Source organism: Labrus mixtus, chromosome 18, assembly GCF_963584025.1.
Source record: "Labrus mixtus chromosome 18, fLabMix1.1, whole genome shotgun sequence".
Lineage (NCBI taxonomy): Eukaryota > Metazoa > Chordata > Actinopteri > Labriformes > Labridae > Labrus > Labrus mixtus.
The window spans coordinates 14,771,945-14,843,790 of NC_083629.1; the positions used below are offsets into that span (position 1 = coordinate 14,771,945).

At 41.5% G+C, this 71,846-nt stretch overlaps 3 protein-coding genes across 3 annotated transcripts; 2 read left to right on the forward strand and 1 right to left on the reverse strand.

The window, feature by feature from the left end:
* Positions 1-246: 246 nt before the first annotated feature.
* On the reverse strand, positions 247-5,257 carry cmpk2 (cytidine monophosphate (UMP-CMP) kinase 2, mitochondrial). The gene is made up of 5 exons (XM_061062881.1): positions 4,614-5,257; positions 3,328-3,442; positions 2,795-2,996; positions 2,379-2,612; positions 247-1,092 (listed from the first exon to the last, which is right to left on the reverse strand). The coding sequence occupies exons 1-5, from the start codon at positions 5,211-5,213 to the stop codon at positions 972-974; spliced, it is 1,272 nt and encodes a 423-aa protein (XP_060918864.1). The 5' UTR covers positions 5,214-5,257; the 3' UTR covers positions 247-971.
* Positions 5,258-5,888: 631 nt separating this feature from the next.
* Positions 5,889-8,490, forward strand: rsad2 (radical S-adenosyl methionine domain containing 2). Its single transcript, XM_061062883.1, has 6 exons — positions 5,889-6,233; positions 6,325-6,486; positions 6,610-6,839; positions 6,919-7,068; positions 7,885-7,917; positions 8,170-8,490. Exons 1-6 carry the CDS (start codon positions 5,912-5,914, stop codon positions 8,332-8,334), a joined length of 1,062 nt encoding a protein of 353 aa, XP_060918866.1. The 5' UTR covers positions 5,889-5,911; the 3' UTR covers positions 8,335-8,490.
* Positions 8,491-10,377: 1,887 nt separating this feature from the next.
* Positions 10,378-45,456, forward strand: rnf144aa (ring finger protein 144aa). Its single transcript, XM_061063858.1, has 8 exons — positions 10,378-10,974; positions 30,572-30,722; positions 32,569-32,673; positions 34,244-34,304; positions 36,025-36,241; positions 37,708-37,855; positions 39,226-39,315; positions 41,451-45,456. The coding sequence occupies exons 2-8, from the start codon at positions 30,588-30,590 to the stop codon at positions 41,580-41,582; spliced, it is 888 nt and encodes a 295-aa protein (XP_060919841.1). The 5' UTR covers positions 10,378-10,974; positions 30,572-30,587; the 3' UTR covers positions 41,583-45,456.
* Positions 45,457-71,846: the final 26,390 nt, after the last annotated feature.

Below are 71,846 nucleotides of genomic sequence, written 5' to 3' on the forward strand. Positions count from 1 at the left end.
TACTGTATAAATGAATTACAGTGTTCTCTTAGTAAATGTGCAGGCCTTTGTGTATGTGTGAGTTAGCACAAATAGGTGTGCATGTGTATGTACTTTATGCTCACAGACTTGAGTGTCCATACCCATGAGAACATTAAGGATAAACAGCACTATATGTTCTTCAGCTCCACTGTGAGCCACACAGGACATCAATAAAAGTAGCATTAGTTGTGTCAGTGCCACACCGTCACAGTTACACAACTGAAATGACTTGCTTGCAACTTTTATTTTGTATGTCCACAGGAAGTTTTTATACATGCCTATAAGCAAGCTGGAACACAAGTTTTTGTAATTAGTGTAACAAACTTTTTACTCTGCTTCTGTGAGACACACTTTCCTCAGAGACCAACCAGATTTAGTGTAATTTTCTTTTAATATAAAACTTAAAAAAACAACAACTATAGAGGTATGTTTTAATTTTACGTGAATTGAATCCTGTATTTTTGTATGTGCTTTTATTCTGTGTGTTCTTGTGTCTGTGTGTGTATGTAGTGCTTCATCCTAGTCCTGTTTGTGTGTTTATTTGATTTTTACCTGGTGCTTATATAAATGTATCTATCCATTCCTCAGTATCTGTTTAAATCATTTAATATTGTCATTAAGTGCAGCTACACTGAATGCGATTTGTAAAAAGTCAAATAGCACTTAAGCACATTGTCAACACATTCATATCTGCACTTGTGTGTGTCTAAATGTGTGCATGCATGTGTGTGTCTGCATCATTATGTATTCCTGATCGTAGCACACAGTTCTTTTGGCCCCTGGCCATTCAACCTTTGCTCATTCTGAACAGCATCTCCCAGCCACAGTCCAGTCTGGCCGTCAGCCTCCTACTGTCACATACACAACACCTTACTGGCACCCAGTGGTGAAAGGAGGTACTGCATCCACTTGATGCTTGGCCGACAGCAGGGGGAGACGGAGATGATTGTTTACAAGTGGCATTTGCCCCTAATTAAAAGCAGCACTTGTTGGAGCACTTGGTCTGCAGGAGGACTAGCATCCACGGTGACGCAGGCTGGCCCACTGATCCTGTGGTAAGCCTCCTCCACTCTGCAGAGACACACAAACACAAACATCATATCAGGAAATGAGGAAAGTAAGCATATAAACAGTACAAATTACACTTTTAATTACACAGAATATTTTTGATTTTCTGGACTTTTGGGCAATCCGGCTGCTCACAGTCTTGGCGAGGAGTAAGGAGAGGGATGAAATTGAAAAATATGAAAAATGTCTTCATGAAAAACAACACAGATGGCCATTTCCTGTGACAAATGACGAATCAGAATGACTATCTCTCACTCGCCCCAGCAACCCAGTCACCTCTCTCCATTCGCCTACTCTGCTGGCCCAACATCTGGCCGTCCCGTGTGGAAAGGCCATTATGTCAGGACAGAGGATGAATGAAAGTAGCCATCGACCTGTCTTCGCAGCGACTAACAGGGCAGCCAGTGTCTGCGAGTTTTGACCGGCTTAATGGAGCACAACAGCTCAGCAACTAATCACCTGTTCTTTCTCATCAGCCGCTTCCCCCCGCGGGACAGTAATTGATTGTTAAGTGTTTGATGGATCAGACTAAGACGGAGCTGACCTGACTCAGTGAAACGAGCTGTACAGTGTGAAGCCCCCATCTGTGGTTTTTTATGTTTTCACACTCAGAGAGAACTTCTTTATTATCACAGGCTGGAAAACATTTGTCCACACATGTCACACAGTTCAGGGTGTCTACTGAGATTTCTCTCACTCTCTTTTTTGTGGCTGTTCATTACCCCCTCTGGTTGCAGAAGAACTCTTGTGCTTGATTTACGACAGATTAAGAGTCCAATAATGCCATCAGTAGACACCTTTATGAGAGAACTTTGTTATGTTACGATGTACACTTGCTAGAAAATATCCATAGAATACAGTTATTCAGTCTGGCACCTTACAATACTGGTTTGAAGTCTTGTTTATTTTTAAAACTGGAGGGAATTGTTTATTAAATAGTTATTTTCCATTGCAAATTTACTTTAAGTTTTATCCTTAGAGGACAATAATGTGTGTTACAATATTTTCAATGATTATGTATTTACACTAGTTGAATTGCAATCATTTTTCCTAACAGGACTTTGCTGCTTCGTTTAGATCAATGGATACAGATATCAAGAATTTTCATTTGGCTTTTTGTAGATTCAGGTGTTCAATTTCACAATTTTGTGACGTTTAGTAGACTGAAAAATAACTGGAGTAATGAAAGTTATTAATTAAGTAATTTAAGCTGCCTCGAATTTTAAGTGCATACATGGAAACTTGTCAAATCGACAAAAAACACTGTAAATGTAATCCAGATATCTCACTTGAGTCTGAAAAGCTGGTTGTGGTCTAACTCTTGCTCCTCTGCAGTCTCTCCTTGACCTCTGTCCCTCAGCCTCCTTTTTCTCTCCTCAGGGTCCAGTGTGAGTAAGACCACCAGGCTGGGCTGCAGCAGGTCAGTGGGCCACCTGTAGACCTCTGAACCCTCTGCTGGAAGGTTGCACACAGGACCACTCACTGCTGTGGCTATGGCATAGGCTGCTGTGCTGTGCCAGAATCTGGGGAGAGATAATGGATTTAATAGCAGAAGATGGATAGATAGATGGACGATCAGGTACAGGAGCATGGGGGTGTCACTGAATTCAACTTTTAGATCCCTGTGGGATGGATCTTAGTCCCCCCTCTATCATAAAACAGGTCAGAAAACAGGCACACTTCACAACACCTCAGCTGTCTGTACCTGTCAACGATGACAGGTGTCTTCATTCCCTCCTGGCCTATTGCCTCAGCTGTGATATAATTCCCTACAGCGTAGAAGGCCCTGCGGAAGAGGGGCGGCTCCCGATCAAAGCGGGCCCTCAAGGGGGACAGGCACTGGGGAGGTGAGCGAAGAAGAGTGGCTCCAAGAGCATTCTTCAGAGACTCAGTCAGCGTGGTCTTACCTGTGAGGGAAGGAGCAAAGGGTGAGTTCAAAAATGAAAGGTGTAATAAAAAGTTTGGGTACATTTAAGGAGAAAAAAGAGAATATTTGTTTGTGTTTTAAAGTGACGCTTAACCCTCCATCCTTCCTACATGGGTTTTGTAAAGAGTATTTGATGAGCGAGATCTTCAATAAAACATTTCCACGTTGATGTAACTTCTCTGAGGTCATGACACACGATCCTCCATTAGGCCAGACTCACCAGCAGATAATAGCTTTAGCAGAGAATAACAGGCCATCTCTCTTAAATCAGACATCTATACATCAAACTGCTTCAAGTTAATGGCATTAACCTGTGGCATCCAGGCCCTCTATGACAATAACAGGGAAGTCTGGTTTACTTCTGGCCTCCACTCGGCTGGGCAGCAGCTCCAGAACAGATGTCGCCTCTGGGATGATGTCAGCGCTCTGCAGCACAGACACAGTGAGAGAAGAGGCAGGAGGGAATCATAAATACACACTACAATGGACCAACTTGCACTCATAGACACATCCAAGAAACTAGAGCAACCTTTGGGCTTCACTGCTACACCCTCAGCTACCACACCGGGGTGCCATTTTGCCACATCATGCATTTAAAGAAATTGAGCATAATCACACCACAATAATATTACTCTGACATCACACTCAGGATAGGAAGCGCAGATACTGTTATTATGTCATACTGCTGGATTCAGGTTTATTAGTTGTACAGATTTTAGGGGTTTATAAAATGTTAGCGCTCCTGTTAGGAGTTTTTATCTGGTCATACAAAAGACTGAAATTAAAAAAATCATCCTTATTTATTACCTACAGCAAAAAAAAAAGACCATAATTGAGTCGATAACTATTTAAAGTGTGTTTTTTTTCTGCCTGTGACCACTGCCACGAGTTAGGTGTCAGATATGATGATTTACAACATGCTGCAGAAGCATTTTTTTTTTTTTTTTTTTTTTTTACATTTTCCACTGCAAAAAAAATGAACAAATACAGATACAATTGAAAGCTGAAAATATTTTTCATCACCAAAAACTATGAAGCACATTGAGTCTATTGCTTGTCATCTCAAATGTGCTGTATAAATAAACTTGACTTGACATTTAGGGAACATTTATTTTTGATGAAGAAAAGAAGCCATGAGTGTAAGACCTGCTGTAAGAGTGCCAAAAACTCATTTCCGTGATATCCATTGTTTCCTTTTGTGCACATTTTCATGTTACTAAATAAATGTGTCTTTATTTAAAGACTATGTATATAACCCTCTAGTGCAGAACTATCACAGTGAAATTAGCCACTTATAAGCTAACAGAAATATAAGATGTAGCTGGTGGCTGAATGCTAATGCATAACATTTTTATATTTGATTGTGGTAACACCTGAGTAATAATACATATGTTAAACATAGTTTCATGACAACAATTTGACAAATTAATGTTCTACATTTGCTAGCCAGCAGTATGAAGTGAGCGTCCCCACCTCTCTCATTAGAATGACGTCGAGGCTTAAATGACGATGAGTTCAAATATGGTCAATATCTTGGCACTGTTTGCTTTAATAATTGCAAAACAGGCAAATGCATTTAATGACGGCACATATTAACCTCTTTCAGAACTTCACAGGCCTCCTCAAAGTTGTAGAAGACATCGGAGTTGATGATGTTCAGTGTAGCTGGGTGAAATTCTGGCGCCTCGGATGGCACAACACAGAAATCCTTTGACATTTCCACCGCCCGGTTGTCTGACTCTTTCCACAGACACTTCTGAGTCCACTGCTGGCCGTCCTCACCTCTCAGGTATGAACACACAAGCACTGGCTCATGCTGGACGAACTCTCTCAGAACTCGCTCTGACAGGGACGCACTCGGGGATGTATCTTTTAAGAAGTAGCCTTTGAGGAGAGAGTCTTTGACATTTGGCAGGAATGAGGACATGGGAGACAAGTCGCACTCTTTCGGCAGTTCTCGCAACAGTTTCTGCTTCAGCTCCGCGTAAAACTTGGCTCGTTCGATTCTGTCGCCGCCGCAGACGAGGACAGAGTAACACCTGTCGTTGTTTTGGACATTTCTGAAAACACGTGACACTTCTTTCCCCCGGCTCTTTTCTTGTATTGAAAAATAGACAGGTTCTCCACCCAGCTCTACCAAAAACACACGAGAGGACCACTGCGGAAGAAGAAGAAGAGACATGGCGCGACGAGACATCTGTTACAGCTGCAGTCCCGGTCAGCGTCCAAGCTGCTTCACTGTTGGCGAGTTACACAATATGGGCCGCTGCAGGGAAAACGAAAGTAAGTCCGCCATGCTGGAGAAACGAAACTTATCGAGTACAGTCAGCTGGTGACACACAGGGCAGCACATTTATTGCTGATCATGAGAAACTCGGAGTTATGTTTACATAGAAATGGCTCTGAAACTGCTGGGTGTGTCACAGTGAGGCGTTGTCTATTTGGCAGCTGCTCACCTTGTCAATCTTATTGGGGCAAGAGTACGAATTAGCCTACGTGAACTGTAGAAAAGTGATAGGCTATTATAAAGTTTAAATAATAAAACATATATATATATATATATATATGTAGTTAGTGTATAGTATTACATAGTGTATATAATGTAGGCTAATATAAAATGTTGATAAAGGCATAGGTCTACTCTAGACAAAGTTTGGGCGTAACTATTTTTACTTTTTTTTTTTTTTTGCACATGAGTCACATTTCATCTGAGTCATTTTCCAGCCACACACCACACTAACTTTCGTTTTCGATGTTTGTAAACAGAAACTCAGCTGCCCAGCTGATCGACATTCCGTCCTCTCTCGCTTCATGGTCCACCCTGCAGCCGTGTATTTAAGGAGCATCGGCTTCCACAGAGCGAGCAGAACAGGTGTGATACGATACGATTTGACGATGGAGCTCTCCTCTGTGTTCGCGTCTCCCATGCTGCTGCTGCAGCTCTGCATCCGCACCCTGCATTACTTTCTGGTCAGCTTATATTCCAAAGTTTGCGACAGGAGAGCCGGAGTCTGCAGGGCAACAATCTCACCTCCGCCTACTCACAGCAAACTGGAGGAAAATAAAGTCCAAGATTCGACGACTCCAACAAGCGTTAACTATCATTTCACACGCAAGTGTAACTACAAATGCGGATTTTGCTTCCACACTGCGAAAACATCTTTTGTCCTGCCTCTGGATGAAGCCAAGAGGGGCCTCTCACTTTTGAAGGATGCTGGTAAGTTAGACAAATCAATAAGTATTCTGATCTTTTGCAAAAGCCTACCTAACCTCTTGCATAAAGTTAAATGTATCTCTTTGTTTGTCAGGCATGGAGAAGATCAACTTCTCCGGGGGGGAGCCATTCTTGCATGATAAAGGGGATTTTCTTGGGAAATTAGTTCAGTTTTGTAGACTGGAACTTCAACTCCCAAGTATCAGCATCGTCAGCAACGGAAGCATGATTAAAGAAAGATGGTTCCAGAAATATGGTAAGTCGTCAAATTAGCGTCAGTCATGTTTTTTCAAGTCTTTGTATTTTTAGTCAAATAAGAACACTCCTTGAGCTGATGCAAATGATCTACATCATCTACATGATCCGCTCACTCCATCAGGTGACTATCTGGACATCCTGGCCGTCTCTTGTGACAGTTTCAATGAGGAAACCAACCAGCTGATCGGCAGAGCTCAGGGCAAAAAGAGCCACCTGGACAACCTTTATAAGATCTGCAGCTGGTGCCAGCAGTACAAGGTGGCGTTCAAGATCAACTCTGTTATCAATACATTCAACGTGGATGAAGACATGACGGAGTCCATCACCTGGCTTAACCCAGTGCGCTGGAAGGTAACAAAAAACAAAAACGGAGAGTGTATGTTTTGGTAGAAAAGGGGCACAGGCTCAAGCTTTTTTTTTGTGTTTTCAGGTGTTCCAGTGTTTGTTGATTGACGGGGAAAATGCAGGAGAGGATGCCCTGAGAGAGGCAGAGAGGTTTGTCATCAGTGAAGAGCAGTTTCAGGAGTTTCTGGATAGACACAGCAGTGTCTCCTGCCTGGTTCCAGAGTCCAATGAGAAGGTAGGACTTCAAATATGATTGTAGTTCTGAGTCTTTTTTAAGTAGCATTGATGTACCATATAATCAGCATAGTTTTGCCGGGTAGCATGCTAACATTTCTGAACTGGCGCTAGTCATGAAGTAAAGTTGAGGCTGATGGGGATTGTATCAGTTTGCAGATGTTAAATTGTAGATTTAAGTAAAGAAAAGTAAAAAATGTTGACAGAAAAAAGGACAAAGTCATGAGGTAAAGTCAAAGGATCACCAAGGTCATAAAGATTAATTCCTTTGAGTACAAAATCTCCATTCAGTAGACATCCTTCTTAAAGGGCGTGATTAAGAATACATCTGTATTTATTTTTTTATTTTTTTAAATGAAGAGAAACTCTCAGTAGAAAAAAAGTGGGTGGAGAAATCCTGAGTGTCCCCAAAAATGGAAGTAAAAATGTCTTTATTCTAGATGAGTTATTGTCAACTGTTGGGACCCAACAGTAGGTGGCAGGGCAGTTTTCAGTGGGTCGTAAAAAAGTTTGATCATATGATATCAAACATAGTTAAAACAACAACAACACAAAACAGTGAATGGCCAATCAGCCACATTTCACTATCTCTTGCTCCAGCTTGTTTCCACTTTGGCACAGGCCACGCCTTTAGGAGGTGGAAGAAGGAAATGAGAAATTAAAAAAGTTCAACCTGCATCCTGTCAGAAAAATATTCTTGCAGGACATTTTGTGTTAGGGACGCAGCATCATCAGTTAAGTTCAGAGCATGTAAATAGTTGGACAATGTTAAGAATAAGTGTAAACCAAAAGTTAATATGTGTGGTCTTCTTTACAGATGAGGAATTCCTACCTGATCCTGGATGAATATGTAAGTACCTTCTATTGTTGATAACGCACAACTCTTAATACTCGTGATCTTTTCCTTTAACAGTACTGTTAATACTGAAGGGCAAGGCTTAAGTTTGGCCCAATTTAAAAACACTCAAGTTTTTTTTAATGATTTGTCTGAGGTCAAATAAAACTCCTGTGTTTGCCTTCTAAGTGTGACATTCACAGGTAACTAACAACATCTAAGGACAACATTTAAACCTTTAACTGATTCAATCTTTCTTTTTTTCAGATGCGATTCCTGGACTGTCGAGAGGGAAGGAAGGACCCATCCAAGTCCATCCTTGATGTCGGTGTGAAGGAGGCCATATGCTTCAGCGGCTTTGATGAAAAGATGTTTCTGAAGAGAGGAGGGAAATATGTGTGGAGCAAAGCCGACATGAAGCTGGAGTGGTGAAGATCTGCAGCAATGACAACTTTTTTATTAGTCGTAGCACTAAGCTTTTGTACAGTATTATTATTATTTTGTATTTCTTTACAGAACTTCATGTTCTTCATATGGTTTGTTAAAAAAAACTGTGAATATGTGAAATTCTATGAAAGAAGCTTGCACTTGGTAATTTGGGAAAAAAAAATATATATATATTGATGTTAACTTGCATTGCATGCACTTGTATTAGTAAATGTAACAGAACAATAACATTTATTTTTCACTATATAATCTGTTGTCTTTTGTTGTGTTTTGGTCATTATCTTCCATTATGTCTGATTTTATTTATTCGATTTAGATGTCCCTGCAGGTGGGAAACAGTTAACAGTGCATCACTTTTTATTTACGTTAACTGGTCATAAAAATGTCTCCTGAAATGACCTCCCCATTAGAGAAGAACACAAATGGGTTAATGATCTGGTTCTTATAATAACCTGTGTTCCAGGAAAGAGGAAGAAACATTGTTGAATGGATACCATAAACCTCAAGAGCCAGTTTTTCCTGCTTTGAGTTTATTGTGTGGCAAGTCTTGTCAGGCCATCACCCCAACCGCTGCTTAGTCACAACAGTTTGTGTACATGAATTGTTGCTTAACTGAGCACACTGTCCTTTCCACTTATACTCAAAGTGCAAGCTGCTGCTTCTTGGTAGAAGACAGCTGTATACAGAGATCCTTATGTTGATATAAAAGCTGATCAGAGCTGGGCCAACTAAACGAATAAGTAAAGGTAGTTGGACCCAATATGAAAGGAAAACAGTGGATATAAGTCTTCAAGTACTTCATGGTTCTACCTCTGACAATGTCTGATGTAGTTTAAATAAATCGACTACATACAGGTTGTATGAGGTCATTTGTATTTGCATATTATAAGTTTAGGTTTCACTTCTTGCAAATTAGAGATCATATGAATGTGATTCTGAAACTTAAACGACATCATGATCTACAGACTGAAAGACTATTTGAGTAAAGGAGAATCAGGTCAGCTTTCATTAGCTGATTTCCTTTCACACAATTTGACCAAAAGGAAATAAAAAAAAAAAAACCCCAAACAAACAGAAACTAAACTATACCTCCACTTATATTTTTTCATTGTTATGGTTTTGTTTTTTTAACTGAATATGTTGAGAAATAGTTGCAGGTGCTCATGTTGAAAATGAGGCCTAGATGAGAACATTAACTTAGAATAAGCTTCATTGACTAAGTATGCTGTAATACTGTAGACTGTATGTATACTTAAAAGAAAAACATACTTCAGGTTTGAAGTTGCTGTCATTGATACAGCCCAGGAAGTAAGAAAAAGATACATAGCTAGCGATAAGGACAACAAAAACATAGAATAATAATATAGCCTATATAAATTGGTGAGGATTGTGAAACGTCAATATAAAAAATATGCATCTATAGAGTTTGTGTATAAAGTAGGGTGCACATATTTTACTATGATGGATGATATGTGCAGTGTGCATATAAAACTGTAAATGTAGAATTGATTTATTTTTTTGCCATTATAAAGGCTGTATTATTCGTCTAATTTGCTCAACACTTGTAAAATAACCAGGTGCAGAAACTAGTTTCTACCACTAGAGGGCAATATAAACGTAACAATTTTAATTCCAACCATAGATTGTATTCATAGACTGTAAATATTGAGACTGTATTACAGTCTTTTTTCAAATTAATAATTTATTTTATTTTATTTTTGTTCCTCATATAATATCATTAACAAGCAAAGTCTGACCTTCACACTTTTAAATGGGCACAAAGTAGACAATTACAGACAAAAACAAATAGCCTACGTTCATAAAACAACAATTTTAGAATATGATTGAATGATAGGCTAGCTGTAAAAAAAATATACTGTGAGACGTCTATTCAGGAATCAAGAAGTGTATTTTATTTTGTTAATCTCAGTTTTCAACCAGTCAGACGCTTTGAAAAAGGGGGTTACAGCTTTTCGCCAGCAGGGGGAGCTGTCGTTTGTGTAAAAGGGGCTTGTGACTGGGCTCTGCTGTAAAACGCAGACGGGAACCCTCTCACGAACAAATGGCGTCCCTCCAGTGCGAAGCAGATGATTTCCCACCGAGCACGGCAGCAGGGACGGCGGAGAGGTAAACACACCGCCCCCTGTTCGCTTCCTGTGCAGCCAGAGAGCCTGGCGCTTTCCGCGGGATTGTGTTGCTGGCTGTCGGGTGGACGTTGCGCACTCCTCGGTAATCGAGATTATACCGCCGTTCCGGTGTACAAACAATCCTACTGTCAGGCAAAACAGAGGAGAATCTCAGCTGCGGCTTATTCTCTCCGTCTGTTGGTTTATTTGTCTAATTTCACCGATGGTGGTCGGTGGTCGGCTTCACCCGGGCCTGATTTCAGGCGTTGCACGCGACAGTAGCAGGTCAAATGTTTCCACCCCGACGTCGGAGGGACATATAATGAACATGGGCATCACCCCCTCAGAAATATCCTCCTCCTCCTCCTCCTCCTCCTCTTCTTCCTCCTCCGACGCCTGACTGGTTGGCTGTCTCTTCGCTAATCCAATTCAGAAGATCATCTTTTCCACCTTTTCCCTGAGGTTACACCATCAAGACGGCGTTGTCTCAGAAAGCCAGGTAAGGTTTGCTGCTTTTCTAGTGTGTGTGGGGGGGGGGATCTGCTGTAGCACTTCATGTCCATTCTGTCTTTATTAGAAACCACTGTCGCATTTTATTTTCGCCATTTCCTCGCTTTTACACCAAGATATGTTGCTCTTAGCGTACAATTGTCAAGCTTGTTAACTGTTTGTTGGCCTGTCTCGGAACAAACTGCTGTTGGGGATGGATGACAAAGCTTTGGCTGCAGGTAGCTGCTTAAAAATGACATCAGTAGCCTACGGTTTTGTGTGTGGGTGTGTGTGTGTATATGTGTATATGTGTATATGTGTATATGTGTGTGTTGCTGACACTTGATCAGAGTTGCTGTAGTTGTTGTTCAATCATGTTTGTTTCTCATAGAGCAGCTGCAGAGTGGAGCTCTGAAAGGTCACTCTCTCTCTGCCCTGCTCTTTCCATTTTAAGCAGCATGTCCCCCTCAGGGTACAGTCAGATTATAGGCAGAGCAGTGAAACCAGGCTACTAGACAAACGGAGCATCTCTGCAGTCAGTGCTAGCCAAGGCTGTGAGGTTTGTGCTTCATTAAATGAATGTCTCTGTCCCACCTGAACGGAGTGTTTTTGTCTTTTTATGCAGTCTGATCTCCTCTGAAGTTGGCTTACATGAATAGTATTATTCTCAGGGACATGTGTTTTAAATCGTTGTAAACTAAGGAAACACATTTATGGTTTTAGTTCTTGTGTGACATGCGCCATGTCATTTATTTGCACACGTTTATAAGTGCCTGCCTTTGTCTGTGTGTAAACTTGATGAAATATGTTCAAAATATGTGGACAGAAAGTCCTTCCTGTTGTTACTCTTTGCTTTTAAGAACCCTCCCATTGTCTGCGATTGATTATCTCTCCCATTTCATATTACTGGAAACACATGCTTGCTCTTCCTCTGACAGACATGTTTAGGGAATGTAGCATTTCCACATACACACACACACACACACACACACACACACACACACACACACACACACACACACACACACACACACACACACACACTCACTCACGCACTATATGCGCCGAAGAGTGATGTTGTGATGCACTTTCCCCCCTTGCTCCTCAGAAAGCACCCTGTTCCCATCGGGGGAATAAAAAGCATCACACTCCCTGCTGCAGATTTGTTCAAAACAAGAAAAAAAAAAAAGCTGGTCTGTACAAAACAGCAACACATTCCTCAAGAGTGGCCAGCAGTAGTCAGCTTTGTTCCCAGAGGAGAGAGGAGATATGTTTACTTTAAAGAGTGAGAAGGCATGAGGTTATGATGCCCGGAGCTCCACAGGGACTACAGTCGGGATCAAAAATACACTTGCATGAATGTATATGGAAATATGCAGGCGTAAACATAATTTGGACCTAGGAGTGGCTATGATTGTTTTGTTGGGCTGTGTTCACCTCGTGCAACAAAAGCTCTCTCTCTTAATATTCATTTAAGACTTTCATGGCTATTCAGTGAAATTTCTTCATTTTGGAAGTTCCCTGCTGAACAGTCATTATGATGGTAAAGAGAGCTCTTTCTTTTACATGTTGGACCTTTACACAATAAAGCATTACACATCAGTTAGTTTGACCAAGTTATCTTATAAGAAAGGTGGCATCAGGACTTTATTCTATGTATCACTCGGCCTTGGTGTCTTTAATTCAGTCTAATGGAATCACAAAATGCAGCAAACATTCCCGATTCATTAAAGCTGGTACATCTGAATCACACAACAGACTCTTATCTTATCTATCTATCATCAATTAAAACATAGACAATAAATGTACCTAATACTAATAAGTAGCTGCTGGTGGTAACCATAGACACAAACTAATTAGCGATGGCAGTGGCGCCACAGAGGGCTTGGGTTGCTTGGCATACGCCTTGTTTCAGTTAAGTTGTGGAACTAGTTGAGTTGGTGGAGAAAAGTAATTTGTTAATCATTACTTCTTACTAATATGCTGCTTGCGTAACGGTTGTTTGATCGGTCCGTGATTTGATTGACAGGGACCATGTACAGTGTTAAACATATAAACGTTGAGAGGGTTAGCGTAGAGCTAGTGTACACCTGCAGTCCCTCTGCAAACATCATAGGTACAAGGCCACAGGAGGCCAGAAAAAACAATCACAGACATGCTCCATTTTTCTCAGCGCTCGCTCTCGTTGGGTTGCTGAAATATCACATGAGAAGTAGTGCTGATGTGCTGAATATTATCATCGTCTATGATTGGGTCACAAGCACTATGGTGGCAGGTCGTTAGCCAAAGAGAATCACGGCCGTGCTGATATCAGTAAACATCATAACTGTGAGTGTGATTATTACACTACAGTTGTAAAGCGGCATGTTCTAGTGGATTAGTGAACGGTAATAAACAAGACAAATATTTTCCTACTTACATGCTTCTTTGTATATGTCAGCAAGTCACCACAGACCAGCTACTTTGTATTATCCCCCTCTATCCCTCAGTGAAATAAGAGCCTTTTTGACAGTGGTTCTATCACATTTGTTAGTCCGAGTTAGCCTCTTGATCCGTGATGTGACGTTCATTTACACTTGTCAGAACACCTGAAGCTGAGTTATACTTGTAATTAAAAGTCCCAGTGCTGTTGTTCTCTCTAAAAGCCCCTTGTCCAATCAAATCATGCTCAGAACCTACTCTTATATAATCTTTGATATTTTTTGTACTTCCATGCCTCAGTGATGGATTATTAGCGCAAGACCTATATGGCTGAGAGTAATACAGTAAGGGGTCGCGATTTTTTTTCTGCCTCGCCTTCTGTATATATTGTACATGCATTCTGGCCTTTGATTTGTGGAGTGTCATGTTACATTGTGGTGCAATCACACAAGTGTGCCCGGGGAATAAACAAGGCAGCTCTTTGGTTTTCAGGTCATGAAGAGGACTGAGTAGGAGTCGGCTTTACTGTAGATCACACAGCAGTAGCACCTAATGTTAAGGAGATTAGGCGGCCTGAGACGGAGTTGAGCTAGAAATTTAGTCTAAAAAGACTTGTAATTAAACCTCAATTACTATCTTGTAACCCAAGTCTTGTAAGAGCGACTGAATCGACTGGGTTCTGAGAGCACAGGCCATCAGGAAATGTCAAACTCCTGTGGTTAGGTAACTGACATTTCTAAAGAGACTTAGCTGTCTCAGATATACAGAACATTCCTGCAGTGTACATTCGTTGAGTCACGCTTTTATTCTTGTAACATTTACACGTCTAGAGAAGTCATTTTGGTGTAATCTGACTCCAGGGGTTGTAGTCTGCCAAGGATTATGCAACAGCTTTAATGCCATTTCAGCTGCCTGTTTTGGTGAGTGTTTCTTAAGCTGCCTGTTTTCCAGGTGAAATGTGTGTGTTTTTGTGCCGGGGTTTGGTTTTGACACCCGGCAAGTCAACAAGTACCACTTGAGTACTCCTGAAATGAATGTTCATCGTCGTTCAGAGCGCTCTAGGTGTGTGTGTGTGTGTGTGTGTGTGTGTGGGGGGGTGGGTGGGTGTGGGGGGGCTTTTTTCCAGCCAGTTAGGATCACGTCAGGATGATATGGGGATTGTTATGAGAGCATTATGTGACGCTCGTGTGTGTACGCCTTGCTTCTCCCAGACGGCTGCTTGGCATTTAGAAAGGTTCTCGAGGGCTCCATTTCTCTCCGACAGGTAGGGCTCGTAACTTAAGACACACCGCAGATTCTGCTTACCGTCCGACACTTTCCAGGATTGAGTGTTTAAGGAACGTGTACATCGCAGGAAGCTCTTCCCAGGAAAAGAACTATGAGCCATTTCTGAGCAGAAAACAATCCCTTTGGAGCTACAGCTCAGCAGCATCCATCCGTACATACTGCCTGATGAAGGCCCCAGCTATATTTTTAGACACAGATGTCATGGCAACACTGGATACATTTTTGTTTAGTTGTAGAATTTACTGACTCTTGCAGAAAACAGCCTGAATAGATGATGTAACTCCTTATGTAGACGTGTTTCCAATGCAGCTCTTATGGAGTTTAATTGGAGGAACAAACATTTTTAAAAACCTTCTAAAACAGTTTGTAATTCTCATTTTGGTGTCCACCCACTTCCATCACACTAAATTGGCTTCTGTTGAAAGTTGCAGATTTGGAGAGAAGTCAGGATGAAATAGGCAGAATTTCATTTTTCCGCCCACGATGCCCTCCATCAATTATAATTTCACAACAAATGACGTCTCATGTCCATTAAACACACACCACTCACACTTCTGCTCGGCTGGGAACGAACCAACACTCTGCTCTTACTACGTCGGCCTCTATCACTGATGCTCTCAACCTACACACAACAAAAAAAAAAAAACGGCACGCCACAACATGTCCGCGCTCGTCGTAACTGCAGAAATGTTGCGAATCCAAAAACTGAAGTAGAAGAAGATGAGTCAGGAGGTAGGCCGGGGATCTGGGAGTGCCAGTGAGGAGCCAGAAACTGGTGCAACCTGGCGTGGCATAAAGCACCGGCAAACGCAACGGGGGAAGACAACAGATGTACAGCACAGTGAATGTGTAAAGAAGGAGTGTTCGGGAGAATTCTGTGAACAACATGAGTCAACAAGCTTTTATTCTGACTTCATCTGCTCTAAAATCTAAACTTGTACTTTGTAATCTTGTTGAAGGACCTGACTAAACCTTGGCACACAGTGGTAATAAGAACATAGTGTTTATGTTGTTTACCTGCCATAGAAATATTATTATTATTTTAATGACTAGACTTATTAAAAAAAACAAAAACTGGAACTTTAGATCTTAAGGAATGATGAGATGAACTGTTGTGAAAATGTTTAGCAAGGTGTTTGTTCTCCTGAAGCCATGTCTTCTGCATGAGGCATTGCAAAGTACTTTATTGCTTGTCGTGTCAGGCCCTCAGTAAGGATAATGAGACTGAGACTGCACCTCCATCAGGTTATCTGGAACAAGAAAGTCTTATTAGTAAGCCTGATAACAATTTCCTCCTATGCCTATTATCCCTGCAATGGAATCCACTGTGTCCTCACTCTGTCAGTGGATGCCTCCACGGTGACACTTCTCACAAAAAAAGTAAAGTAAACAAGTCATTAAAAGAATAAAAATAACCCAGGGTCCCTGAGAGGCATATCATGCCTGAAAATGGGCTGTATAGATTTACAAGGCCGAGAACAGCCGCTAAAGTGCATGCCATTTAAATGTACATGTGAAAAAGATGAACGGATAAATACTTGTAGTGCTAGCACTCCCTTCAAGTGTCTGCCCTTTTTTTTGTGAAGCAAACTCACAGCCTGTAAACTGTTTCCTCTGGGCAGTTTTTATTGGCTCTACATTCTTTGTGCTGCCCAACAACAGGACGTCAGTGCATTTCCTTTCCTACGGTTTTTTGGCTCCCTCCTGCCCCATCTTTCTGCAGTGGGACTCGGTGATAGTTTTACTTCACAAGGCAGCCTGTCGCCCAACTTGAGGGCAGAATCGTAGTATGTTATTTCAAATGTATGAGATGGAAGAAAGCCCTCTGTGGAAGACAGAATGTTGACTGTCTTGAAAAAATCAAGTTAAAGCACGTGCACAAAATAAAAATAAAAAATTCCGTCTGCTCAGAAATGACTCGAGTTGCTTGAGAGTTGTTCGGGCTGCCTCCGGTGAGAGTGTGTGTGTGTGAGCGCACGCTTGCAGATGAGGCCGTGGCCGGCTCTCTGTTGGAGTGGCTCACTCCTCGTGTGACCATGAACACTCCATTGTCCAGCAGTGACGGCAGTCCTCATCAGGCAGCAGTCACAGCGGCTAACTGTGTAGTGCTCTCATCAAAGTCATCTCACTGAAAGGTTAAAAATGTTGATATGATATTACACAATGTAAGTGTCTCCATTATTACAATGAGACAAATGGCTTGGGTTTTTTTTATGTGTGTGTGTAAGGAGAGGTAGAACCAGCTCTCCTTACACAAACAAGAGCTCTCCTGTTCTTTGAAACATAGTGTGCACTTGAGACTAAAGACTACCCTCAAATATATTTTGACTGTGCTGCTTATTCTTTTCAATAAGGACAGACTTTGAGAAATATCTACATTTGACACTGATTTTATTCCCTCTTCTTTGAAAGTGTACAGGAGGAAAAAAACACATCTTTTAGGGGGATTCGTAAGGATTAAAGGTAGAATGTGTGACTTTTTGATCCAGTAGATGTCGCCCATGAGCACCAGCATGAAACCAAAACAAACCGCTGTTTGGCGACACCTCGGCTATTATGAAGCGTCCACATGTTGGTTAACTCATAGCTTTATACTGCACATAAATAGACTGTTAATGACCCTGATCTAAAGACATGTACATGACATCTGAATAAGCAGTGATTAGTCAGTGATGTTATTCTTCTTTTCTCTTGTCCCCGACTGAAACAGCGTCATACGCAAGGCCGTCCTGTCCACCTAAACATGATGTAAACACGGCTCCACCAAAAAATACAGCTGGCGGGACTCGGGCTTCTCTCTCATTACAGACAGTTATGAATCAGAGAGACATTTAAGGAGTATATATATAGATGTATTTATGTGTAAAATGTTGCACATTCTTCCTATGAATTCTTCCACATGAATCTATGACTAAGGAGAACATTAGCAAAGTAAATGAACACATCCACTAGTGCAGGGGTTCCAAAACTTTTCAGCCCATGACCCCCAAAAATAAGGTGCCAGAGACTGGGGACCCACTCTGTCCATGGAGGTGGTTAAAACATTTACCATTGTGCACAGCCGGGTACACGATCCAAACACTGGAATTAGAACGGCACAAAAGAACAGCCTGAACACTGTATTATTATTTTCATAATGGTAGCAGAATTAATCTCTTGATCTTTTTTTTTTTTTTCATATGTTTTGACAATAATGGGTAAAATAGGCAATTTTAAGTGATTTTTAATTTTGATGTGTTTGGTAGAATTCTCACGACCCCCTTCTCAGTGTCTTGCGACCCCCCCAGTGGGTCCCGACCCCAACTTTGGGAACCGCTGCACTAGTGCACCTACAGTTTAAATATGTAAATAAAACATGTAACCGTAAATCAACCCCTGACTTATACTTAAGAATATACTCTTTACTTAACAATAAATTTAACACACAAGTTGTTGTTTTAAACAACGAGGTTTCAAATTAAAAATCATGTGCTGCTAATGTTCTTTGTGTTCTTTTACATTGTGTCATTTCAAATATTCACTCTTCAAGAAGTCAGGAAGTGTAGAGCCCTGCATGCTGTGGCTGTCTCAGTTTCTCTACATGTGTAATAAGAGCTCACACAGTGACATAGTGGATTTGTCCAGAGGGTCGTGTTGTGATGTGTGATAAAGCTGTTGTCATCTCAACAGTCTTTATGTTTAAAGGTATGCCAAACAAACAAAGCTTTGAATGTTGACCTCATTGCGGGACGCGAGAGAACTTGATTGGATGAGCTCGTTCCTGTGAGTGTGGACACCTGGTTTGTTATACGCGCAGTAGTCGTGAGTTAAACCAATCAGAGTTCACTTCCTGAGTTGCTGCGTTGATATCATAACAGCATGGATAGAGGGAGCGGAGCTTGAGTTTATAAGCTTCATGAGTTAATGTGTTTGTGTTCTCTGATACGAGAATCTCCGTGGGCAAACACACATTTTGATGTAATGAAATGTTGTCTTGAACATGGGGAACTCCAAGTTGTCAACAGTCTCTATCTAGCAGCGATGGCTCACGGCCAAAAGGCGTCTTTTGTTTTTGTTTCAGAAACACTGCCAGAAATGTGCTCAGTTGTGTCACTTTCAGACGGCCTTGTGAATGCAGCTCTTCTTCTGTGGAATTGCAGCCTCTATGCCCTCAGTGGGTGTGACCTTGTGATTGTATGTTGTGTTGATGAAGATTCCCATTATTTCTGAAGAAAAGAAGCATTTAGTAAGGATTTGAGTCGACTGGAGTAACCATCAAAGATGTGTTTACACTGCAGTGTTTTTCTCATGTTTAGTTGGGAAAGAAATTCACAAGGAATTCCAATGAGGCTCACTTCAAAGATGAAAGACAAGTGAAAAGTTTTGCCGGTCTATTCCCCTATTGGATGGAAGCACAAAGGGAATTTTGATGACTGCTGCACATTTCTTAAACTTGAAGAATAAACTGAAAGCAACTTCCCGCGATAGAAAAGTGCAGAGAAGTCCAAACATGTTCGTACTAGTTTCAAATTGTTGGAGATAAAGTGTTCTTTTTTTCCTTCTGGATTAAGTGTGTGCAACATTTAGCTTCTACAGTGCAGGTAACATTGAAGATGGTCAGAACACTGGCATGAGTGCTTTATGATATTATTTGCAGTAATCTGGTTCTCTGTTCAGTTAATGAGTGAAGCCGCAGAACAGTGACAACAGATTGCCGGCAAAGTCGACCCTTGGCTCTGGCTCTCTGTATCTGTCAATAGAAATAGGGTCCATGTGGCTCGCCTGTCGTCTTCACTTAGCTTCGGAGACGCTAATGTTCGCCTGGATGCATTTTTGGGGAGGAGAGGAAGCCTATTGTCCGCTTGTTTTAAGGGCTTATGGAGTCCGCCAGTGATGATGTCATTTGGAGCAAATAAGGACGTCCTTCTAGCCACGTTATCTTGTTATTTTATCTTTATTATTGGAGTGTGGTAGATGACTGTGTGCCTTCGTCCTCGGATAGTACAGTCTGGCTATGTTAGCCCAGACAATAAGACTTTGTTTAGTGATGTGCATGTTACTCACCAATGTGTCATCAAGTCTGTGGGTGCTGTGAAGTCCGAGCAGCAGGGTGTGTTATCAGCTGTCTGTCTGTCTACCCCCCCCTCCCTCCTCCCTCCAGGTGTTGACAAACTTCATGGGTTGGGGAAAAGTAGAAATGTCAACAAAAGAAAACGTCCAACTCTCTCACAAAAAACAAAAAGAAAGATGAGTTTTTAGGACATTTAAAGTCAACAAGTGTCTCTCAGCTTGGTTCCATTTGGACAAGCAGTGATTTTTTTTTCTTCAAATGTCGAAGCTTTAAAACTTCAAGGAACAAACAGGACATTTAAAAGCCACCGAATCTCATGAATATTTACAGTCAGTCATTAAGCCCTGCACAAGCTGCAGCTCATTTGCCTAATGGTCTCTACTTAGGAGGCTTACATTGGCGTAGAAAGGAGTCCTTTTTAAAAAAAAACTTTTCACATCGCTTCTCGTGTTCTGTCCCATCTCCTTACCGTCTCTGACTTTTGCTTTCCTTCCTCATCCTCTTCCCTTCCTCTTTCCTCCTCTTCTGTCCAAACTTGTTTGTCTTTTTGTTTCTGCTTTTTGGCTGATTACTCAGGAAAACTTTGTGTATGTTCATGTTTCGACTGGGCGACATTAGAGAAGTGAGACTCTGCTGACAGACAGTTTATATCAGTGGATGTGGTACAACACATTGCTGTTTCAGTAGGGATGTCCCCTATTACAATCGTCAACTCATTGTTACTGATGAAAAGAGTCTTACTTCTAAAGATGTATTTTTGCCTTAATTGGGAAAGGACAGTGGATAGACTCTGAAACCAGAGAGAGAGAGAGAGAGAGTGGAGGGAAGATGCCAAGGGCTGAGTCGAACCCGGGCTGCCCTTTGTACATGGGGCGTACAAAATAACTGCTAGGCCAGCTGCCCCATTAGTTTTATAGGTCAGTTGGTCTCACACACACACACACACACACACACACACACACACACACACACACACACACACACACACACACACACACACACACACACACACACACACACACACACACACAAACTTATCAAAAACAACCTCCTTTAAAGAACTGCACCTTGGCTGTTGTAACCTGCTGATCCTGCTGCTCTTTTGGGTAACTAACACATGTGTTATGTCAGGGTTGCACAGGTTGTTGGAAGTCAGCCTGTCCTGTAAGTTTGATTGACTGAGTGAATAAATAAGCTATCTGCTGCAGCATTACCGCAACGTTTCACAACCATTGTTTCCTGTGGTTGTTTAGATAGAAAGCGGCTTTATCAGCAAGGCTGAGTCTAGCCGTCTCTTGAATAAAGTTTCAGAGGGCAGAGGCTGAAGAAGTTTTCATACATGTCAAGTGTTTCTCTTTTTCAGAAACATTCAGCATCATTGATGTTTTACCTTTTACTGTTAGCCATGTGGATAACAGGCTGGTTTTTTTTCTTCATAATTCTCGTGCATTTTTTTTTTGCTAGATTTAAACTAAAGCACGGGTTGTTGTAAGCACAAGGACAAGATGAGATTTACAGGATCTGAAGAAACAAATTTGGTGTTTCGTGTTGTCATCACCCAAACTGACCTTTCAGGTTAAGTAGAAACCACGAGGGTTCCAGGAAACAAAGTTCTAACACTTAACATACAGAGAGAGTTTAATTAAACTAAAACTCTCTGAATGGGACAGAATTATGGCAAAGGACCGAGGTGGCCATGAGACAATGGGTTTATTTGCCCTATATACTTCACTGTCAAATGGACTTTGACTTGCTAGTCACCATGAAACATTCAAACCCCTCCCCACACACACACACACACACACACAGATTCTCCACCCCACTCCAAAATACATCTGGTTGATTGTGTAACTCCTCTGGGCATGGAAAAACTAGGCCTTTCACCACTCCTGGCGCGGCCTCCCCTGCATGTCAAGGACAGACGGGGGGCTTTTCCCCAACTGCTGCTCCTCTACCAAGGCATGTCACCTTTCACATTCTGCCATTGAGCTGTCCCAAAATAATAGTCCCTGTGCGGGGGTCTCTGGGTCCTGAATGTGGGTTAGTAGAGAGTCGATAAAGAGAATAACACACTGAGCACGTAGGCTATAGCATGACTTCTGTGTGGTGTCACTTCTGTGTCATCAACCTATGGCCTATATTCTCCCACGACCTACATTCTGCCTGTAATAAAAGGGCTGGAAATAGATACTGGCATTTCTAAATGTTTTTTTTTATTGTCACAAGATGAAAGTGGTGACATGTCACACGTTGATTCTATTTATACATGCACTTCTGTTGGAGATCAGATGGAGAAATAGCATTGACATGAATTGAGGGGGCTGCACATTTAGAGACAGGTCGTTCATGTGTTAGTTAAAAGACTATAAAATGTTTGAATTAATAATTGACAGGGGTGTTTTTATCTCCCTGAAGGTTGTAGGGATGACACCCTGGGTTGGGTGCTCAAATTTGACGCCCATTTGCTTTTCTCAGGGTTGGTCATTAAAAGGTAAACCATTGCTTATTGCAGCACTGCTTAATAGCAGGGGCAACTCTAGGTTCACTGCAGTGCTCACTTTCGGAGCACTGCAGAGGACGTAATAATTGTGTGGTATAGCAGCTGGTGACTAATGTTGGTGGAGTAATTTGTACCCTACGTTGGTCACATTGTGGATTTACCAACCCCGCTCTCCTAACACAGCACCATGAGAAATGTAATGCAGCAGAATATCTTTGCAGTGAGACAAATGTATACTCTGCCTTCTAGGGCTGAATCAAAAATATCAATACAATGCAATATTTTTTTATCCCAGTTCAATATGGATTCCCAAAGTCCTGAGATCGGATTCGAACCCACGGTCGCTGTGACGAGGACTACGTACATGGAGCGTGACATAACCACTAGGCTACTGGCACCCCCCAAAGTGATATGTCTGTTGGCTCACTCAGCTAACTTAGGCTCTGCTATCGTGTTCTGGTCTGAAGCCCAATCTGAGGCTTATGTGTAGAAACAGAAACTTCAGTTTTTTAGATTTACACATGAATTTGTAGACTGAAATATTGATATTGGATTATAAAAAAAGTGACTGGTTAGCTTGGAGTAAAAAGCTTTGGGGACCTCGCAGACAACATAGACGCCTCATCTTCTTCCTAATGGTACTGCTTGCTTTTGTTGCTCATATAGTATTCATTTCAGTCAGTTTCATAACCAGGTAAAAACTGCCCGCAGTAAATTAAATATTCTGAAGATTTTATTTATTCTAAATCATACTCCAGATATACCCATAATGATATTTTCCGACCAAACTTTCATAGAGGGAGAAATATCATTATGTTTTTATTTTCTAAGATTTGGGGATCAATGGCAGGAGATCAGTTAAGAGGAAATGATCAATCAGAAAACTACATTCCCATGGGATTATTAGTGTCAAACTACAGAATCTTTCTATCTACCTGCAGTATGATTTTCCCCCTTTTTCTGAGTCATGTGTGTTTGTGCGTGTGTGTTGTCTTTGCGGTCTGTTTGTGTGTTTGATGCGTTGCACACTGGGAGCCTTCGCAACAAGGTGAGGAGAAGGCAGCAGGCAGTGAAGGTGAGCCAAGGAAGTCTGGAAAAATGGACGAAACTGGCACATTGCAACAGTCCCCTTCTTTCTTTCTTTCTTTCCCTGTCACTTTCTCTCTTTTCTTTGCCACAGTGTACACAGAGGGAATATGACAGGAAGGAAACTTCAAGGCCTTACTGTACTAATTGGCCATGAAGAGAAGGGATGGTCTGTTGAGGGGGGGAAGGGAAGGTGGGAAGGAAACAGGGAGGGAGGAACAGATGACTGGTTCAGTAAGTGCTTATTAGTCCTGGAGCCAATGTCATTTTTTTTCCCTTTTTGTTTTACTTAACTTAAGATGTGCCTTTTAATGTGCCAAGATTTGAGGTGATGGATGTGTGGATTTGAGGTGATTTAAATCATTGTGTCTTTGAACATATTTCTGTGTTTTGTGGGATGCATTTACAGCTGCGAGACGACGGGACATTGTTGTAGCAGTTTGCCAGACAAAAGGGTTTACAAAAGCGAACTAGAGCACGGATTAAGTTTCGCTGATAAGGCCGGCCAGAACAAAGTTCTCTCCAGTCAGCTCGTATCATATCATGCTTCGCACTTCATTAATTCAGCTGCAGCACATAATAACAGAGTCCAACATCCACTGTGACTCCAGGTAGAATATCAGCGTGTGTGTGTGTGTTTGTCTTCAGCTGGACACCCTGTGGCCTTCAGTTCTCAGTCTTTATCGCTGTCTCGCTCACTTGTCGAAGTGGTTGACAGCACATTCTTGCACATCAGCTGAAGGACGGCTTTGTGCGCGCACTGAAAGAATGTACATCTGTGTGCACAGTGTATGTGAAAGAGAGAGTGAGAGAATGCGTGGGCTGACTGCGCTGGCACATAAGCAAACAGTTAGCAGCTTTCTTTCAAATCAGCCATCAGCCATAGGTGAAGGGTATAAATAGATTCTTATGCAATGCTTTGATGGGGCATTATATAATTACGCACAGTAAAAGGTGGGAACCTTTGTGTAAATGGGGAGCTGAAAGGTTTTTTTTTTTTCCTCCTTTCTCTCATAATTCAAGTTCTCTTTCTATTCGAGCAAACACTGAGGTGGTGTGCACACACTGCTGCACACAAAGAGCACTTACTGTAGGTGAGTTGACTTTCCCGCGAATGTAAAGCCTGCCACGCTATGCAGACAGAGGCTTTGTGTTGCATGGGAGTCTGCTCTCGCGCTCCTATCTCTGTCTGAGTCTACGCAGGTGAGAATTTCAGATTTATTCATCTTCACCTGCTAAGAAGCAAACTTCATTTTGAAGGCCGATTGATTCCAGTCTCCTGTGTGAAACCTGACAGAGTAACATGGTAACAAACACTGTTGTATGAAATATCAGTCAGCATGAGAATTCAATGTACAATTGTTTAGAAGAAGCACAAGGAAACATTAAAATTAAAAATTAAAAAAAGTTGGAATGTATTCAGATTGAAGACTTCTTACTTGAATTTACAGTACTGGATCGATCACAGCTTTATTTTATTGATAATAAATCATTATATAAAGAAGGTTGATCGTTTAATACATTTGACAGTGGACTTGGACTTGAGCTCGTAAAGGGCTTTTCTAGTCTTCTGACTCCTCAAAGCGCTTTGACACCGTAGGTCACAGCTACACATTGACACACTGATGGCAGAGGCTTTGCTTTGTAAAGTGTCCATCAGAAGTAACTAATCCCATTCTTACACATTCATACGCTGCCGACAAAGCAGTGGGGGCAACTCAGGGTTAAAGGCTTTATATGCAATTTTTTTTCATCCAGCAGATGTCGCCCTTGAGCACCAGCATGAAACCAAAACAGCTCGCGGCGCATTGTTGTGTTAGCATGCTAATGCTAGCGCTCTTTATTATGCTCGTATCTTCACACTGCATGTAAATTTACCCGAAATGAGCGTGATCTAGAAACACAGTTAAGCAGTGAGTACAGTATGTTATTCTTCTTTTCTCTAGTCCCGCATTTAAACAACTTTTATTTGTGAGGGGAGGAGTCAGCCGGCCGTCCCGCCCGGCATTATAAACAAACTGAAGATAGGACTCTGAAAACATCACAGATAGTGGGACTCGGTTGTTGCACCCATTGTAGACAGTCATTACTCACAGAGTTATTTTCAGAGGATATACTTGATTTCTATTACATTTAAGTGTGAAAAATCGCATATAAAGCCTTTAAGTCTTTCCCAAAAACAAAACTGACATGTTGCTGCAGGAGCTGGGGATTGAACCCCCACAACCTTCCGGTTGAGAGACGACCAACTCTACCACCTGAACCACAGCCGCCTCAAAATAAACAAAAAAAAAGAAGCTCAAATTCATAAGGGTTCTTGATGGATGAGCGATGCCTACCTATGCCGTATCATAAACTGTTCCTGCAGTACTCTAAAGATCAGACACAGTTTAATTTTCTCATGATTATTAAATAAAATGCCTCCTTAAATGAACTCACGGTCTTGTGGTACAGTAAGGGTAAGGGGAGTAAAATTCCTTGTACATTTATACAGCATGAGCTCGCTAATAAAGCTGATTATGATTCTAAATAATCATAATCCTCTGTACTGTAGCTAATCAGGGATTGACTGTTGCTGGTTTATACATGCATCACCTAGAATTGAACATAAGTGTGTTACGCAATGTGTGCATGCAAAGGTACGCATGGACAAGTTTCAGCACCGCTCAGTGCAATATGAGACGTCTCTTAAAGCAGCATGCTATCCATGAATTTAATCAGAGCTACTATAACAAGAAGGACACAGGATACAGTCATCCCCCCCCCCCCCAATATAATGAGTTATGCTAATGTACAGTGTGTGAATGTGTAGCATTGTAAGTAGCATTTCACTGGAGTGAGGACATTCAGTCATTTGTTTTTTAGATTAGAATTAGCGTTTAGGGCTACAGCTAGCTATTTTCTGTAGACTCTAAAGTTACCTTTTATTTTACACAACATGTACCATATAATGGAACCAGCTTTAATGGACGGTTTAATGTATACTGCAGAAAAGTAAACCCATTTGCCTTCATCTCCCCTGAGGAGCTCTCCTCTATTGCTCCTCCATGACCACTTCCACGGCTCTTATGCAATGGATTGTTATGTGCGCCTGTCTTGTGTGTGTGTGTGTGCCCGTTCGTCTTTTGGATGTGGATTCATAAGATCACGAGCGCTGCTGTATCCAGATGAGCTAAGTGATGGAGACCCCCTCTGACTAATGACTGACACACGGTAACCACAGCTCAGGATGGATGTTGGACTCCTGACTTCATCGATTTCCAGCTCTCAGACCTGACCTTTACTGATGTATACTGTTCTGGAAGGCTATATTTGAAAGAGAGGCTCCCATGCACTGCTTGGAATATACTGCGTGTGTTCATGTGTTCCTCAGTGATAATGGACCGTCTTGTTAATAATGCAGCAGAGCGATGCCACTGCACCACCTTTTTCTCTTGGAAACTTGTTTTCCCTTTGTCGCTCGGTCTCCCTACCTCCCTCACTTGTCCTCCTCAGGCCAGCCTTACTAAACAATTTCATTTGTCCCCATCGACCCAGTCTGTCAGCATTTGCACAGCCGACATCAAGTGTGGGGAGGGAGAAATAGATTCATTTGGAAAAGAAAGTCCTTCTTTCTACATTGTCCACTCTTGGTGATCGGATACTCATTTTAATTCCTGATACAGAATCTGAGTATTTTGCTGATTTTTTCTTTTTTTTAAATTACAAAAATTACTGCCACCATAGTTTTATGGTTTGTGATTGGCTCAGTTCTCGCTGTGAGTTTCATGTCCCATTATAATGTCAAAGCAGTTCTGTAATAATTGATATATTATAAGACCATCAGTGTTTCCCCTAGGTTTAAAGCGTTGGTGGGGGGGGACACGCCGACTTGCCGACACAAACACTTGAAGGAATCTTGGTGTTCATGCGTTACTTTTAATGACAGCTGTCCTTTTCTATCGGAAAGGTATCCTTAAATGACTTCTTTCCCTGATTACGGACTCTATCCACTATCCCATCTCTACAATTAAGGCACAAAAAGCCCAAAAAGAAATCTTAAAAAAAAAAATAATAATAATAATCTTTTTTTTTTTTTTACTTGACCTTTGGCCCGCCCCCCCAACCCGCCCCCCTAATATAATGGTAGGGGAAACACTGACCATGATATATTGTTACATCACAAGGACTGCTGGAGTTCAGTCACTTTTTACAATGAGACGGTTAAAGAATTTCAGGCCTCTTTGTACCTGCTGTCAGTCAAGTTGTTGGTGGTTCTGTTAAGAGGCTTTCCCCGTTCTCCATCTTTTGGTCTCAAGCACATATCCTGCTAAACTTTGCGAGACCGTATTAAAACATTTTTAAGGATGATGCCCGTGTAGGATGAACTTCTGCCTCTAGGGCTCACCTGTGCAGCTCGACTTCCACTTTGATTTAATCACATCACCGCTGAATTCCTCTTTGGTGTATTATTTTGGACCACCAAAGCACACGCCTTCCCACTCAAGCCCCCTGAGGGCCATGTTTGTAAGACTGCAGCTCCATCCTGATAACAAATTGCTGTTTAAGCAGTTTTATACGAGTTTAGCAGCTGAAAAATAGATCCTCCTCACCGCTCAGTGCATTCTGGTCAGTGTGATGGATGGTGGATGGATAGATGGATGGATGAGTGCCAGCTGATTTCAGTGAGTCAGAAATGAGGTGCATCCCATTTTTTCTTATTTCTGCCTTCGGATTTTCTCACTCTAATTTTTCATCTGTCCTCCTACTTAAGACACCGCGAGGAGATGAAGAGGAGGAGGAATGAGACAACTGGATTCAATCAAAAATATATTTTTCTACTCAAACATTGTCAAGAGAAACAAAGGGCCTATACCTTTTATTACGCCTCCTTTTTGGCCAACAAAGATGATGTAATTTTGTGCATTATATATTGCATAATATAGAAATTAAACTAAATAATATAATGATGTTTCTACCTAGCATCATCGATAACTCTGAGTCTAAACAGGAAACTGCATCATATCGATTTTCACTGCTGAAATGAGACCAACTAAAGATTTCTCAAATAAAATCACCATCAGGAAAAAAAATGGACTCTACTAATCACTTTGACTGTGCTTGCCTTGGATGCATGCAAAAACAATTTTTTTTTGAAGATGCCATCTGCCTTCTGAATCCCTCACTTAAAACACATCCAACAAAGTTTTTTTTAAGGAGGAATTAAAAAAAGAAATCTTCTGGCACCAACATTCCTGCATCTATCTTCTGTCTGCCTCGAGTGAATTATAGTCATACACCTCATTTTTAACAGCTCCTGTTTCCAATCAGTCAATCATTTCCAATGACTTTGAGTGTCCTCTAATAAAAGACACACTTCCAGTGAGGATGCTCTCGTATATCCTCGCTGAAGTCTCCGATATGGGAGCCTCTTTCTTCTCTCCCTGCACCACTGAGCAGCATTAACAGAACTGACATGTCCTCCTCACTCCATAGTTTTCAGTGCTTAGTGGGGTCAGAGGAATAAAGAGATATGAAATGAAAAGTCAACCAAAGGTATGACTTCCTAGTTCCTAGTAAAACTTCAAATACCTGCCTACCCAAAATAAACCCGGGGTTGGGCTGCATGTTTGATAAATAATCACTTGGTTTGTGTTTAGTGTCAATCTGGTTGCATCTTTCAATCAACTTTACCTCAAACACTATACGTCACAGTTACTGATCACTACGCTGACCCAGGCAAAACAGTAGCACCTGGATTCTGTCATTTGTCGAGTTTGCTGAGTAAAAAATAAGGAGGAGCAGCAGCAAGAAAAAATAAAGCTTAACTTTAAGAACTGTTTGAGAGAGAAGGCTAAAAGGTCAAAATGCTAACAAGGAAGAAGGTAAAAGATTAGCTGGATATTAATATAAGCCTGTGCAAGCACAAAATGCAAGCACAGACCTCTCAGTATCCTGCATGATGACCAGGATATCAAGTACAGATGTGGACTGCTGTTTGAGTGTGCTTTATAGATGTAAAAGAGGTTGAAATATCAATAATAAGCAGGTTTTTTTTGTCTTTCATACTAAATTTGTATCTGCCTTTAACAACAGAACCTGTGCTCTGGCTCTCTCTCTCCCTCTCTCGCTCTCTCAGTGCAGCAGGTCGTCCTGGACGTGCATTCTCGTAAAATTAAGATCGAATAAGTGATTAGTAATTTATTCTCTTAATCTGTATACTGGTAGAAAAATACAATCTCATCATTGATGATAAAAATCTGTTTGGTCCTTCTTATATAGACGCCTTTTTCCAAATAAAAACAGGACGTTGTCATCATAAACTGCAGTAAATGAAAGCCTGAGCTGTTTATTAGTTAATAATATTCCTCATGCAAGTATCATCTGTGACTTGCCTTCACCTTGCACCCTTATCAAGTTGATCCTTAGAGGAATGCAACACTGTGCCCTCCTCCTCATCCCTTATCATTAAATTAGTTTTTGAGAGAAGTGTATCATATCTCTGTTCAACAAGATTGCACTGTTTCTTATTCCTCTGCGCTCCCCTCGCGGAGTAGCACATGCAGACAGCAGAAGAGTCCACGGAGCGATCATGTGAACTTTTCAACTTCTCTCCTCCCACCCGCCCTCCTCGTCTTGTCTAATGCTGCACACCGAGGCAGACTGTACCGAGCAAGCCTCAGTGAAAACAAGCCACTATCTCTCTTCTACCATCTATCTATGCCCCCTCCACCTCCAAACATCCTCCCTCAGCCTGGTTGCTAAGCAGCGCAGGGAGAGTTTGACAGTGTTGACGTTGTGTGCGCAGGACCACTTCCTGTAAACAGCCGAGTGCTCTCTTCGCTCTCGGCTACGGAGTGAAGGAGAGAGCGAAGACGAGGCGGCCTAAAATAACCCTCTGACTCTCACAAAGGAGAAGCGATGACGCGGGGTGGAGGAAAAAGGAGCAGTCATTTCTAACTTAAGTGAAAATTTCACCAGAAGCTGAGATAGCTGGAGTTTCAGGAGCTTTTTTTTTAATGTATTTTCTTTTTTGCTAAGCATGAGGCCTGGAATAAATGTAGACACAGCTGACTAGGTAGCCACCTTGTTTTTGTAGATGCAGTTCTGCATACAGCAGGCCTGTTTGCGAGTGTGCATCCTCTGAACACATTTTGGATTTCCTATGTAGATGGAAACAAAGAAAAGTGAGGCAAATATAGTCTTGTTTTTCAGATTGTCCTTACTCACAATGTATTCTGCCTCATTAACCATACCCGTCCTTCCGTCTCTTCTGTGTTGCAGCTCTGTGGCGGTGAAGATGACCACAGCACGGTACCGTCCCACCTGGGAGCTGGCCGTGGATCCCCTGGTCTCGTGTAAGCTGTGCCTTGGAGAGTTCCCTCTGGAGCAGATGACCACCATCACACAGTGCCAATGTGTCTTCTGTACACTGGTGAGAAGGAAACCAAAAAACAAAACAAAGATGTCCAAAAACATTTTCAGGAAGCTAAAAACAAACTGATGTCTTAAATAACCCCCCCCCCCCCCCCCCCAAAAAAAAAAAAAAAAGATGCAGAAATCAAGTTTATACAGTATGAAAGAAATCCTCATCATAGTTCTGTGTCGCTGTAATAAAATCAATAATGATCGCGGCACCCATTACCAATCACTGGAACTAGACCGGCCCAGAGATGGAGAAACAGTGACCGAGAATGAGCACTAAAAATAGAAGATTATTCTTAGAACACAGCGTGGGAGGTGGCGGTAATGATCAAACTCGGTTAATACAATTTATACAACAGAGGTCAAACTAGAACACAAGTACTGACTGACAACCCGCTTAAGCTACTTTTCACTGAACCATTAAGTGTAGATATATTTAGAAAACTGAGCATTTGTATAGTTTAAGAAAACAGAAAGCTAAATAACGAGAGGAGGTACGTCTGTTTCTAGAGAGCTGAGGCTAATTAAATGGGCATAAACAGAAAATCTTGTTTACTGAAAACTCAATCTTTTGGTGTTTTTTTCCAGCTTTGTAAAAGAACAGTCAGGACTTGTGTTTTGAAAAATGTAACAGAACACCCAAAGGTGTCTCACTGACTTCCAGAGCAGAGCTAAAAGCTTCAATTGCTCAGTTAAAGCTTTAAGCAGAGCAGCAATTAAAAGTTTTCTTTGGCCTGTCTGAGGGCAGCGGGACAGCCTGAATTTATTGTAGCATAATTAGGTGGAACTAGAAGGCAATTCTTGGGGATGAGACTGTTATTTAGCGCTGTTTCCTTCACCACCTAGTTGCTTATTTAGCCTGTTAGCCATGTGCTACACATAGCACACTGAGTTGTTGTGTTTGGCTGGAAACAGCAGCATGTTATGGTAAAGGATGACTTCCTGACAGCCTGAAACTAAAGTGAAAAAGTGAAGCTGAGGCAGTAGCTCAGTCTGTAGGGACTTGGGTTGGGAACCACGGGGTTGCTAGTTCAAGTCCCGGTGCGGACCAAAGTATGGAAGTGGGTCTGGTTACTGGAGAGGTGCCTGGTCACTTCCCGAGTGGCTGCTGAGGTGCTCTTGAGCAAGGCACCAAAACCCTAACCCTAACCCTAACACTCTGACATCTCTTCATAAATGCATGTTCACATGTTTGTGAATCCATGTGTGTAGTTGAGTAGCATGTCTCTGGAAACAGAGTGTAAAACCTGAATTTTCCCGTGGGAAAAAAAAAAGTAAGAACCAAGACAATGAGCTTAAAGATGCTAAAAGGCTCTGCTCTGGGTTTTGATTCTATACCTCTGCATTATTCTTTATCATTTCTTACTGTACTGTACATAAAATAAAAATTGCAGCTTTGAATTTTAAACATTTTCATCACATACTTTCACCACATACAGTAACATAAACACCACATACATCTGCTGTTTACCAACTGTTCTGACTTAGATATTTATCTGACCATCTGTGTGTGTGTGTGTGTGTGTGTGTGTGTGTGTGTGTGTGTGTGTGTGTGTGTGTGTGTGTGTGTGTGTGTGTGTGTGTGTGTGTGTGTGTGTGTGTGTGTGTGTGTGTGTGTGTGTGTGTGTGTGTGTGTGTGTGTGTGTGTGTGTGTGTGTGTGTGTGTGTGTGTGTGTGTGTGTGTGTGTGTGTGTGTGTGTGTGTGTGTGTGTGTGTGTGTGTGTGTGTGTGTGTGTGTGTGTGTGTGTGTGTGTGTGTGTGTGTGTGTGTGTGTGTGTGTGTGTGTGTGTGTGTGTGTGTGTGTGTGTGTGTGTGTGTGTGTGTGTGTGTGTGTGTGTGTGTGTGTGTGTTCTCAGTGCCTGAAGCAGTATGTGGAACTCCTGATCAAAGAAGGCCTTGAAACTGCAATTAGCTGTCCAGACTCTGCCTGTCCCAAGAGAGGACACCTGCAGGAAAATGAGGTATTGATAAAAAGTCAAAGTCCGATTTAAATGCACACATGACTTTTTTTCCTTTCTGTAGTGACATCCCTGAACTCTCCTGTGGCTCATGAATGTTTCTTACAATCTCCAGTATTGCTCTCGGACTTGATCAATGCAGCAAATTTCAGAAACATGGGTCTTTTTGTTAATGGATTAATTAATATATTTACAGAATTTTAATTGGAATGTATTCAACCAACTGTTCTGTGTGCATTCAACAGGAATGTGTCTTTGCCCGTGTGAGTCTTTAGGGTACATTTATTATAGCCTAAGTATACTTACAAGCCGCCTTGCATCGGTCTCTTCTATCACAGTACACTCGCCATCTCAGATCGATTAACTTGTGAATCATGAATAATCTGCACCTGCTTGAGTTCATATTGCGAGTAGCGCCCTGCTCTGCATACAGAGAGAGAACGTTGCATTCTTCATGACATGCATTGATTCTGGTGCTTCATCTTGTGTTTAATATGAACCTTCTAATGCTGTTTTCAGTTTTTCTGTGCAGCTGGTTGCTGCTGAAGTTATTCGGATCTCTCTTAGTTTTGCTACGTTATCACAACCATTTTCACATCTTTTTATGTAGTTTAATCTACTTAAAGCTCTCTCATCATAAGCAGTTCATTTTAAGATTTCTGTGGGATTATAATAGGGCAGAAAAACTCAAACTACTTAAGTCCATGTTTGTAAATGTATTCAAATGAATGCATTCATCGTTCTGTGAATCACACCCCTGATCAAGTAATGTGTAGAGCTAAGAATTCATGTGCTTGACATTCAAAAAATCAATCAATCAATCAGTGACTCTACAAGTCAGTTTTCCCTGTCATGAACCTTACACTTTTTTAATTAGCACATAAAAAAGATCTAACACATGTGCGGTTAGTTTAACCCCTATACGCCTCCTCAAAGCCCAGGCTTCATTCAAGATGACCACTGCGCTCCACCTGCCGTAGATAGTGTTTACTTCATTATAATGTGCCTGGCTTCCAGGCAGAGGTCAATTTGCGGGCGAAGCGGTCCTCGTCCCATGGGCAGTTTGTTTGATGGACTCCCTCACTGTCTCACTTGGTCTCACAGGCCCGTCGGCACAACATAGCACAGCATGGCTCAGCACAGCAAAGCACAGCCGCATGTTTCTAATCAATCAGTGTCACTGGTCCTTAATGAAACCACGGTTACTCCTGCCAGTCAGGCAGAGCATGCCTCATCCCTGTCTGCTGTGACAGCTATGCCTGCACCTTGTAATTGACTGCTCTTTCACAAAGGCTGAATGCTCATTTCATCACCCAATAAATGAGAACATTGAAACTTTAGTGGGCCCGGGTACGCACCCTGACTACATTTTCTTTTTATTCTTAGAATAGCATGAAATGCCATATTAGTATGCAAATTGTAATTTTGATCTTGTTGAAATTTGAATTTGACATTGTTCTGGAAATGATATTCACATATTGAGTGTGTAATTTCTCCTTGCAGCTTCTGCCCATAAATATGCAAAATGGCCTGCTGATCTCCCTCCCTCCTCTCCTCTCTTCTCTCCCTGTAGATTGAGTGCATGGTGGCCACGGAGATGATGCAGAGATACAAGAAGCTTCAGTTTGAAAGGGGTGAGTCAACGCAGTACGTCAGTGTCACCTCCACAGTTTCTCAGCGTGTGGGCTGTATGTCGCAGACACACGTGAGCCGTCCTGTCCTCCAGGGATACTGTAGTTCACTGTGACACACAAAAGCATGACGACAACCCCGGCTTTTAAGTGTTGCCTAAGTGCTGCTGGCTCCGTCTGGAGTCACTCATTCATCCGTTGTGGACTTTTGCTGCAGAAAGACGCTACAAGGCAGCCGCGGAAAGATAATTGAATAGACTTGAGCGACGATTGTTTGCTGAGTAAATTGAGCTCTCTGACATGTGTTGACACTAAACAGCAGTCAACTGATTCAGAAATTAGTTTGAATCTTTCGGCTTCTGATACCAAAAATTCTGGATTTAATACTGCCTTACTCCGAAATATCATGCAAGCAGGAGATGTTCTTGTGACAGGTAGTCAGGCCTTATATTAGTCTGATGTGCACTGTAGAATTCTGACTCACGCCTGTCAGCATCATCGCCGTGTAAGACCATTTCCTATCAAATATGCATGAAAGGGGAAGCCTCCCAGACTTTGTTTAAAGAGATTCTAATAGGATTGGTTCGGCTCTAGACTCATAAAGTGTCTGAGTGACTCTGACGGAGGCAGGTCACTTAGCATAGCATATTTTAGTCAAACCCTTTTCATCTGTGCTGTGGTGTGCAGCTGCGTGTTCAGTGTCTGCGGTTTGTAGAATAAACGTTAACCCACTGCTAAAAAGCCTTGCTGCAAAGATAATGGCAGGCCTGTGTCGCTGTGCTGCGTGCTGTCAGTGCAGACATGCTAATCAGTAACACTAGAGTTCCCTCGCTAGCAGAGAACACCATGACGAAGCTGTGCTATGACTCTGGTGGTACTCGCCCTGCAGGTTTCTCCACCTACACACAGGCACAGATTGTACTCAGAGCATGCAAACAACTCTCACAAATAAACGCAAAGACGAACACATGTATGGCAACACATAGGGAGGTCCTGTAAATGAATACAAATCCTGGGAATGACTCAGAAAGAGTTGTTGATGGCGCCTGGATAAGGGCACTGAGCCGTCTCATCAATGTCCCACTCCAGTCAGGCAGAACAGGCGCTGTAACCGTTCCATATTTCTCAGGCCGAGCCAAAAGTCCAATGGAATGTGTGCACCGAGTTCTTGGCTCGCAATGCAAGAGGACGGAAGTAGAGGATACAAGGGCAAGTGTGTCATGCTATGAACTGAATAGAACTGGCCAAACACACAAAAATAGTATCTCTTTCCCACCTACAAAGTAAGAGACAAGTTACAAATGTTCAGCAGAATTGGTAGAAGCTGTGAAAGTTTGTTAGTCACTAACTAATGCGGAAAGAAGAAGACATGACACATTTTCCAGCATAAGCAGTTTGTGTGAATTCTCTCACTGCACCCTGCAAGGCCAGAAAAATGGAATACAACATTGTATTCTTTTTAAACTAACCTTGGAGAGTTTGAAATCACACCCTGCAACGGACACATTCTCATTTAAACCCCCCACCTCTGGAAAGTCTTTTACACTTACCTTATCCCTTTGTGTGGAGAGAGGTTTTGTATTTTCTTTAGCTGTTCACTACTGAGCATCCACACACATTTTACGGGTTCCTTCTTCCAGTTTTTCTTTGGGACTTGGATTTTCTGATGCTTTAAAAAAAAAGCTGCTGTCCATGACACTTGGCACCTGTTTTGTTCCATCAGAGGTGCTGCTGGACCCATGCCGGACGTGGTGCCCTTCCTCGACCTGCCAGGCTGTGTGCCAACTAAAGGAGGCAGATTCCCCAGCGATGCCCCAGCTGGTCCAGTGTGCTGTCTGCGCCCTGGAGTTCTGCTCGGCCTGCAAGGCCAACTGGCACCCTGGGCAGGCCTGCCAGGAGAACAACCTGCCCATTACCTCCTTTCTACCAGGAGAAAACAGGTAACGTATGTGACAAGCTCATACAATGATGCATTTGAAAATGTTCTCTCTGACCTTTTTTTCAGGGTTAGATATGTTACGACATTTTTACAAAGGCTAGTGCGCGCGCCCCATGTATGGAGGCTGTAGTCTTCCAAACGGGCGGCCCAGGTTCGAATCCAACCTGTGGCTCCTTTCCTGCATGTCGTTCCCCACTCTCTCTCTCCCTGATTTACGACTCTATCCACTGTCCTATCTCTCCATTAAAGGCACAAAAAGCCCAAAAATAAATCTTTAAATAGACCATCATGTACTTTTTTAGAATTTGAACAAAACGATTACCCATACTGCCCCACTGTCGATACACTGCAACTTGTAGCAACTGTAAAGTTTTAGCTGATGATGAAACGAATGATAAAATCTCCACCAACTGAAAAAAAGAATACTTGAGAAAACATTCCAGCTGAGTTTTAACAAAGTTTTTTTTTTTTAAATCATCTGTATATTATTAGACCCTCCTCATCCCCCTTAAAAGATGTTTTTCTGTCAGTATAGGCTGCTATAGATGCATTCCAAATCAAGATAATTATTTCCTTAAAAACTGGAAATTCAGTCAACACGTCATGTCCTGCTCTCCTGAGCTTCTTCAATACAGAGCTGCAGTCACTGAATGGCTCCTTAAATAACAAACTGACAGCCGCTCTGGCTGCTCAGTTGGGCATCAGCCAGGACTCGAGCACAAAATAATAGGCAGATAAAACAATCTGCTGAAGTGAAAGCGCAGTAAAGCGGTCTGGGATGGGCTTATTATTCATTTTAAGATGGAGGATCTGTCTGTGAGGTTAAAAGGAAGGCTTCTCTCAGACATGTGCAGTTGACCTGTTTCTTTGCGATATCCTCTTACTCAAACGTCATTAGCTCTGCAGAGCTTTCCTCTATCTGCACAGGTCCCGGAGCGAGCTCAAGGGGCCACAGTGGAAAGAGGGAGAGAGGATTAGCAGGTCTGCTCTCTGTGTGAACTACACCTGTTCTCTGGGCGGATTTCTTAAAAAAAACGTTAGACCCCAAGTGTTTCATTACAGCTCTGATCACCTCCCTTGTTAGAAGCTAGCGGGCTAGTTTGCCGTTCTACGACGTGAATGAATGACAGCTACCTGCTCCGGAGTTCACGAGTCAGCGCTTTTCTGAAACAGGAGAAAGGAGATGCAGACACTCTGACAGCAACAGAAGGGAAGAATAAAAGAGTTGGAGGCAGTTCAATGTAATTTAGTGATTGGTGGTTTTTAGAAGACCTGTCAGCTCCTGAGCTACAGCTGTCCACCGTTTCAAACAATCCTGTTACACCAAAGATTGTAAATATTGATCGCTGCGTTAAAGCCGTCTCATCCACAGCACCACCTGTAAAGTGACTGCTGAGTGATTTTGGATTTTCTGTCCTGTTAGGAATATAAAACACTTACAGCTGTGTCACTCTCTCTTCTCTGCAGCTCTTTCTATAAAAACGAAGAGGACGACGCACCGATCAAGCGCTGTCCCAAATGTAAAGTTTACATCGAGAGGGACGAGGGCTGTGCACAGATGATGTGCAAGAACTGCAAGCATGCCTTCTGCTGGTACTGTCTGGAGTCTCTGGATGTGAGTTTGATCCAAATAATGACTTTCTTCCTTGATGTTCACACCAGTGAAGACCAAGACAATGCATGTTTGCAATATCTTCAAGTTGCTTTAGTTTTGTATTGTAATGTTGTGAGGAGTTGTTCTGATACCAGTTTTGAAATGCCGTGATTCAAATGTGGAATGTTTGACAAAAGATCAACACTCTCATTTCACCTCGGTGTGTTCTATATAAATATTGTTTTAAGTTGTTATAATTGTGCATTTTTTGTATCTCGACAGCATTATAAATGAAGGAAACCTCAACCTTTATATAAAGGATGATGATGATGATGATGATGATGATGATGATGAAAACAATTTGTTCACTAGCAATAAATTCTTCTTGTCTAATCTAAAGTTGACCCACACAGCAGTTTGCATGTAGCTGACACTATAACAGATTCATGTACTGTACATGCCACCAGAGCTGCATGACAGCTACCACCTGAAACTTCTGTTTCTAGCTGAAAGAACAACACCTTTTATAGTTATTCATCACATGACAATTACCAACAGCAGTTTAAGGTTGCGTTGATACTGTACGTAACATTAGCCAAGCGCTACAAAATAAGTCAGTGTTTGTCAGCACGTATTCCCCTTTATTCACCAAGCTGTTCGCTAAAGTTAAACACCCCCACACCCTGCGGTCTGTCCCACAGACACATGTTAAGACTCGTGGTGATCGTGCGTTTGAGGCGGTAGCACAAATCCTCTGGAATTCTCTGCCCATCTTGTTACCTTCTTCTGACTCTGCTCCCTTCAGTATTCATTTAGGACAGTTTTTTAGCAGGAGCTATTTAAGGACGTGTCCTTTATTTTATGAATGAATGTCAAGTAGATAATAAAAGGACGTCTGGATGTATTTGTTTATTTATCTAAAAGGGTGTCTTCTCTGCCAAGACATACAATAAGGATAGCAATAGAATTGTTTAAATAAAAGGTTGGTAGTCATTTTTGTTTTAGGTTTTGGCTGTATTATTTGATGGGAACTTGGTATCTTATTTTCATCAAGGAAAAAATAGTATTTCAATATCTTTACTGTTGTGTTTGCACACTGAGATAAGCCTTGATGTAGACATCATTCGTGTCCTTGCGACAGCAGTAGCTTTCACTATCAGGAAACTGAAGCTTCACTTTGACTTGATAAGAAAAGAATAAGATGTATTTGTTTTTGGTTTAGTATGAGCCATGGTGCCGTTCATAATCTTAATTGTGTGAGCACAGTCGATTGCTCCTCGCAGGTCATTAAAAAAAACAAAAAAACAATTTCCTCAGACGAGCTCATGGCTTCTTTAACACTGCTAATGGTCCATCGTTATCTGCTCTGCGTCTGTGTGTTTGTCTGACAGGACGACTTTCTCCTGATCCACTACGACAAAGGGCCCTGTCGAAACAAACTGGGCCACTCCAGGGCATCTGTTATCTGGCACAGAACACAGGTGAGCAACCCATCGCCCCCCTCGTCTTCCACACTCATCCAGGACCCCCCCCCCCCCTCCCCACACACACACACACACACACACACACACTGCAGCATGTGGCTGTACACGTGTCCAGCCTCTTCCTCTCTCTATGGCTCATTCAGCCACAGTCAGTGATGGGTTAGTATTATCTTCAGTGCACAATAGGAAAAGGACAGCTAGATGTGCATCGAACAAGTGTCTCGTGGTCAGTGTCACGTTGTTTCCTGCAAGCTTATTATGTCCTTAAACTAACAAAAGGTTTACATAACCAGGCTCTCTCGACAATGATAGGTAACCAAATTGAATGACAGATTACATATAAAGGATTGGATATGACATGTCATTTCCCTTATGTGAAATGCTGGATTACACATGACGGATTACACATGATGGATTACACATAACTTTCCACATACAATGAAGCCTTTTAATCTCATGAAAGATTAATTTGTTGTTAAATTACCAAACTGCTCCTCTATATCCCTCATATAATCTATTATTTGTCCCTGTTCAACATACTCATTATTTAGTCAGCATTAGCATACACCATGGCATCTGTTGCCCAGTGGGGCAGGCTGAGTCATATGATTACAGTTCAGGCAGCTATAGCTTCAGCACTCTGTGTGTCTTTGTCTCTCCCTACTCTCCTCATCTCACCCTCACCTCGTTTCTCAGCATCCAAAAAACGCCTCGCTCTCATGCCTTCATAAATACAAGATGTACCCGGAAAAAAAACCCAACAACAACACATCATACCTCCCTGACTGTAACTGAGGACGTCTGTGTTTCCATAAGATTCATACTGTCAGTTCAGAGAGAGGGAACGTCCTAATCATGTTTGCATCATCAGGGTCTGTTTATCTAAGCAAAGTGTTCCCAAATACTATGATTTCAACTAGAATATAGTAAGAGTGACAAAGATTAAATGTGCCCTTTTTGGGTAATCTGTTTGCAGGCAGTCCTGTAAATATGTTGGTTTGCCCTCGAACAGGAGGAAAGCTATGGGCTATTATAAGTCACTGTTGCATGTGACTGCCTGTTATGTATTCCATTTTGTGGCTCTGGACCTGCTGGTTTCTGGCTCCCCCTTGTGGCGAATTTACTGACCATGCTCATAACAGGAAAGGGAAATGTAAAGAAATAATTTATCATGATTTACAATGATAGCATTAGCATTGCAGACTATTTGTATGCAGGATAAAAAAAGAGATGTAATAGTTGTTTAGACCATTATATAATCTGTAGGTGTTATGTTCACTAACCACATTACAAACACACACAAACAGCTTTCCTGCTGGTCCTGTTGGAACAGAGACCGTTGAGAAACAGGGCAGTCTGTGTGTCATTCATTTCATTTGACTTTTAAAGGATAATGTCACAAGATTTGAGTGATTCCTAACAATACACTAACTTCAGCTCTGCACCAACAGAAAGCAAACAATACATCGGTACACATTTGACATAGATCACAAACATAGCTGTGACTAACGTAAATACTCCAGTGAGTTGATTTTTTTTCCAGAGCCTTAGCACTAAACAAAAAAAGACAGAATACATTCCTGTCTTTGTGTGTCAGTGCAGCTCAGCTGCGTTAACATTGTTGCTTAACTAAGTTGCACTAGATGACATGAGTGAATCAGGCCCCATGTGTTTTCTATCGTTATGACAACAAGGCAACTGTCCATTCAGCATGAATGAAGTAAATCGGTGCTGTCAGGAGACGTAGTCACACGGACACAACCACCCATTTTATTGCTAAGTTTCTGGGCAAGCAAAGCTTTTTAATGTTTTTTGTTTTGAGGCTTTGTATGCCATCTGCTGGTCAATCTGTGGTGTTGCAGTTGCTGGGTAAAATTCAGGGCATTAGTCTCTACAACAATGGCTCAGTACAAGTTCCACAGTACAATTATATTTAAATAGTGCATCAAACGAGTCATTAAGCTTCTTACTATAGTCTAAGATGTGTGATGTATCTATTTTTTTTTTGTCGATAGCTGTTAATTGCTTTGCTAAAGTAATGTAATAGCATCCCCTCCATGTACCTCCTACTGTTCATATGTAAGTGTTTCAATTGTATTTAAATGAATGTTTTATTTTTGCCCTCTCTGCAGGTTGTCGGGATCTTTGCTGGCTTCGGCCTGCTCCTGCTGGTCGCCTCCCCCTTCCTCCTCCTGGCCACTCCCATCGTGCTCTGCTGCAAGTGCAAGTGCAGCAAAGGCGATGATGACCCGTTGCCAACCTAAAACACGCTGTCAAAGCCGGAGCGGAGAGCCGCTTCAAGGATGGGTCATCTTTTTTTTCCCCTTATCACCCCTTTACGTTCTTTTCCTCCTACCAGCTTTGAGCGCTTCATTTTTTTTCGGGCTGAGCCTGCAGCAGCCCGGGGCCGCTTCTGGATCCATCGCTCTGCATGAGAGAGGCGTGGAGGTCAAGTGACCACTCAACTGGGCCTGAAGAAGAGGTCCAAGGTCAAGGAAGGTCGATCTTTACAAAGGACTACCGTGTCCTTGTGTGTGACGTCGGTGGTTTGGGGACGTGGAGATAGTCGGGGGCAACTTCGAGTGGACCTTGATGGGGGTTACTGTTGTGTGGGGTATTTTGACAAACTCGTTTAAGGCAAAGAAAAAAATCAAAGTTCAGACATGCTTTTTCTTGTATGGACAATATCATGCAAGAACTTTTACTTTATTGCTCTATTTTGTCAGTTTGTCGTACGCAACAAAAGCTTTTTTCCCCTTCACCACGCTCAATGTAGCTCTACAGCTTCAGTCCGTAGCATTAGAGTCACACCACGCATGTTTGGTGTTCACTCGATTTGCACACAGAGCGTGATTCCTGCGCCATGCTCACGACTGAGGTCGAGACTGGGAGGCTGTCGTCACTCTCAGCTCACTGTACAGCACGTCCTCTTGATGATGTCAATGTTTTATAACCTGTTGCTTTTAATAGAACCGTGCTCAGAGTAGTGTCTATGTGTTGTACTTTTCAATGTTTTCCAAACTGTAAGGTACACTTGTTAAAGGGGATTGCCACTCATGGCAAGAAAAAAAAACAAACACAAAAAACAAAAAAAAAACACATACAGCTTAAGTTTTATAACCAAATGTTTTTTTTATTTTAAAATACTTTTGCCATCAAATTCATATCTTTTACACGCATTGTACGCATCTTTTAAAGAGAAGGACTTTTTGTTTGTACATTGTTTTTTAAGATAATAAATTGTCCTCATTTGAGTGGCGTTCCCCTTTAAATTCAGCATCAATGTGAGAGTCTATCAGAGGACTTTGTATCCACGGTATGTGGAAACATTTTAATACTTCACAAAAAGAGATGTCACTCCCTTTATTCTCAGTCCCCCTGGTGGTGGTTCAGCCAAATAGAAATAAATAGCCTTAAATTGATAACAGCCAAAATCTGGCATTTCCCCCCCTGTGCATTAAATTTAAAAAAAAAAGAAGGAAATCCAAATAATCCCAGGGAAAGCAACTGCATTTAAAGCATTGCAGACAGTCAGTGAAGCCCTTTATATTCAGATGATTCTATGATGTCGTCCATATGCCACACTGTTAATAGCCATACTGTAAAAAAAAACTTCTGTTCTAAGATGATGTTTGGTGTGATTTAGGGCCTCGATTCCCTCAACCTGTCTCAACAGAAAAGCTAAATCCACCCAGCAGTTCAAAGACGATACCTTATCTCTTCTTGGCGTAACAAATACTTCTGGCCCAAATTGCAAACTTGCATATGTTAGTGGTCTGAGTGTTGATGTTTTGTTCTGTTGGTAGTTACACTTCCAACAACAAGCAGCTATGTCCTCGCAGGGATGCTAGAGAAAAAAAAAAAAGAGTCAAATGTAAAAGAATTTTCCATTTTTGGGCGCGTATTGATGAAGCTGCTCTATACTAAATCACTTTATCTATGCAAGTTTGTACATTATAACCATTGTTAAGAGGCTGTGGATTGGTCAGAGTGGACGGTGTGATGGGAAGGTTCATACAGTGAGAATGGCAGAATGTCTTCATACATGTGCTTATCATGGCGTTCATTCAGGGAATCATTCACTGGCTGTTTTATTTCAGCATCTGTCTTGCTGTTAACTACAAAACTTTTAGCTTCATTTTAAATTTGTGCTCAAGAAAACTGGGACAGAATTTGGCAAATTTTTTATTTGTAAGTGTTTTGTTTTTTTTAAATCGGGTTTAACTTCACAGTCTATGTTGGTACAGTCAGACAAGAAGGTGAAAGTGTTCAGTCCTACGTTATGTTAAATGCTTAAATAAAAAAAACAAACATTGTTGCCATGCATAGCCATTCTACCTTTTTGAAAAAGCCATTTGTTCCTACTTACTTCCCCTCCCCTCCTGGTGTGAGTTACCAGTGTTTATGTAGCATTTCATGATGTTTTGGCTACAGTAACCAAAAAAAAAAAGGTGGGCATCAGTTAGCAACAGTAGCTAATCAAAGCTAAAGAGCAGTTGATCAACCCCTCAGCTCGCCCCTCCCCTCGTAAACTCAGCTCTGATACTCACTTTTAGAAGACTATTAGTAGCCTAAACTTCAGAATCAATTTAACCTGTAGCCTGTGTTGCTTTCACTGGCCTCATCTACTGTATGAGCATGATTCATTAATATCAAAAACAGTCCAATTTCTACCTTTTGGAAGTTTGGTGCTTTCCCCTCTAAAACGTTTCAATTCCACGAGCTTTTGTTGTTTTTAAGACAATCGTGCCAAGCAGCTTTCCTGGAAGGGACAAAGGAAACGGAGCATTCTACTGTATGTGCATTTTGTATTTGTAACGTATTAACAGTTTTTACAGGGTGGAAACTATTTTATCGCTTCTTATGTAAAAGCTGCACTGCGTATGGGGTTTCATTGTTTTTTTTTTTTTCTTTCTTGATATGATCTGTGATGTGTGAGTGTGTGTGTGTGTGTGCGTGTGTGCGTGCATGCATGTGATAAACTGGGGAGTTTACCAGCTGAAATCAACATCAACTCATCAGAACAGTAGAAACATATGAAAGAGTGCAACTGAGTCAGGGCTCTGATATCAAAGAATGATTTGAAAATAGTGCAAAAATATTCATTGAAACATAAAATATCATTTGAGGTCTTTAAGGGGCACAGAGTAACTGCAGAACAGCATCATGGCAAATCAACCTTTTTTTTTTTTTACATTCTTCTTTGTGTATGCTCGCACCACTGAACAGGTCGATTCTGTAATATGCAACAAACATAAAAGGGCCAAACAGCAGACATTACAATCACTGCAGTGCTGTGTTGCACATATGATTTTCTACAAAAGGGCCAGACGGGGCTTTTCAGGGCTCCACGATGCAGCCTGGACGAGCACAGGGATCGGAGGACAATTGAACCGCTTTTGATTTGGCGCTTTGACATGAAGCAAGGTAACATTGATATTACAAAAGGCTGAAGATCTACTTCGCAGCTATCTTAAGATCAGGATTGGTTATAGGCAGCAAATCTATATTTTATAATCTGTTGTGTCAAGAGATGAAGCTGCATGAATTTTCTCTGACTTCTACATGTTAAATATTACAATATTGTAGCCTCTAAAAGATCTTTGGAATGGTAGCGTTGTCACTCTATCACCCGACTTGTCAGGTTTTTATTTTGGAGTTTGATTATTCCCCCTCCCACACTGTTTCTTTAACAAACTATGTCGTCATGTTCAGCCATATGATATAAACCATTTGTCAGCCTTCCTCTTTTTTTTCAACAGGTTGGCTTCATGTGTGTGACTTTTTTTGTTTTGTTTTTTCATACATTGTAACATCTAGTTTTGTTGTATTTGCATTATCTGTTTTAAATGGAACTCTTCAGGCCTGATGGTCAAATCAGTTCCACCTCAGTAAAGTGGGTTTTAGTCAGAGGAAACGCTGTCTGTACACAAGACTTCTGTCTTTCACGACGGTCAACAGTGTCACCATGTAGGCAGTTACTGAGGGGTTCATTTGACCCGGGTGATATAAAGATATCTGCATTGTAAACTGGCATATTTGGATCAATTCTGTACAACTTAGAAATCAGCATCTCAGTACATCTACAGTTCCACTAACACTGTGACACCAGGTATTAAAGGTTGTTGTTTTTTGTGATCTCGCTCCTTTCATTTGGTCACTCCAACGTATAAAACTTTTAACATATTTGCATTCAAACATACCGTGAAGATGTAGAAAGTTTTGGTGTGAAATGGCTCCCTCTGGTGTTCAAAGTGGTAACTTGTCCTTTCCATTGACGAGAAGACAGTTTATGGAAGATGTGCACAAAATGATAAAGATCAGATAAATAAGATTAGAAATCTGCATTAGTCACTTTAAGATAAGATGAAAAACAACTGTGAGGCTTTATCCAAGATCAACACAAAAGTGAACATATCTTTATTTACGCCTTACTTCCAAGATTACAAAAAAACATTTTTTACTGTGAATGGTGAAAGTGTCCTTTCTTTAAAATCTTTTTGGGTAGCATACACCATCTCATAATAATTAAATTAAGTTTGTAATTCTATGTAATTTGGTAAATCTTGTGAATTACTTGTGTCTTCTTCAATAGGCAAATCAATCCGCTGAGTCATACAAATAACTTTGATACGATTTTTCTTGAACCTTGGGAGACATGTTTATCATTTCATCCTCCAAACAACGACGCGTAACATAAAATGTTCACATCCTCTTATCTAGCCTTTGTTTCTCCTGCGTCAAGCATCCTTCCCTCACAACAGTTCTGTCTGTTCTGTGGCAGGCCTGTGTGTTCATCAGACATGTGTCAGCCTTTTGTTAAGGTCTGCCAAAGAACAGGTTGTTCTCTTTCTCTCTCCCTCCTTGCCTTTGTGTCTACTTCCTGCCAGATGCTGGATTGAGAGCTTTAACAAGACAACCCTGAAAATGAAAGTGCAAATGCTTGGTGATGTATCATCCCTCACCAGCTGTTCTCTGTTTGGAAGTCTCTCCACCAATCACTGAGCAGGACCACAGGAAGTTGCCATCTGTGGGCATCAGGGTGACAGAGTTTGTGGATGGGCGTTTGTGGAAAGCTGATGTGTTTTCTTGGGCAAATGAAGTACGATCCTCGGAGAGAGGGAGCCAGGAGGTGCAGGGATGGAAATGGAGAGATGGACAGGGAGACACTGCAGAGTGCATCGCCTGGAAGACAAAAAAAGCTGAACCTGGGAGAAACAGGGGAGGGAGAGCCAAGCTTCATGGCTGTGAGAGGGGATAGATGAAAGAAAGGCAGACAAGGCCTTTGCACCTGCTCTGTTTAGAACACAAGGTTCTGCTATCACATGTGTGCTGGCTGCAGGCCGATCAGCCTGGTCTGAGCTGGCTTTACCTTCCAACACCTCGCTGCCAAGTCGTCCTGCTGCTGCTCCACACCAGCATCCTCTCCTCAGCTGCTCTGCACTTACACACTCACCAACAAACTGAACATCTTTGCCCTTACACTGCAGCACAAATGTAGTTTTCCAGTATTGAAATCCTGTCCAAGTCAGACATGGTTATCTCTAGAAGCACGACTATTCATAGATAGGGTATATTAAAACAGCAGAAAAAACTGAGGAGAAATACGTGGCTATGCATGGTTTTAGCTTTGTTGTTATACTCTATTCCTGTGGCTGCCACACCTGTTACTTGCAGGCTATTCTTATAAAGTAACAACATACTGTTATGTACAGTATGTAATATCTAAATATTAAGCAGTTTAAACAAGACAGGTATTGCCATTTAAGACGTATTATTGTACTTAAACCAAAGAGAAAAAAATAAGTGTTGGACAAGAAAAAGAGCCGAATAGCAGAAGTATTTCTACTTAAGTATTTTAATCACAACCTCTTAAATTCCTCTCTTAGGGGCCCCTTGTTGAGGTCACTATGTGTATGAGGTACTGGCTTGAACTCCTGTTGGAACCAGACGTGTCCAAATTATGACATTGGGTACATACAATTGCTACAACTCTATCCTAGTTGACAGGTCACTGTGGTGGCAACTTGACATAATGGAGTACACCCATAATGCATACTCCTCTTTATCATAATTTCTTACCTAAAAAGGAGCAAAATGAACATCATTCTCTACAAAAGGAGACTTGACACTACCAAACAACCAGAAGTCTTACACTCTTAGGTAATGTTGTTTTCACATTTGGTCTTGTACTTTTTTTTTTGTGCAGTCTCCCCCTGCTGGCTGTTGGAAAGAATGCAAGTTTAAATCACTTCCCCTTTGGCTTTGATTTTGAAAACCAATGAGCTACATTCACTGCTTTTATTCAGTCTATGAAGTGTCTGAAACCTTAAAGTTGGGAGCAACGTGTCATGTCCATGTTACCACCACGAAACCATCCAGTACTCTGCACAGGAAATAAACCTTTTAGGAAGAGCACATCAGGAGTTAAATCAGGACTGTTTCCTGTATCCTACTGATGAATGACTGCACTATCAGCAATGCTACTAGTGGTACACTCACAGGAGTATCCTCCGCTTTTCAGGCTAATATTTTCAATGATTTGCATTTTTTTAAACTTTAAAATGATAAAAATGACTTTGCTCCATCGTATGTAACATAATATGTTCATGTGGCTGGATAATTACCAAGATGACCTTTTATTATGACTGGAAATAGCATTCAGAAGCATCTTTGTATTCAAGGGAATTTTGAAGGAAAAATTCTCATGAGCACTTTGATGTAGTCATAGCTTATTATGTACTTGTGTTGAAAGTAACATAATAACTTTCTTGCAGGTAATGGTAAATATTGTTGCCAGAAGAGGGAACTAGAGTACTATAAAAACATCACAGCCTGTTTGTATGTAAGTAACACATCGTCTGACTTTGGATACATCAAATACAGACAAGTGAAACATTCCTTTCCAGTCGAGTCCACTTCTGCACAATTCTGAAGGCCACTGCAAAAACTGTCAGAGCAGCTAGGGTCAACCAGATCATCTGATCTTGTTTGCTCACAACAGGAAATCATTTTCATTGCAGCATTCTGCAATAATGGCTAGAAGCACATTTTGATTCTGTTTCATTGAGCATTCGCCCTACAACAGGGGGTCTTTCCTCAGTACTGACATGTCCCGCTGACGGGCAGCATTAGCCCCTGCCGATCAAAGAATGCAGTAAACACACGTTGACATTAAAAGCTAAGAGTTCCCTGCCAGCTCTCTGTGGGGGGTTAAGGGTTAATAATAGGCAGTTGCACTCACTCATGCTTACACACAGAGCACACACGTCTCTAATTGTGACCAAGGGCCATTGTACATCAGCCACTGACTGACATAAGATGACAGGGTCCCGCCTCTGATCCACATGTCCCAGCATGCAGTTGTACTGCTCATTGTTCCTTAAACCTATGACACTTATTAGCTCTCATTAGCTTCCTGTGGTTCAGGGAGACAAGGCTGCAGACTGACAAGTCAACAACAAAGGATGTCAACAGCATCAACAAAACTATTTGTTCATGTTGCTCAACAGTAATTTCTGAGAATGTGACTCAGAAAAGTCACAAAATATAAGAGCAAGGTTTTATCTTTTAGAAAAAAAAAGATCTCTTTTGCTGAGAGCTGAATGATAAGGTTATACTTGCAGGTGAAGAGGGTCATGTGGAGGTATTGGGCTTGCATTGTTCCATGAGCTTTACAGTTGTGAGGCCGGCTGGTTGTACTGCTAAATTCATGCAGAACAACCAACCAATGTTAAAACCGATGGGATGGCGTATTATATGAAAACAGCTTTTCTAGCTCTGCCCAACTTCTGAGGCCTTGTTCAGACTGTCAGCACAAATCAATTTGTAAGCATGTCCAGATTGTATCCAAAATTAATCGAGAAAGTCTGCACATCAAATAAAGTCAAAGTCAAAAAAACTTAAAATTAATATTTTCCATGCCTCAAGTTGAAATGACACTAGCCAGCATGAATGTTGAATGATACATACACACCAGCTACCACGGTAGAAATGTTGGTGATGCACAGGAAAAATTGCAGTATGGACTGTCAGATTTTAAGATCCAATTTGGAAATAGCAAAAATGTCTGCAGTCTGATTAAAGGCTTTTATTGTGATCACATTGAGATATAGATTATAATCATGCTCTGCAGTATCTTGGTATGCCAGTAGTGGTCACTCTTACTGATAGAAAAAAAAAGTCTTTCTATCAGTCTCCATAAGTCATCTCATACAGAACATACCCTCCCTTTACCTTCATCATACTCACCTTAATAAAAGTCATCTACGTCATTCCACTCCTGCTTCTACACCCCCACCCCCACCCTGTGTTTCCTGCTCCATGCCTCCAATCTCTTTCCCACTCTCCCACCTTTTCTCTCCACTTTATCTGGGAGAGGTTTGCCTGGGGTCATTCACCTGAGCCTCCTCACCTGGCCTCTGACAGGCATGTTAGTTTGGCAGGCCTGCATGGTGAGGATAACGGTTGTCGATAGCCGTGGGGTAACAAACTCTGTTTTCTGTCATGATGACATAGCTGAGAACAGAGAGGACCTCGGGGATTTGGTTTGAGATGAGTGCAAAGTCAAATACAAACACGCTTGAGTTGATTACAATATTTCCAGGTGTAAAGAGAACTGAGGGGGGAATTACAAAGTGTTTTCAAATTTGATTAAAATTGGTTCAGCAAGAAACTTTCTCTTTCTGTACAACATACATACTAATTTTTTAAATACCCGAGGCTACAGAAATAAATAATAATTATATGTGGATTTATTAGGATGTTTGTGAAATGGAGCAAGATCAATTTCCAGCCCACTGCTCTTTACTTATTGTCAGTCATGAGGTTTTTAGTGGCTGGCAGTTGATCTGTGTTTGATTAGTGGGTCTGGAACCGTCAGCTATCAGAGATGACGTACTGCACTGAGCCCCTACTGCTCATACCAGCACCACCACAGCTTCCAGCCATGCACCTGTTCCCTCAGCCTGCTCTATCTCGCACTTACTCACTAACACACACACACACACACACACACACAAGCCTGTGGTTTCAACTTGGCTTATTCTCATTAAAGACTCAGTGAAATTTGACAGGTTTTGACAGCAAAGGTTTCAACATTGGATCCAGCCGTAGTGACAGATATCCGACAGCTTGATGATAACCGCTGCCTTATGGCAGAAACACAGGTGTCCCTCATGGCTGACGACAATACACACCTCTGAGTGATGGACAGGTTTGATGAAAAGTTACAGAGCTGGAACAAGTGGAGCGCATGCTGGGACAGAAATGAGACAGGGATTGTGAACTTGTGTAAGACTACAGAAAATCGACTCAATCAACCATATCAACATAGCGGCTACTTTCCTCACTTAGGTTTGGAGGCTCAACTGTTGTTATAATGTTGTACTGATGTGTCTTAAGGTTGATGGTTGTTTGAAGCGAGTAAATATTACATTTGATATCATCTTACCAATTTCTGATTGATTAGCAATCAAAAAACCAATGGAGAGGGTTACCCATAGTTCAAGTTCAAACAACACATTTGTCCACAACCTATCATCACATAAAAGCTTAAGTGAAGATCAAACCACATACATGCTAACATATCCCAAGGCTACGACATTGATGAATAATAACATTACCTTTTGAAAGTGTCATATGATATGACACAAAAGGCTAGATTCCTAATGAAAACAAGGAAGTTGCTGATAGATAAAATTAGCTCTTTTCTGATGCTAGCTTATCAAATATGCTGATTTGCTTTGTACTGTTAATGCCTTTCCTATCTTATAAATAGAGGTTAATGTTGGTAGTTGAGGTCCTTCTTAGCTCTCAGTAATATCACTAAGGGTGAAGACTGAACACTAACAATAGCTTTTAATAGCATGGTGGGATAAGTTAGAAAAGGCTTTCTACAGCTAACAGTAATCTTAGCTAACAGTGATGTTAGCAAGGAAGTTGTTGATGGCTAGGGTTAGGGTGCATCTGAATTGTCCCTCCTAACCCCTTTCACTATACACTTTACCTTAACCCCGGGGAAAACGTCATGAGGTTAAGGAAAGATGTTATGAGAATTCATAAAGGACTTAGGGAAAGGCGATCGCGTTGCTCTGACAATCCGACCACATTTTCCCCTAGTCGACGTAATCAAATACGACGGGCCGGCGGAGGTTAATGATGTGGGTCTGCCGTGGTGAAACTACAATGTTCTGAAAATGGACTACTAAAAGCGCATCTAAAAAACTTTCCCCTGTGCCTTCTTATGGTGAAATAATTCTAATCACCACAAGGTTGGGATTGAAATAAAAGCAATATAGACTACCAGGCTACGAGTAACAAAAGTGAAACCATCGCCTTCCTGTCCACTCAGAAATCAACATCAAAATAAGAATGATTGTATGAAATTAATTGTTAAATTTATGCAAGATATACATAATGTTTTAGCATACAAATGTACAACTGCTCATAGCATCCTTAAGTGAATGAAATATGTTGAATAAAACATCATCTGGATAAAAATGTCTCTTATCTTTTTATCCCTTACATGATCTGTGTCACTTTACGATCATCGTTAATGTTCGTGAGCGGTCGGATGCGCGACTCGCTTTAAATATTGCGGACGAAAGGAATTGTGGGGCGGCATATCTCGTCTCCTTTGGTAAAGGATGGTCCAGTGTATCCTATGCTAAAGGAGGTTATAAAGGAAGCATTGACCCACCTTTCCTTAGGTTTTAGAGAATTTGAACGGCTCTTATCATGGCCGCCACTTAAATGCTTCCGGGTCATTTCACTCAGTTCGGAACCTTCCTAAGCAAAAATTACAATTCGAATGCACCCGTAGTCTGAATGCCTTTCCTATCTTAATGTTAGCAATGCACTCCTTCTGAGCTAATGATAAAATTATCAAAGAAAAATGGACACTGTTTCAATATGACCAATAATCGAAAAACTCATTCAATCTTTTCACACAGTCTTGTATTTTGACGAAAACGCTCTATGATTTTACATGGTACATGTAAAAAGCATGTTAACCAAGCTTAAGGATTCTTCCAGTACCCCTCCATACTGTTGCACCTCCTCCTAGCCCCTTTTGCCTTCTTGTCCCCCCCCTCCTTTACCCTCTGCTTGTAAACCAGCTCCTTAGCGCTGCTTTTAATATTGCTTGAGTGTGCAGTCTTTTTAACGCGCTCTGGCGTTCACTCCTCTCGCGTGCCCTCTGTCAACAGTAAACTTTCTGAAAAGCGAGCTTAACAGGCCGTGAAAGGGCGGCACAGATGGCTACATCCTAGGTGGTAATTATCAACCACTTCCTCCCAACACACACAAAAAAAAGAAACAAGCGAAGGTGTTGCCGTCAGGTCAACTGATGCCGCTGACATGTTCGTGGGCTCTCTGGCAGTGAGCTCAAGCAGACGTAAAGGAGAAGGCCTTCTGGAGCCCAGACAGCACGTTGACAGTGTCAAAGGTCAAGTACAGCCATAAGAGGATGATTTTTGGCTTCAGTGCACATCAGCCAGATGGAGATCTATATTAAAACACAATTGTAGTTACCAAGAAAAAAACTGCTTCCTAATATTCTATACCTCAGGTGCGGGTGGTGTCTCTTCTTGTTTCACTGAAGTTCTTGAGAAGTATTTAATTGGATTCTAATTGGGTCGTTCTGAAGTTTGCAATGTACAGTAGACAGGCAATAAAAGCTGATTAAGTGTGAGAGTGTGTCAGTCAGCACTAGGTGTTAGTAATGGTTGAGTTTATGCACACTTAACAATGATGAGGCTGTGTTTTGAGGAGCTTTACCATTTATTTTGCAGTAGATCTATTAAAATAGAAGGTGACAGCTAATTTGAATCCTCTTTAATTTCGGGTATATTTAATACACTACAAGGTGATAGGCAAAGCTCCCCCTACCTCCGAACAAGCCGCCCGCCGCATGCAAAAATATGTAAATGCTTCCCGTATTAGAATCTTTGTCTGGTTGTCATTCTCACATGGGGCACATCAAAGCCATATGACCTGATTTTGCACCTGCTGTTTAATTAAATTTACAAGACAGACACAGTCTCCACTCCCGGTGATATACAAATCTGGCTTTATTACCCCGGCACTGTAATTTACAAGGCAATTTACTGCTGGGCGGTAATCGTGCCTGCCAAAGTGCTCCCTCTGAAAAGATACACAATCATGCACAACAACAAGTTATCTCATTCCATTCCTGAAGATGGGACCAAGAATGCCAACACTACTCTATGAAGTGTAACCACAGCACCAGCACTTTGCCTCAATCATCCACATCCTGGAAAGTCCCAATGCCAAATAAATCTAAACAGACAAATGATTTCAATAAGTCTTCAATTGTATTGATAATGTTCCAAATCACAACAGATGTATGGCACTTCATATATAGAGGAGGTCAGGATTGTATTCTTTGTTATATATTATAGAGAAGAAACAATGAGCAAGCACTTGGCAGCAACAGCAAGGAAAAACTCCTTGTGCCACATCAAATTAATGAATAACAGTAGTTGTGTGAGGAATGGAAAGAAAAACAAGACAAAAGTTCAAATGCCTTCCAACTTTTTTTTGCCCATTCTCCTTGTGCAGTGGGTGTGAAAGCTTGCTGAAAGTGACAGACATTGTTGGATGCAATCCAGCTCAGGTGTGGAGAACTTTCCAAAGCGCTCTTCAACCATCTAACAAGCACCTCTGATGAATTCTGGGGCCTTCAGAGCAATCTGGCAGATCCTGGGTATGGGCTAATAAATGTAATACTAAAGTAACTGTAATACGCTCAGCACAGCACAAAGCCAGATGCAGAAGCTGCTGCAGGAGCAAGTGTTTGCAAATTTCAGCAGAACACAGCCAAGTGAAAGAGTGAGAGATGTGACACCTTAGGCATCATCACAGCTCAAAACCACATTCGTTTTTTTTGGCCTGACAACAACTGTTCTCTGGAGTTTACTGAGAGTAAGATGTGTGGAAATGAATCTTAGATTAACTCATGATACTGGTCCCAGTTGTGGGACGTGTGGTCGGACTATGGGCAGCAGGGTTTTTGTTTTGTCTGTTTGTTTGTTTATTTGTTGTTGCTTATTTATATACTATTGTTATTACTTTTGAAGTGGGATGGTTGACAGACCCATGACATATGAATTTTGACTGGTGTCTTGATGTTACTGGTTTGTTTGATTGTTTTGTTTGTGTTTTTATAATATGCTTTATATATGTCTTGTATCAGCTTGTGGCTGCATTCAACATCACTCAGAAATTTAACACTAGTAGCATTACAGCCCGTTACAGAGCTTTGTGTTCTCTACAAAAACTGATGATATCAAACGCTTCCTAACAAATGCTTCCTGTTTGTCATATCTGTGGGTTACGTGTTCGAAACTGTAAAAGCTCATATGTGGAAAAAAAGATTATAAAACAATATTTTGTAGATTACAGCTAATTTTGTGTTCACATTCTATGTTTGTGAAGTTGGCGTTATTTAGGGGGGGCATGTGCGTTATTTAAAGCTTCACATCGAGCCATCTTAGTAAAAGCAGCAAGCAGCACAAAAATCACATTTTTTGTGTGTCAAATTATAATAATAAAGCAGGCAGTCGTGTTAATGTGCAAAAAGTAGCTACCAGACATTCTAACTTTGACTGACATCAACATCTGCAGAGGTTATTAGTTTTGGCATCTCCCAATTTCTCATTTCTATAAAAACCTCGTCACCTCTGTATCTGAAGTACCAACCTACCATACTGTATACTCTATGTATCCTCTCATTTAGACTACTGTCTAAATATACAATAATGCAACATTTAAGTCTTTTCTTTATATCAGCAGGTAGCCCACTTGACATATTTTTGCTCAAATTCTAATATGCAAGCTTATTTTTTTTATTTTTTTAAGTGTGAAGTGGTCCATTTAAGAAGGGATGTGCTCTTGGACACATTACAACAGTTTTTGTGTTGCAGCTGTTTTTGACTTTGGCATCTCCTAGTGGAAATATTTAAGAAGACACAAAATAAGAAATACATGCTTCTTTAAAGTAAAAGGTAAATAATAAAACGATAAGTTTAAGGGGAAAAAAGTCGAATGCATGTAACTTCTACAATTTGATTGTGTTAAAGTATTACTGAACCTTTAGTTTGGTCTTCTTCTATGAGGCTTAAGGCTTTGAAATGCAGGGTTGTGCATGTGGACATGCATATGTGTGTGCACATTGAGATTGCATGTGAATCTGAGACATGCCCCCGGTTGCAGTAGAGTGTGCATCTCAGGCAATCCATAATAGATGATGAAATTTGGCAAGCCGTCCAGCCTTATGGTCCTTTCCTCCTCCTGCAGCTGCTTGTTTTCCCAGAACTCATCTGTGCTGCTGACCAAGAGTTGTGTGCGTATCAGAGAAAGAGAGAGAGAGAAAGAGAGAGAGAGACTGTGTCCGTATGTCACTGTCTTTGCCCACAAGCACTCCACGAGCATCTTTCCATCCCTCAATATGTCAGACTTGAATATGAAAACGTCCAACTTTTTCATCACTCAGACACCATGTGCACATATGGCCACAAAGCTGATGGTGAATGTCAAAGTTGAGTGGAAAGGCCAAGGAGCAGTGACAAAGCTTCAGAGCAAAGTGCACTCAAAATTCATTGCACACTGAGGTGACGGACCAGAATGACAGTACAGTATCAGAGTTTAAAGTCGTATGGTAAGTATGACCATTTTACAGATGTTCGTTACTGGGGATGTAATGATTCACTCAACTCATGATATGATACGATTCTCTCACGATTGATTTTACAAAATGAGACTGAAGAAAATTTTTGAGCTGACTGAAAAAGATTCCTTACATTTTTTCGGGGGGGTGGGGGGGGAGTTCAATTATTTGAACTTTGGTCTGTCCAGCTTAGTTTTTGTTCCTGCAACTCCCATTTCTGAGTGCACCTGAATGCATCTCTCATTGTCTGAGCACCCCTGATGCTGCCCTCAGAACTCGGAAGTGGGAACTGGGAATGACGTCACAGGAAACTGCGTTCCAGTTGCAAGTCGGAAAAGCAACATGGACACGTCCAGGAGTACCTTTGTTTTGTTAGCTAATACAACACATAATGATAACAACACACTACGTGATAGTTTCTGACCGAAAATAACATGAAAACACCTCCACAGAGAGAACTTGCACGATACCATCGGTCTGATTGATTTAATTACACAAAAAGAGGACTAAGCTGCTAATAAACTCAACAGTTGCATCTTAAACATCCCTTTCGATGCATGTAGCAGCCATATTGGATCTGAACTCGGGCTACTTTTTTTACTCCAAGTTTCCGAGTCGTAATTATGACTTCAGGGGGCGTTCCTGTTGACAATTCCGACTGAGAACTGGGAATTTCCCACTTACGAGATCAACTGGAACGCACCATGAATGCAGCATGCTCACAGCCCCTGAGTAACGGCAGAGAGAGAGACTTGCCCAGAAAAGTCCAAAGTCAACTAATATAAGCCAACTACTGTATTTTCTGATGGTTCTTACGGACTTTTTAATATTTTGTGTGTCCATGAGACACAACCACACACACCCAGGCCTCCACTGGTGAAAGTGTGCTCACCTGTGTGTTGTCACCAGGGATGTTTAAGCTTTAACTGTTGAGTTTATTAGCAGCTTAGGCGTCTTTTTGTGTCATTAAATCAATCAGACCGATGGTATCGTGGAAATTCTGTGGAGGTGTTTTCATGTTATTTTCGTTCAGAAACTATCACGTAGTGTGTTGTTATCATCTGGTATTATGCTGCATTCATGTGGTGTCGGACACATCGGAAAAACGAGTTTCCGAGTTGTAAAATGCACATGAACACCTGCTCAAGTCGGAACAACAACTCGGAAACTCGGAAAAGAATTAGCTGCCCGACTTCCCGACTTGATGTTTTGTTAATGTTAAAGTATTTTTTATCAATTCAAGTATTGTATATCAACTTTTTGCTCAAATATCACTTTTCACTTATCTTCTTCCTAGCATCAACGCTTTTTGTGCTGTTGTAAAAACATCCCGACTTTCCGAACTGAAATCACGTGAACACACTGAAGTTGGAAGAACGATTTCCTAAATCGGAAACTTTGATCACCCGAGCAGCACATGAATGCAGCATTAGCTAACAAAACAAAGGTACACCTGGACGCGTCCATGTTGCTTTTCCGACTTGAAACTGGAACGCAGTTAACTCGGATGTCACGTCATTCCCAGTTCCGACTTCCAAGGTAAATGGAACGTGGCATAAGTGTGCATTGGGGCGAAACTCTGCCGTGCGCGTTACAGAGAGCAGAGGACAGTTGTAAACATGCGACCATGTAGAGACAGAAATGACATGCCGGCGTGTAAATAAGATAAATAACATGAGGCTATTTAGTTTGTTTAATAAAAGGACAAGGTATAGACCTGTTCTATAGGAAAGGTATCCTTATGACTTCTGTCGTGATCTGGCGCTATATAGAAAATAAAATTCAATAACTTTTTCAATAGCATTTTTCAGAGTATCAATGTGAACCTTGACACCTTTGAATCGATTTTTAACTGCCTCACGATTAATATTTACATGCCTATCTGTTACCCAAAAAACCTTCAAGGGTGCAATTATATTGAAACTCTGTAGGAAAATGTGTAAACTGTGCCAAATTTATATTCTCAGACTAATATTGCAAGAGTGACATCATGAACAGTAATGTGCATGAACTGATTTAAGCTTTAAGTCAAACTTCACTTGTGTTATAATTCTACCATGGATAAATACTCATGATATTGTTCTGTTTTCATAAATCTGTTAACTCAGTGCAAAGACTAAGCTGGGAGAGAGCTAGCCTGGCTCTGCTCAAATATTAGAATCTGCCTCTATTAATATTTAATAACTAATTTGTTCCCTCGGTAAAACATAAATAACGCAAAGTGTCATTTTAACAGTGTAGTTGTGTGCCAAAGTCAAAGGGATTTATGGAGACTGAAACATGCATCCCTACAATTAATGCAGCCATGTTTGCTGATCTCTACACTTTCTTTGGTTGTTACATAATGATCCTGACTTGTAGCTATGGTGGCCAAACCTTCAAGATCAAAGTTGACTTGGCCCATGGGTTGAAAGAGTTGGTAAGCCTTTGCTTTATCTAAAATGAACTTTGAGGATTTATTCCAGTATTTTATGTAACATGATCAGCTGATACTGGGTCAAAGGCCTTCTGGGTAGATTGTTTCAAAGTCTTTGACCCGCAAAGTTCTAAGTTTGTCTCTGTTTCGCGCTCTTGGATCCAAACAAACAGTGGTGAGTAGTGTGCCATGATTGATGGGATACACCGGGCTGGTAAGGTGGGATGCCTGTGCACAGGCTGTACAGCAGCTGTTTTCTCCGAGCTCGAGGAGAGCAGAGACAGAGAAAAAGTGTGTGAACGTGAGAGAGAAGAGAAAGAGAGAGAGGTCGAACAGAAAGCGGGAGGGCAGAAGGAGAAAAAGCAAGTCTACCTTCCTCATGCCCTTCAGGCAGACCAGGTGTCTGCAGCTCCACGCTGAGCAGAACCACAGAACCTGGCACGGCTGCTCTCAAACAGGTCCTCCTCATCGTTCTCCTCTTCCCCAAGGATGGCCGCAATTAACACATGCACAGTGTGCACAGAGTATAGAAACATGCTGAAAATGACAACGCCCCGAGCCACAGCACATGGAAAAGAGAGGGAGAGAGAGAAAGATAGAGAAAGAAATGAGTCAAACAAAAAGAGAGAGGGAGCCAGAGAGGCACACCCGGGAGCTTGTTTTATAAAGGTGCAGGTGCAGGATTTGAGTGACTGCCAGGTTGCACTCTCCTTTTGGTTTCATATTATCGTTGTCAGCTTTTTGCCTCCCCTCTCCTCACCTGCACTGCTCCATTCCTCACCAAGATCTGCTGTTCACTCATTTTCAAAGCGCTCCCCCTCCTCACCCAAACTATAAGAAACAAAGAAGTAGAAGAAAAGTTTGGCAGAAACAAACAGCCTTGAAGCCATGCTTTTTAAATTTTAGAAATAGTTTTGGATGTAAACCAACAAAAAGCTCAAGTCAAAGCAAAGCTAACAGTAACATACTCATCACCACTCTTCATGAGGAGCATACAGTAGATCCACAAGGTGTTTAACCAGATCTCCCTCATCTTCCGGACGTCAGCTAAAAAAGTTTTAAAGGAGCTGCGTGATCCAACATCTGTAAGGATGCACCTCTAAAGCCGTTTACACATATGCACTTCTGAAAATGTCTACAGAATTTCAGGAGGACTGCCTCTGAAATCCTCCTGATCATGTCGTTCACAATTGCACCTCAAATCGAGAAACTATCCCCCCAGCAACAGAGTCCGCTATGTGAAGCTATAATAAGAATATCTGCCTATATCGATGATATGTCTAGTTCGACGGTATCAGAATATCGACAAAAAAGGGGAGAAACATTCTAGTGAACAGAAAACTTCATGCAGCAGTTTAAATACGTACACAGAGATGGTACCCGTCGCGTTCCTACAGTCTATGGGCGTGCACCGATTGCAGGGAATAAACGTCACCAACCCCTCAAACTAGCTCGATTTGAATCATCCAGATTACATCGTGCTGCGTTCTCACATCAGCTTACTCGGACTTTCTGCAGAGGCTTGATTGGCTTGTTTATACGGTGACAATTAATTTTTTGCGGCTACTGCAAAAGCCTTAAACAACTTTACGTCTACCACTTCAATGCAAAAAATGTACGTCAGACAAACTAAAAACAAGACTGTTTATAGAAACAAAAACAAGAAAACACTGCACCTGTTTGCACCTTCACTGGAGAATACCTGGCAGTGAACTGACACCTAACTATGGGTCCTTTATAAATATCACTGCACTGGCCAAATCTCAATGAACAGACGTGTGTGTGTGTGTGTGTGTGTGTGTGTGTGTGTGTGTGTGTCTTTCTCCAATCCCCAGATTCAACACCTCTGCACAAGCTGCTATTAGAACCTCAATACTTGTCTGTGTAATTAAGCTTTCATGTCATCATTTTATCACATCATTTATTTATTTATGTCCCTACAGATGTTTGCCTTCATACCTAAGAGTTATTTTGAATCCGTGAGACAGATGCCTCTCGTGACAAAAACAAACCTGTCAATTGAGTCTCACAATTTGGCAATTCTTCAGTTGCATTTGTGTTTTAATTCCGTTCTGGAGATGTCCATACTAGTCATATTTAGTCATGCCTGATTAGTTCATGGTATAAGTGGTTGTATGCATCAGATCTCTACTAAGATCGGCATATTATTATGTCAGGATGAAAAGCTTTTTGTCATTTATGTTAAGTATTGCCACTTTTCATACTGATAATAAGTATCCCAGTATTCTGTGAGCATAGAGGCCATGCTTGACAGAAGCCGTGCTTGGAGAGAAAAAAGTTTCACAAATGGCCAAATGTCACTAATTAGTTTGAACTCTGCATTTTTGATGAAGCCAGTTGGTGTGGTGGGGTGGCGTTGTTGGCAGGGGGCAGCAGCAAGAGGGGGAATTGATGGGCTGAGCCTCAAAATGTAAATTAAACAAAAGGCGGGAGTTCACATGACAGCTTTGGAGGGGCAGGGCTGGAGCCTTCTGATTTTCCGTGTGAGGAGGAGAACAAGTGGAGCACAGTGCACCAAACATTGGCACATGGAGAACAGCTCGGAGGCAGCGGAAGCAAAATAACTTCTGTTCTAGGGAACAACAAAGGAGGAACAAACAGCGCGGCCCACAACTTTTCTGGTCCTTATTATTCTGTGATTTCGTAATCAAGAGGATGGGATCTGATCTACAAACCATGGACAGCTGGTTCATTTCCACCGCCGGGCCTTGTGGGAGATGTAGTTTCTTCTCTCAACGACATATGCAAATCCCAACTGTCCCTCCCCTCTCTCTCCATAATTGCCGACTTTTCAGTAACAGAAGGAGGCCCATTTGTGTGTGGGTATATATGTGTGTGTGTGAGTGTGTGTCTGTGAGTGCAGCCCATGCTCTCGTCAGGGTCCAGCCTTATTTCAAGGGATAAATAAAAGATGCAGAGTTCTTCTAAAGGAGCATGGCAGAAGGTAGACACAGACAGGCAGGATGTAGAAGGATTCTTCAGAGAATCTGGGCCACGCATGGCGCTGCATCGATTCTCCATTTCAGGGTTTCACAAGGTTCAAACACACTGCATTGTGGGCCTCAGATTGTGTTGCCTGGGCATCCCTCAAGTGACATGTAAAAAGCCTGCCCCCCCATCTGCCTGACAGATTTGTGCGGGCAGGCCCGGAAAGCTTTGTTGGAGAGAGATAGGTGGGAACGGTCAGACAGACAGACTGAAGGAAGAGTGCCACTCACCACCCCTCAACTGTCACCAGAGAACACAAAGTGGAGCGAACTTTACCAGTTACAAGCTGTGGAAAACAACAAACAAAACTTTGCCAAAGTAAGCATCAACGTGAACATTCACAGAGCTTCACAGAGCGTCTACGTGGAGATACACCTGTCTATAAGCTGCATAGGGCAGGCGACAGACCTGCTGATGATACACCCTAACAGCCTGTATCAGGGTAAATTATGGTAATCACATGCAGTCATCTGCCTGGTGCCATTTGACTCGACAAAAACACTTAAACACTCCATCTATTTCTCTAAGTGGGAAGCAGAGAGGCCATCTTGGATGGGTGGGCCTGTGGGCTTTTTGACAGGAACAGAGCAGAAGAAACCTAATGCTGCTACATTGACGTCCCAAAGTCTGTTCAACACAGAGGCAGGCGGACAGGCCTCCTCAAAAGCTGCCAGGAGGGAGGGATGTGTTGCTATATATTCAAATGAGAGCCCTGACAAGACGGGATGTTTACTTGGAGCATGACTCAATCTGAAAATGTAAGCTCATTAATGCAACTGGTGGTAGCCAATATTGAATTTTAGAATATTTATGAATGTTTTAGACTGATAATTTAATTTCATAAGAGTTTTTGATTGTTATAAAACAAAACTTACTGGCTTAAAGATGGTCAATAGGAAGTTTGGTTCCATACATTTGGGTTTCCTGCTGAAAAGACCAAAATTGCTCTCATGTTGGTGTCTCGAAACACATGTATAAGACGGTGGAAAACTACTGGGAGAGTTATTGGTAGAAATGGAAGACAAAATTCTTAAAATTGGATCTTTTGTGTTCAGTGTAAAATCACCTTAAAGTTACAGATGTAGTATTTTTTATTACTTGAATGAGATAGTCTCATCTACAAAGTCTGCAATATTTCATTGCCATGTTTCTACTGTTGCCCAGGAAAGACATACCAAACCCTGGTTTTGGAGCTAAAGCTTGGAGGCCATTAGCAAAGCTAAGCTCAGAGGTAAGGCCAGAGTATGTGTGTTTGAGTGTGTCATTATATTATGAATAGCTCGTCACTTAACAGGTATATGGTTCATGGGGAATTATATTTTGCAAACAAGGGTCGAGTGTAGTGGCTAACCTAAATGTCATCAGTTTCCTGAAACCTTCAATGACAACAAGATGCTGGACCTGATGAGCGTTCAACCAAAAAGAAGACGTGTTTATTCTGAGCTTCATGGTGCTGGAATGTACAAATTTGGATGTTAAATTAAGAACAAAGCTAAGCTAACTGTTTCCCCTAGCTTCCAGTATGTTTGCTAAGCTATCTAAGCTAAGCTAACCACCTCCTTGCTCTCATTAAAATACATATTTTATATTTTAAAATACATATTTTATATTTTAAAATACATATTTTAAATTACATATCATGTCTGCCTCCTATTCAAACAAGAAAGTGTTTCGCATAACGTCTACACAGGTATTCCTCTAAGGTAGAGTATCTTTCAGCATGATCACTCAAAAAACCCCTCCCTGGGTAGATAACATTAGACATGCTTTTAGTCTGATCACATTAGGGGTTTTAAGGGCCGCGATGTAATGACTGTTCAATCAAATCAATGCTCCCATTCAAAGTAGGAATCAATAGCAATATGTTCTCATTATGAAATGTATCTTCTCTGGCTGCTGAGCACCTGCTCTCCCTCTGGGAGCTCTTCCTACTCTCTACATATTTGTTCCTCTATTTCTTCTCTCTATCATGAAACTCTAGACAGGGCTATCTGAATGTCAGACAGACAATCGATACAAAACATGTCAGCTGCAGGACTCTACTCTCTATCAGACTAAAGAATCGGATTCAGCAGAATGATGGGCAGAGTGTGACTGATACTTCAATTCCTGGACCCAACAATCATACATTATTTTTCAGTGAAGCACAACGAGAATCACGTTTGCAAGTTATGGGTTATTTCTGTAAGTTAGAGCCATCCTGGTATTACATTAATCAAATACAATCAAATTGAAGGTGATTGGTTTGGAGCAAGAAGAATTCATATCGTCCCTTAGGGTAGTAGAGGTTTGTTGGAGTTTACGCTTCCCAAATTCCTGAAGTACCTCTGTCTGTTGGGTATTATTAAAGACAGGTTCTATGAAACTACATTTTCACACCAAACAATGTTGTCAGCAGGCTTATGGGGTTCATGTCTACATCATAGCACAAAAGTGAAAGATGTTTTAGCCGGTAATTTAAACTTATATCATCTATCCTTTATTAAGCCAGATAAATGAATGGAATAAATTCTATATTCCTAATTCCATTTGCCTGTTCAACTATATGATGATTTAAGAGTAGATAATGTTTTGAGATGGGCTTAATATAAACTTGCATTGATTAGGTCACCCCATTCTCTAGTTTGACAGAACAAGTCACAGAGAACTATAAACACTGCTAATGGCAACTCTAAAACCAACATTCAGTCTTTTTGAAATACCCTGTAACATAAAGAAAACTGCATTAAAGTTGAAGTATTTTCAGTCTGAGATCTGAGACATATGCACACTCGACAACATTTCCGGGAGAAATTCTACATCAAAGATGACAGAAGACTTCGTTGCATATCTGCTGTTGAAGTGCTGTGCGCTATGGCAGAGCCTTATTTGGAAGCTGACATTTGTTTAGAACAAATGGGCCACCATATATTCATTCTAAAGAAGACAGATGGACGGGGCAAACAGCACTGAGCAACCACAAGCAACACGTCAGAATGACACTGCAGAGAAACCACCTGGCTTTCCTTTTCTTATGCATGTATATTCATTTCCTTCTGCATTATGCACAAATCAGAGAGGAGAAATAGAGCCACTGAGCTCATATCTTACTTGTGCAGGTTGACGTCTAGAGGAGGGATGTGCAAACTACTTGCATGCAGAACAGTTTCATGCACAAAAGGAATAAAACTACAGAAAGTCCATGGGAGGCAATAGAGTGAAAAGGAGAGGGAAACAGAGGAAGAACATCAGGCCATTGCTGGGTCTGTGGAGATAAATGTCACTTCTAACCCTCCGCTGGCCTACAGAACACAAATGGTGCGACCGCGCTCCTCTTATCATCCTCTGCACACGTACACACGGCTCTCTTCTTCATAGTCCACAACAATTAGCTTTATGGTGGCTCAGAGCCTGTGAAATGTCATTCAGCCAGGTAAACCAGCTATTATATCACAAAGGCTGCAGCTGAGTCAATTATACAGCATGCGGAAAAGGGGGTAAGGAGCAGGAGAGGAAGAGAGCGGCCCGAGAAGCAGGGCAATGAATTCATGAGTTCATCAAAGGAGAGGGCAGAGGGGTCAGCGGTGAGAGATGAAGGGAGAGAAAAGAGGGGCTGAGATGGAGGGTGGTCCAGTGAGTTGTCAATGGTATGCTTATATGGCATTTACATCAGAGGAGACATCACAATCAGATAAAGACACAAATTGGCTCAAAAGGCTCCAGTTAAGAGTGTGCTTGTTGATTAATAATCAGACGTTTAACTAGAAATTATGTTGACTGAAAAATAAAGTCAATCATTATTTATTTTGTCTTTCGTTAATGTTTGTCAAAAAATATTGTTATACTATAACAGATAATAAGCAAACAAACAGCAGTGTTTAGCACTTGTTGTAATTCTGCTTCCCTATATAATAACTCCATAGCTGTTGTATGTCCTGATGCATGTCCATTCTGGACAGTGGATGCCTTTTTACATCGTTTTCCTGAGATTTCTCCATTTGTTTTTTAGGTGATTGTAATACCTGAAGTTCTGGTTGTTGTAAAGTGGAGAATGTAAATCTGTTTAAGACATCTTTGTGATTCTGGGCCACAGACATTCCCTTAGGAGAAAAATCAATACCAAAATGAGAGAAAACTATTTTATGAGTCGCACCTATGACTCGATGGTCGCTTGAATATTATATTATTGTTCATTGTTGAAAGATGAACTATATTCATATTAACAGTTTTTATGGTTGAAGCTGGGCAGTTTTATTTATACTTTTGAATAACTTTTGAATATGAATAAGTGGTCATGTTTTGTTCTGAAATTATAGAATGTATATCGAACGTCTAGAACTATCACCATTCAATAAATAAAGATTTAAAAAATGCTCATTTTGAAATGTAGAAGGATGAAATATAAAAAGCATACATTATCACAGTCAATTTGGAGTACATAAATGAGATGTTGTTACTTCCTGTCTATTTAAATATGTTGAATTAGTTTCTGTCCTTAACTCTGCAGCTGTTTGATGAGCATAAAGACACATCAGAGTAAAAGTACAGAGGACGTGTGGCCAGAGAGAGCCAAAAACTATGAGATGTTTTCTCAAAGCATTCCTGTCACAAACACTGTCCGCTCTGCAGAGTGACCAGATGGAGCTTGATGCTCGGGGCACACAAAGGTGGCCCCCGGGGGCCTCCCATCCTCACCCTCCTCACCCCTGAACTGCAGCAATGGCTGAGCAAGGGGGACCACTTCTCAGCCTCTTGCCTGCTGTAGAGGCGAACCCCCCTCCTCCTGTTAACCCTTCCCCCCCGCAGCGGACAGTGCCCAAATGCCAGCATGTCCCACCTGGGCCTAGCCAAGCCTGTCCCTACTGTCGGGGGGGCGATGTGACACGCAGCGCAGAGCGCACTCACCCCTGACGGGAACACAATGGCCCAAGGACTGGCTGGCTGACTGGGCGAGGAACAGATAATACTGTTAATCGTTCAGAGGGAAAAACAGCTTCCCAGAACAATGAGAAACCGGCAGAGCAGTGAGTGGAAAATATCCCCCACCACTGCACAGACATACAGTACATGAACATAAATATGTTCTTGTAAATACACTATAGCTGTGTACAAGAACATGCACATCCATGCATGTAAACACACTTGAATTTAATTTCAGCTTGTAGCTACCTAAGAGCTCCCATCAGCCCAAGGTGTTCCAGCCTGATAAAGATGAGAAGAAAAGGAGATTCCACTTTTTTACCCAGGGACGGGTAAATCACCAGAAATCCTCCGTCCCTTTCTTTCTCATAATCTAAGTTAAAGAACAATGAACACACCTTGATGTGAAATCCAGCATCGTCTTCTTTGCATATTTCTTTTTTACTCAGTCAGGCTGTTTAAAATAGAGATTATACACAAATATATGCATATAAGAAGATATCAATCTTTCAAAAACCACATTTAATATGCAACAAGAGCCTGTACCTGGAGCTGTGTCGCATTCTCTGACAGGTAGTCTGAACTTCCTGATGTTTTTCAGGGCAAATCGACGCCGCCTCTCTAGGAGGCCATGCAAACCTTAAAGATAAGCTGGTCATCAATCATGACACCTAGGTTACAGTCAGACTCAGTGGGCATGAGTTTGGTTGGTCATAGCTGAATATGGATCTGTTGTTACATAGTGGGGGTGGCTGGGATGACTCTTTGATAGTTTGAGTTGAAGGTGACCTTCCTTCATCTATTTAGAGATTTTAACAAGGCATGACATGACATGACAATCCTTTCCGAGACTGTGGTTTGATCCATCTGCAATAAAAGGAAGAGATGGGTTTCATCAGTATATCAGCTGATGATTGCACCAAGTGAGGTATATCAAGAAGAGAAGGAGACCAAGCATTGACCCTTGAGGCCCCCCTGTGGATAAGCTGTGTGCTTCTCCCTTCCAAGATACATTAAAGAATCCCTGAGAGGAAGGAAATCTTAGATACCAAGCCAAACGAGTATGTAGAGTAAGATTTGGTGGTTCACTGTGTCAAAGGTTGATGAAAGATCTAGCAGAATGCAGGACGGAGGACCGATCAGCAACTCTACCAAGACGCAGTAATTCTGTTGCCGACGGTAGTGCAGTCTCAGTAGAGTGGTCCTGTTTAAAGCCAGAGGGATTTGGGTCAAATAGATTGTTCTTGTAATTAAGAGACTTGATTAAAGACTGTGTGCTCAAGTATGTTTTAACAAGAAAGGTAGAAGTCTGTAGTTTTCATCCTGGGCTGGGTTGAGAGTGGGTTTTTTGAGCAACGGGGTGACTCAGGATTGCTTAAATGCAATGGGAAACTCTACTCCTGACTGCAAGGAGTTGATGTGCATAACTGCGACATGTGTAAAAAAAATATTTAGGAAATTTGATGGTCTTTGGTCAAGATTAGAGGTGATGGGCCAAGGGTCCAGCAGAAGTTTGGGCGACTTTGTCCTCAGTCAGAAGGGAGAATGAGGCGAGTGAGTCAATTTTAGTTAGTGCCTGTAGGCTAAGTTGGTCAGGCTCAGAGAACTGGTTACTGATGGTAGAAACCTTTCGGTAAAGTACATACAAGACACATTTATCAGATCTGAGCAGAGTGGAGGCTAGATGAGGCGATGGATAGGAGTGAGTTAATGCAGAAACATTTTTTGTGCATCTGTGGCTCCATTGAACTTGTTTTGATAATATGTGGTCTTGGTCTATGTGGAGAAAGATGCAATTTGTTGCTTATAATCACTGAGGTCAGTGGAGCCTCTGGATTTACACAATTTTCTCTCTGCTGCCCTGAGCCATGTCCTTTGCTCCCTGATGAACCCAGTGAGCCATGGCTCAATCAGTTCTATAACCCCCACCAAGTTTTTTTTTTTAAATTATAATTCAAAAGTAAATACCTTTTACATCAAATACATGTAATGTACAAAAAAATAAACCCTTCACAAAGAGGCTCAGGGGGATATTATCCTGGTAGATACCAAGTAGTTGTTAGTTAGTTTGAAGGCTTTTAAACACATTTAAAAATAAATTTTTGGTTTTGATTTAAAGTATTGCATCAAAGAATCTTGCTTACGTTTTTTCTTCGGTGGCCTCCTTCCTCCTGCAACTCAGAAGTTATGCAGAAGCATTTCAATACAAGCTTTGACTGCAAATAGTTTCTGTTGCGTGGGTTTAACTGGAGTGGTACTGATGACATTTCTACAACTTCTATATAGGTATAATAAACTTCTATTCAGGTAAACAACACTTGCAATACATTGGCAGAAACATGGTGTCTGTACAGTGTACGTTATTTCTGTATTTTCAAAGTTTTCTTTGACACTGGTTTCCTTACAGTCATGCTGTTGAAGCCAATTACTGCTGTTAGCTGCTCAGATGTCGTCAACATTGACTGGCAGCCTCCCGAGCTCGTCTACATCTGGGGTGTGAGGGGTATGTGTTGCACACAATCACACATCCCAGAAATCCACTCTGTTTATCACCTGCTGACATTCATATTCATGTCACTATGCCTGTCTGGCCTGAGACTGGATTTGGTTTGTCCACTGACCAGCAAGGACTGATTCTGATAAGCACTGGGGCAACTTCACCAGAACGGTTCTCCATGGGATCTTTGTAATTTAATGCTTTGAGATACTTGTGCACTGTGGCGGAATAAGAGGCTTTAGAAGGATTTCTCATTTCTTATTATATCAAAAAAATTGTCAAATTAAACAAGAACAAACACTTTAAAGCACAACAATTCATGTAAAATTTCTAAGAATTCCACTCTACTACTAGTTATTTTCTTTTTTTCTTATTTTTTTTTCAAATACAAAGCAACTTCCTCATTCCTTTTCTTGAAAGTTAACCCATTCAGTGATGGGATTTGCCCACGCTTGTCTGTGTGTTCACTCCTGTGTCTGTGTGTTGCTGTATGTGTGTGCGTGTCTCTTTCATGTTTGGCTTAGATTTTGGCAGCCCTCCGTACTCTGCCATGCATACGGAAACATGCAGGAGTGGGCCTGGAATCAAGGTCAGGCCTGGAAAACAATGTAGGAGCACTCCGAAGACCTGACTTTCTGCTGAGTTTGGCATTGTGCTACGTGTCCCCCGAGGCCGCAGCCGCGAAGTCGGCCATCATGCGCATCCAGACCAACCTGTAATGAGCTCCTGGAAAATGGTCCTACTTGGAGACGGCGTTTGGAGACTCTTGGCATGCTGGTAATGTCGAAGGGACTACATGGTCTTTTGGCACAAACGTAGGGCCTAGTTCAACCTCCCAAGGATTACAGGTAACTAAGCAGAAGCCTTCATTGTAGAATGCACTCATGAAAAAACTAAATAAATCCTGAAGAAATTGGAAATTCTGTCACCATAAAATTATTTTTCTGATATCAAAAAACACATCTTCACTTGCAACGTAACAATCATTCAATCCGCATTTCAAAGCTCCCATTTTATTTCCGAAAATGTCAAGAGGCAAGAGGGTACAGGCTGAAAGTACAAAGAGACGCAGATCAGAGAGCCCCCATACCACTTTTGTGCTGACCTTAAAAGGAGCGGCGCACTGTGCAAACATCTGGTCCATCAGCTGGATCCTATGCATCAGCGGGCACAGGGACACACTGGGACAGGTTGGCGGCTGCCTTTGACAGCAACAGTTAATTTCCAACATAATCAATTTATGTGCAGCTCCATAATAACCATCTGTGTTCTGCACGAGGAGGACAGTCCTGAGGAACAGAACGGCGCTGGCTGCTCCTCCTCTCCATGAGCGACGCCGCGAGCAAAAGGGAGGAGAAGGAAGTAGAGGAGGCGGAAGGAAAAGTAGAGGAGTAGTTAAGGAGATGGATGGGGGGAGGGGGGGGTTAAGATGTGTGGGGGATGATGGGAAAGCGAAGAAGAAGAAGCAGTAGAGGGAAGAGTTCTTCCATTATCCTTTACAGATGTAAAGGGAAGGGAAGAGAGAAGGGAAGAAGGGGGAAGGGAAGGGGGGAAGGGGAGAAGGAAGGGAAGAGGGAAGGGAAGGGAAGAAGGAAGGAAGGGAAGGTGTTTATATTAAATCAAGCTTTTTATATTAAATCAAACTTCACTGTAACGGTCTTAATTAACGAATCAGTTCCAGATCAGTTTGAATGTATTGCTGTTGATGTTAATGCAGGATGTATGAGCTTCACAATGGTGGGGGCCTATCATCCCCCAAATGCTCTCCCTTGTGCAGGTCTCAATCTAGCTGGTCCCATTACACACTTAAGGGTGTACTAGTTTTTTTTTTTTCATTTAAAGAAAGATAATCAGAATCCTTCCTTTAATCTATCTGACAAAAAAACTTTTCAAACTATTTTAAAATGTTCTATATACTGAAAGTACTCCTTTACTATTGTTTTCATCACATATTTACCAAATCATTTTTAAGCACTTCCAATTCCAACATAAAATAATCAGGGTCTTCGCCATTTTTGGTGTTCATCCTTTTTGTAGGCTGGGATTCCATTTACGTACCGAGCAATGCCTTTAATCTATAATAAGGATAATATCACATCCATGCAGATTATGATGTTATGTTGATTCATTTGTCAAATACGTTTTAACATGTGTTTTTATGTGGGCAGGTATTGTAAGGGTACTTGGTTTAGGTCAACAAAGTTTAAATATCTAAGTCAGAGCTGGAAAGGAATAAAGGGTTTCTGAAAACCTCAGAAGAAGTGATGGTACATAGAAAACTAAAATAAAACCACAGGAAAAAAAACATTCAAGAAAATAAGCAGGAAAGTAAGTATTCAGGAAGAGGAGGTCAAAAAGTAAAGAGGGACAAGGAGAGATGATGAAACCAGATGAATATTTTAAATATAGCTTAGAACAAGGACAATCTAAATGGTTGAGGTCATAAAGGATAGGAAAAGATTCTGTTTTTATTCTAACTTCTCATTTTATGATGCAAACACACTGAATGAAATTGGTACCCTCCATATTTCCCTGCCGTGAATTCAGTCGTCCTACAAGGTTAGCTCCCTTGGCACTTGAAGCCCATCGCATCCTCATCCACCTCCAACGTCAAAATTTGCCAGGGAAGGTGTCACTCAGGCGATTACTGAATCACCTTAGTGAGCCAATTACACTGCGCGCTGTCAAGGCCAATAGCAAATAGTGTCTCACACACAGACACCCACAGCTTGGCTAGTGTGAAACAAAACATGAAAACAGAATCAAGCTCGGGTGACCCCTCACCCCTCTACATGCAATTTTCATAAGAGTAATCAGCATAATGTGCTAGCTGCTGAAGATGAGTTGCTTTGACCTCAAAAGGGATGTTTTTTGTGAGGGGGCAAAACTTCTTATTGCATTTGGGGGACAATTTGGGTATGCAAATAAAGTAGAGAAGAATAAACCTTCAAGGCATTCATGTCCCCTTTGCATTCACAGCTTTGAGAACAAATATGGAAAATCTTTGCTAAAATAGC

What these genes read in the sequence shown, in the direction of transcription:
- cmpk2 (XM_061062881.1), bottom strand. Translation starts at nt 5,213, where the DNA reads ATGTCTCGTCGCGCCATGTCTCTTCTTCTTCTTCCGCAGTGGTCCTCT. An exon ending in AGAGGGCCTGGATGCCACAG is followed by an intron (nt 2,997 to 3,327) that starts GTTAATGCCATT and finishes CTTCCCTCACAG; the next exon opens with GTAAGACCACGCTGACTGAG. An exon ending in ACACCTGTCATCGTTGACAG is followed by an intron (nt 2,613 to 2,794) that starts GTACAGACAGCT and finishes ATCTCTCCCCAG; the next exon opens with ATTCTGGCACAGCACAGCAG.
- rsad2 (XM_061062883.1), top strand. Translation starts at nt 5,912, where the DNA reads ATGGAGCTCTCCTCTGTGTTCGCGTCTCCCATGCTGCTGCTGCAGCTC. An exon ending in AAGATGGTTCCAGAAATATG is followed by an intron (nt 6,487 to 6,609) that starts GTAAGTCGTCAA and finishes TCACTCCATCAG; the next exon opens with GTGACTATCTGGACATCCTG. An exon ending in TTCCAGAGTCCAATGAGAAG is followed by an intron (nt 7,069 to 7,884) that starts GTAGGACTTCAA and finishes TCTTCTTTACAG; the next exon opens with ATGAGGAATTCCTACCTGAT.
- rnf144aa (XM_061063858.1), top strand. Translation starts at nt 30,588, where the DNA reads ATGACCACAGCACGGTACCGTCCCACCTGGGAGCTGGCCGTGGATCCC. An exon ending in AATGTGTCTTCTGTACACTG is followed by an intron (nt 30,723 to 32,568) that starts GTGAGAAGGAAA and finishes GTGTGTTCTCAG; the next exon opens with TGCCTGAAGCAGTATGTGGA. An exon ending in GACACCTGCAGGAAAATGAG is followed by an intron (nt 32,674 to 34,243) that starts GTATTGATAAAA and finishes CTCTCCCTGTAG; the next exon opens with ATTGAGTGCATGGTGGCCAC.